General features: G+C 44.4%; 3 protein-coding genes across 3 annotated transcripts; 1 reads left to right on the top strand and 2 right to left on the bottom strand.

Annotated features, from left to right (window-relative positions):
- Window positions 1-22658: 22658 nt before the first annotated feature.
- On the top strand, window positions 22659-24226 carry LOC307247101 (uncharacterized protein; the record flags this gene model as incomplete). The annotated part of the gene is made up of 2 exons (XM_080023166.1): window positions 22659-22887; window positions 23625-24226. The coding sequence occupies exons 1-2, from the start codon at window positions 22722-22724 to the stop codon at window positions 24224-24226; spliced, it is 768 nt and encodes a 255-aa protein (XP_079879292.1). The 5' UTR covers window positions 22659-22721.
- Window positions 24227-50996: 26770 nt separating this feature from the next.
- Window positions 50997-63032, bottom strand: LOC307247490 (carboxypeptidase Z-like). The gene is made up of 11 exons (XM_080023643.1): window positions 62893-63032; window positions 62443-62472; window positions 61404-61778; window positions 59694-59918; window positions 59376-59602; window positions 58003-58164; window positions 55432-55590; window positions 55125-55257; window positions 51956-52095; window positions 51683-51782; window positions 50997-51503 (listed from the first exon to the last, which is right to left on the bottom strand). The coding sequence occupies exons 1-11, from the start codon at window positions 62996-62998 to the stop codon at window positions 51145-51147; spliced, it is 2016 nt and encodes a 671-aa protein (XP_079879769.1). The 5' UTR covers window positions 62999-63032; the 3' UTR covers window positions 50997-51144.
- Window positions 63033-65242: 2210 nt separating this feature from the next.
- Window positions 65243-66925, bottom strand: gpr78b (G protein-coupled receptor 78b; the record flags this gene model as incomplete). Its single annotated transcript, XM_080023502.1, has 3 exons — window positions 65243-65480; window positions 65885-65998; window positions 66258-66925. 3 exons carry the CDS (start codon window positions 66923-66925, stop codon window positions 65243-65245), a joined length of 1020 nt encoding a protein of 339 aa, XP_079879628.1.
- Between the last annotated feature and the right edge of the window lie 5164 nt (window positions 66926-72089).

The following is a 72089-nucleotide window of genomic DNA, read 5'->3' as shown; positions in this document are numbered from 1 at the left end:
AAAAATACACAGAATATACAAATGTGATTCTATGCAAAGGATAGGTTATTGGGTACAAATTACATTTGTACTATATTACTTATATCAAATATAACTATTAATTACTGACGTTGTTGCAGCTCTTTAGATCTGAAGATCTTGATTCAGGCTTTTAATTCCATTGACATCTGTATTAAGTTTGAAGGTGGTCATGCCAACAAACAAACAAATAAAATGAAAATAGGCCTTTACAATGGATCAAGAGATAAAAATAAATTACAGATGTCTGATAATAAATGTAAACCATAGAGGTAATTTGAATTATGTCATTATCAGAAAGTACAAAACAAAGGGAAAAAGAAGGATGAAACACAGATGTTTCTAAAAAGCACTTGGGCTTAGCCCATGGGCACTATGACCTCAATTTGAATGGCTTTTTAACATAAATAACAAGAATTATCAATTCATGATGAAAAAATATTTAACTAAAATCAACAATGAAACTTGAAAAAAGTTATAAAAGTTTAATTTCAAATTTCCCAGACGCCTACATCACCTCTGTAGGTTTGCTGGGGGGCCGGGTCGCGGACCTCCGGTTGAAGACCCCCCCCCCCCGAGGGACTACCTCAACAAATGATACAGTATGCATTCCAAAAAAACGCCCGGGGCTTTCAATGTCTTATTTCTAAGCGGGAAAAAATAAGTTAAATCGCTTCTCCTGCCGAGCGATTTGAAGAGCGCATGAGCGTCTCCTCCTAATTACACAGCGTGGTGGAGGTATTAGAATGCATGTCAGCTCGAGAGTGGTACCTGGATATTCCCACCCAGTTATCAAGTGTCATTTCATTGCTCTACTATTTACTCACGCGGAAAGAAAAATCTTCCAAAAAGGTCTTATAATTAACCTGTAAAGAGTAATCATTCAAAATATAACATAGCTGATAGTAGGTTTAACGTGAAGTTTGCGATAGCACATCAAGTTAACAGACTTGTTTCCGTGACACCCACCTCCGTCTCCCAAAAAGACAGCATTTTCCGCGGATGTGGGGAGCAAAAATCGGTTTCCTCCAAAGTGTAAATTTGAGCGTTTCATTCCGACGGAAAGATGGGAGCAAGGTTTTGTGGGCATGTGGCTAATAGACCTCGCTCGCTCGTGGCGGGGATCATCTGTCACGGTGACGGACAGTTATTATCCGCGCAGCTCGCGGTATGGTCCATTAAAGTCAAGGGCCACGCTTCTCACACGTGGACCCGTCTCTCAAGGACGCTGGGGCACCGAACCTCATCTCAAACTGCGACTGCTCCGGGGAGAAATGGGCGCCGTCGCTTGCAGGTCGAGGACAAAGTGAGCCATTCGTGAGGCGTTCAGCACCAATACAGCTTTTATGGTTTGACATAAGGATTGGTGAATCGTAGATTTTGTGTTAGTGCAATGGCTTAGTGGAAATTGTCATTCTTTATCGGTGACCCCCTGTCTTGGAAGGTCAGTGCACAGCGGCATCCGGCGGAGCCTCTGAAAAGTGGCACCAAGGAGCTACTTTTGACAGACATTAAAGTGGTAATCCATGAGATTATCTGTGACGGTTGGCTGCAAGTCTGAGAATTCATTCCAAAAATGCAAGGCCATTTTTTTTCTCCTCTTTCATCCAAGATACTCACTTCCTGCAAGAGCCCTGTGGAAATATGTTCGGCAGTAGCGGTGTAGTTCCTATGGCTTCCATTAGGGGGAAACAATCGTCCAATCTTACCAATTGCACCTTTACGCAAATTTACAGCCCCGTTGCAAAAACACGAGTGTTTTCTTCTTTCATTTTCTTTTATGAAAAATATGCTTTTAGTGTTTGTCCTTTTATCAGTCCGTTCCTTTTCAAATTTCCTTTTTGCAAAATTGCTCGGCTCAGAAAATGGTTTTGAAGAAAAGTGAAAAGTTTATTGGCTTAATTTTCTCGCGATATGATTGAAAAGGGCAAGCACACGCCGACCAGGTCAAAATTCTTCTGGGACCTCGGAGGAATTATTGATCTGGCTGTTTTTGCCAATTGGCGGCTCTCCGTCTTAATGGGAGCTCATGTCTGAGGTAACGCAGCGCATCGGTGTCCGCCCGCCATCGACGGTTTTTGCTGCTGAAAGAAATGCTTCACCCCAAATTGAATATCATCTTGTCCTATTACAGACCCAGCCACGAGGGAAATCAGTGGTGTCCGGTCCATCGGTGGCGCGACGTTATCGGATTGATTGAAAGAGCTGTGACAAAAACTGAAAAAGTTTTTTTTATTAACACGTGACTCAGGTCTATTTTGGGGGTTTCCCGCTTTCACTTCATTGTCTATGATTATTTGCGTAACACGGAGAACTAAATGTATTTCATTTCAAGCAGGCATACAGAGTTCGGTAGCCCGGGTTCCCACCCTGGGGAGCCAGACCCCCAAAGGGGATTGCTAGAGATCACAGGGGGGTCGATTTGAGGCATATGTCTCCTAATAGTCAAATATTGGTTCAAAAATCCATGACTATACAGTATGTTCTAATCAAATGCAGTGTGCACCCTACAAACATTGCACTCTCTACCATGAAAAGAGAACCAATTCAGACAGACGTGATCACAAACAAATATATGAGGTCTCAGATTGGAGATTCATCACTAAATGGAGAATGATTGGACACAAAGCAATGCGTTGGTCTCATGGCATCACGGTAATATCGACAGGATCGGTGTAACGACTGGTGGAAAGACAGGCAAGAGGACTCAATAGCGGGACTCAGAGACAGGAACTTTGGTTCAAAGAAAACAGTCTTTACTTGAACAGGTTCGGTACACAGGCAGACGGTCAGTGGAGCAAACAATCCGACAGGGAGGGGACAAGGCGGGGCGCTTGGGTACACAGGCGGTCAGTGGATCGGACAAACATTCCGGCGGGGAGAAGGCAAAGGGCGAGGTCCAGAAAGCGGAGCCGGGAATCAAAAACACCAGGAGACGGAGAAACTAGGGAATAACGCTGGAACGCTTGACACATGGTGCAAAGACCAAGTGGCGCAGAGAGAGAGGGGAACACACACACTAAATACAATAGGGAGGGAGGGTCGACGGGGACAGCCCATTGTCACAACGCCCCGTTATTCCGAAACACCAATAGTCTGAAAAATCTGGTTGGAGATTGTTAAGTTTAGGTATAAGGTTAGAGATGGTGAGGGCGTCATCTCTAGCATCACCAGCCGATTGCACCGGCGACGGCAGACCAGTGTGGAATTCAATATTAATGGATCGGTACTGTCGATTTGGTTGGCTGCTCAGTGACGTATTCCTTGAAAACCCGATGATCAAAGCAAATAACAAATATATCAACGACAAAAAAAAAATCATTGGCCCCGAAGTAACTTTCTGGGGAAAAAAAATGAGTCACATCCACAGAACTTTCAAATCTGGAATCCTGTTGATTTTCCCAGATGGTCGACCATTTGTCCTCTACTTCTCTCTCTCTCTCTCTCCAAAACGTAAATCACCGACAACTACTGTTCCGCTCTCACGACAAACTCTGAACTCTGCTGAACTGGAAAATATCTCATTGATTGAAGTACAGTTTATTTTTTTAATTCTTCGGTTAAAAAACCTTCGCACATTATAAACAGTTTTGCCGATTAAATCGCAGATGTGTTAAATACATTCAATGTCGACGGAGTTTGTCAACAAAATGACAGCGATCCAAAACAAAACGGGCTCTTTAATCATGAAAAGAATAATATAACTTAATTTAACAAAGTTTTAAAAAGGACAAGATGATCGCCGTATTAGCTCGGATTCGCCTGTGGAACCCCCCCCCGACGTGTCATCGTAAAATCTGAATTTAGGTTGTGTTTTTATTTATGTTTTGAAAAAAAAAATCTTTTTCTTTATGTCAAGCATGGCTACAGTATCAAACTAAACTTTGGAAAAGTGATGGAAAAAAAGTGATCATTTTCAATATTTCGACTTTGGATTAAAAAGTGTGGCTTATTTACCACCATTAAAGGTCAAAGTTCAAAGTGTTTTAATTGTCAGGTGTACATTACAACACAAGGTCATTCGGTACAATGAAATTTCTTGGGGCATGACAGGCAACAACTACGTAGTGTGCATGAAAAGATAAACTAACAAGACATACATTTTTTTAAATAAAATAAGAGTCGAATATAAAAAAAGTAAGAGTCGAGTTACAAATACGGGCAAGAGGTCGCAGTGTATGTACATAAAATTTAAATAAGAAAATAATAATTGGACATTGGATCATTCGGGCCCTGGATGGAAAGTCATTGAAAATGCCGGCGTGCAGCGCCGACAAAAAATCGGGGAACTGTTCTCGTTCGGAAATAGTTTCTTCATCAGACGCAGACTTTTCACGTCATTTTAGGTCAGAAATTTTGAATCAGCTTCGAATGGAAGGAAGTCGGAACAAACGCGGCCCTTTGAGTGATGAATAAATAGAGACGCGGGGGCCGTCGTCGATGACGTGGGTTTCTTTTCGCCCTCCTCCTCGGGGCCGGCCCTGCGGCGTAAACAACACTCTGCGCCGTGATGAGTGTGACGTCCCCGTCTCCGCTCCTCTCTACCAAGCTGCTGCAACCTCTCCAACAGACCCCCCTCCCCCTCCCCCTCCTCCCGGTTCTCAAAAACAAAATAATAATAATAATAATGATTGCACCTCCTCCCCGCTGCTTAGGGCAACATAAAAGCATGGGGCGGCCGTGCTCCTGCTCTTACATAAAACAGAGGAAAACGAGTCAAATCCATCACAATTTCTATGAGAGCGCCCATGTCCACCGCTGCTACAGCCTCGCATATGGAAAGCATCTGTGTGAGGGGGGGGGGGGGGGTCACCGTCCGGATGAAAGTCTTCAGTCAACCCCACCCCCACCACTCGGGAAGGTTGAGGCTGAGCAGAGACAGACGAGTCCCTTAATCACGACCTGCAAAAGCAAAGTTTATCAGCCCCGGAGAGCCCCCCGCAGGCACGTCACGCAGTATCGCAGGCAGAGATCGCTCAAACGCTCAATTAAGGTTCCGGGGGAAGAAAAAGCTTGTGTTTGCTCTCTGGGAGCATCTCCAGTAATACAGAAACCATTAGAAGCGTGTAATCCACCTGGAAATGGCCCTGCAGCCATGCAGGGAGCGAGAGAGAGGGAGAGGGAGAGAGAGAGAGAGAGAGAGACAAAGAGAGAGAGCGACAAAGAGAGATAGGACATACCAAATATTGCATTACACGCTGAGTGCACAGTGATGTAATGATGGGGATAATAATACCGGAAAAGTGCTAGTTGAAATGTTGGGAATGTAGGTGGGAATCGCAAATCAAACAAAGCCCCTTCACGGCACTTTGGGTCACGCAGGTATTTTTTGCTTCATATTGTATAATAACGACACATTCGACACAACGTAAACGCTATGGGGACCTGCATTTTTTATTTATTTTTTTACACAAAACAGTTTTGGGCCTTGAAGTTGCTTAAGGCAAAGGCAAACTATTTGAACTAGCACCTCATCCCTTCGGGATAAAACGTGAAAGACAGCGTTCCTACTCTTCGGCAGCAGCGTGTTTCAGGGCCGTGCGCTCAGATTTGTCCAGTCAATGAAATGAAAGTCATTGGGTTTTGGGTCAACAGGCCGAACGCCGCGGAGCAGGTGACACACGGACCCATTATCTGCCAATTCTCATCCCGATGAGAACAAAATGAAAGTTGGCCTTTGGTCATCGATTGGATAATCGCGGAGGAGTCGTAGACAACGCCACCGTTTGTCTTTTTTTTAAGCCATTGACTTGCTGGAGTGGCTTACACGGCTCTGTGGAACACTCAATTCTGATTGGTCAATGGCGGCAATCGCCCATCGGTTATTTCCGAATAAGGGCCGATGTGTGTTCTTAATAACCGCTGTCACAGGCGACAACTCCACTCCGCCTACGAGCGGAAGCTCTCAAACTTGCCATACTAATCATAAAATAATTTCAAAACAATATCCCACCCCTATGTATTATTATATTTGGTAAGTAGATGTGTAATAAGTGGAATGTTATGTAATCCTATGATTAGATAAGGCACAGCCAGCCGGTCATTATCGCTAAATCAGAGAGATACAAGACCGGATCACGCTGTTGGGGTTAGTTTTCGATAATGACCGGCTCGCTGTGCATTATGAAATTATAGGATATTGTATAGGAAAGTACAATATCCTATAATTTATTCATATTGCATTATTATTGTTGTTGCCCGCTCGGCCTCCATTGCAGGCCGGTCACCCTGGAAGGGGGATTCCTCCTTCTGTGGCCCCTTCTCAAGGTTTCTTCCTTTTTCCCAAAACGGTTTTCTGGGAGTTTTTCCTCGCCTGGATGAGGGTTCCGACTCGGAGGATGCCGTTGATTTCTATGGGAAATTAATTAAACAACCAATTACTACATTAAGTAGATTAATTTGTTAATTGCATTCATTTCTTATTAATCTTTACGCTAAATGTAATTACAAATGAGTTAGTGGGATAGTATTTTTATATTGCTTATAAACTAGGAATAGGAAATAGGAATTAGGAAAGCACTATTAGTTCAGTAGGGAAGAGGCTATGTAAAAAAAAAATGTTTCGAGAATGAACTCGGAATTCCGAGTTTAAAATCGTTATTTCGGGAATAAAGTCGGAATTCTGACTTACATTGTGACGCTCCCTCTCTCCCTCACCCTGTCTCTCTCTCTCTCTCTCTCCCCTTATTCCCTCTCTGCCATGTCTCTCTCACCCTCTGTCTGTCTCTCTCTCCCCCTCTCTCTCTGTTTCCTCCCCCTCTCTCCCTCTCTCTCTCTCTCACCCCTCTCTGATATGGGATGTGGTGTGTTCCCGCTGTATTCTCTCAATGTATTTTGTCTTTAATCTCGGAATTCCGACGTTATTCTCGAAACTTTGACTTTAAACTGGGAATTCCAAGTTTAATCTCGAAACACAGGGGTATTAATATCGATTTATTTTTTATTTTTTGCTATGGCCCTATAGTCATAGGGCCGTAGTTCAGCACCTGTTTCAGCTTTGGTGTTTTCCTTTTCCCACAAATCACTTTCCTGTAAATCGACAGTTTGGATTTAACTAATGGAACAACCCCAGCGGGATGAAAACTGGGTGTTCACTTGATAATGAAATGATGGAAGGCAGGATGGCAATCTGCCTTTTGGAGTGTTTACTGTACACCCATAATGCCATCCTTTGAACCTGTCATGCATAACATAACGTTTGCTTCCACAAAAAGAATTGGTTAATAATTGAGTAGCCACTTCACTTCAAGGTGCAGGTTTGGTCAAATGGAGTGAGCCAGGAAAAGGAAATCAATATTGAAGAGCTATTGAACCTACAGTGAATGAAAACAATTTATCACAGTGAAACAGCTGCAGATGTGCATGTCACGCATTTCCCAGCGAACGTGTAAAGACGCGATTGAAGCGGTTTTATCATCATCAAGGGATTAAACTGCGATAAAACCAGCCGTCACTACTTCGAAACAGGCAGTTTCGATGAAGCTCCTTTAATTGACCTCTGTGTAATTGAGTTCAAGCTGAATGTAAAGTCATTTGCATTTTCCTTTGTGATATTTGTGTTGGGACTTCATTGGTAATCTGGGTCATTTTACATGCGACATGAATGAGATTAAGCAAATATTACAATTCCACAATCCCTCCTTGACATGAGATAAGATAAGATAAGACAAGATAAGAGAGGATAAGACAAGATAAGATAAGACAAGACAATATGGGATCAGACAAGATCAGACAGGATACGATAAGACAAGACAAGACAAGATAGGATAAGATAAGACAAGATAAGATGAGATAAGATTATATCAGACAAGATAAGACAAGAAAGACAGGATAAGACAAGACAGGATAAGACAAGACAAGACAAGATAAGATGAGACAAGATTATATCAGACAGGATAAGACAAGACAAGACAAGACAGGATAAGAAAAGATAAGACAAGACTAGACAAGACAAGATAAGATGATATAAGATTATATCAGACAAGATAAGACAAGATAAGACAAGATAAGACAGGATAAGACAAGACAAGACAAGACAGCATAAGAAAAGATAAGACAGGATAAGACAAGACAAGACAAGACAAGACAGGACAAGACAAGACAAGACCAGATAAGATGAGATAAGATTATATCAGACAAGATAAGACAAGATAAGACAAGACAAGACAAGACAAGACAAGACAAAACAAGACGAGACAAGATTATATCAGACAAGATAAGACAAGATAAGACAAGATAAGACAGGATAAGACAGGATAAGACAAGACAAGACAAGACAGCATAAGAAAAGATAAGACAGGATAAGATAAGACAATACAAGACAAGACAGGACAAGACAAGACCAGATAAGATGAGATAAGATTATATCAGACAAGATAAGACAAGATAAGACAAGATAAGACAGGATAAGACAAGACAAGACAAGACAGCATAAGAAAAGATAAGACAGGATAAGACAAGACAAGACAAGACAAGACAGGACAAGACAAGACCAGATAAGATGAGATAAGATTATATCAGACAAGATAAGACAAGATAAGACAAGACAAGACAAGACAAGACAAGACAAAACAAGACGAGACAAGATTATATCAGACAAGATAAGACAAGATAAGACAAGATAAGACAGGATAAGACAGGATAAGACAAGACAAGACAAGACAGCATAAGAAAAGATAAGACAGGATAAGATAAGACAATACAAGACAAGACAGGACAAGACAAGACCAGATAAGATGAGATAAGATTATATCAGACAAGATAAGACAAGATAAGACAAGACAAGACAAAACAAGACGAGACAAGATTATATCAGACAAGATAAGACAAGATAAGACAAGAAAAGATAAGACAAGACAAGACAAGACAAGACAAGACAAGACAAGACAAGATAAGATAAGATAAGATAAGATGAGATTCGATTATATCAGACAAGATAAGACAAGACAAGACAATACAGGATAAGAAAAGAAAAGACAGGATAAGATAAGACAAGACTAGACAAGACAAGAAAAGACAAGACAAGATAAGATGAGATAAGATTATATCAGACAGGATAAGACAAGACAAGACAGGATAAGAAAAGATAAGACAAGACTAGACAAGACAAGATAAGATGATATAAGATTATATCAGACAAGATAAGACAGGATAAGACAAGACAAGACAAGACAGCATAAGAAAAGATAAGACAGGATACGATAAGACAAGACAAGACTAGACAAGACAGGACAAGACAAGACCAGATAAGATGAGATAAGATTATATCAGACAGGATAAGACAAGATAAGACAAGACAAGACAAAACAAGACGAGACAAGATTATATCAGACAAGATAAGACAAGATAAGACAAGACAAGACAAGACAAGAGAAGACAAGACAAGACAAGATAAGATAAGACAAGACAATAGCGCAACGTGTGAGTGTTCCGTGGCAGATGGCGCAGCGCCGAGGAGGTTAGGGCCCCTGGTGCACGGCCGCACCCAAATATCTCACCGAGAAGAAGGCTTGTGATGTATATATTCTAATAACTACTCCTGAAATTAAAAACAAAAAAAATGAGTATAATTATGAAGCAAACTACATCATTAATAGCTGCCATGTCTAACGCTTCAAGAAAAACCCTGAATAACGTTTGATATACGATAAATATTTAGCATCCCCAAATTACTGTTATGTTTTGTGATTAAATTCCTGAGCCCTGATCACGTATCCCACGGAGATGTGAATTAATTCCAAGATGGGGGGGGGGGCAAAGCGGGGGACAGAAAACCGGAACAAAAACATCAACAAACACCTCATTTAAATTCAACGTCGGGGACGGAAACTTAATCACACGGAGCGCATCGGGGTTGTAATTCGGAAAAACACGACACACACACACACACCCTTAACAAGATACTTAATTATGCTGAGGGTTTACGCTCCCGCTGTGTGTGTGTGTGTGCGTGCGTGCGTGCGTGCGTGCGTGCGTGCGTGGATGCGTGCGTGTCGAAGTTGCTTCTTAACTGGCCACAGCATGCTGTCGCATGTTAACGCGGATGTTCTCAAAAGAGCCGGTTTGCAAGAGTCAACAAAACCCTTAAAAAAATCAAGATCATTAATTATGCTTGAGGGTTTACGCTCTTACTCTGCGTGCGTGCTTGCGTGGGTGCGTGCGTGTGTTTTCTTTCCAGAAGAAAGAAGCACTCTCACTCACACTCTTTTTAACTATGAAATGACTTCAGGCTTCTTCCTGATACATAATGTTGGTTTGGGTTTATGGAGGGCGTCTGCTGCAAATAACTCTGCGCTCTAACTAGCCTCGTAGGAACCGGCTGCCAGCGCGACTCACCCACACGTCGACGTGAAACCCGATTGATGTGAAAGCCGATTTGCATGATGCCGCCGATGTTGTTCTCTCGGCCTAACTAGAGGTACAGTATGTATATGAGTACGTATGCGACTACTTCCGTAGAAAGGCACTCGGGGTCGACGACACCAAAGCTCTAATGTGATCCAACAGCGCGGGGGATTTGGGGCAGCCCCTCTGTCCCTGAATGATGTTAGTTCAAGATTCAATTATTTTGTCACATACATATACATACGTTCATACACATATGCAGTGGAATGTCCCGGAGATTATAGAATTTTCCTCGAGTTTGTTGCCGGAGCATTTGGCCCGGACTCGTGCGGTGTGAATAGCAACCAGGGCACCTCGGCCGTAGAAACTCTATCCAAATTGGGATTTCTCCGTTTCTCCATGCACCCGGCCAACACAGACTGACCACCCCTGACCTAAGTCAGGTTTGAAACCCCTACCTGGAAGAAATTGAATACAAAACTTTGTGAAATGAATATGCTTCCTCTGTCTATCTATCTATCTATGTATGTATGTATGTATGTATCCATCAATCTATCTATGTATCCATCAATCCATCTATGTATCTATGTATCTATCTATGTATCCATCAATCCATCTATGTATCTATGTATCTATCTATGTATCTATCTATGTATCTATCTATCTATCTATCTATCCATCTACAGGTACGTATCTATCTATGGCTCTCTATTATTGATGCATTGGGGAGAACTGGCTTTGTTTGTTTGCAATATGGCGACAAAATCTATATTATTCAACTCGTAACTACTCCCTAACTTTTCCTTTTGGCAAAATATTGAGGGCAAAACAATATTTTAAATGGCTGGATGTGGTATTTAGCTGTATTCAAACAGTTTACAGTCCTGAACTTCCCGTATCTTATCTTGAAAAAAAAAATGTTATGGTAAGAGTACTGACTCCATTGATTTATAGACGATGGTTGACAGACAGGAAAACAAATTGAAGTTGTATGGATGTTGCCTATTTCACCGCTTCGTGGTTTCTGGTCTCTTATGTTAGCGCGGACGTTCTCAAAAGAGCTGGAAAGTAGGAGTCTCTATAACCCTAAAAAACCTGACCAAATGCACAGTTTCCAAATATTTCACCAGTGTCACATACTGTATCAAGACTGTCTGACTATATTGTTGAGCTTCCTGTTTCACAAAGGGTGAAGGTAACGTTTTTTTAAACGTTTGCCCCATTGGACTGCATTGAAGCGCAGTGACAGGCTGCAGCCGAGTGGTACATTTCTCCATAGTAAACAGTAACGGTTATTAATGATGGGAACCAACATTTTAATGAGGTCTGGGTTGATAAAGTGAATGCATCGTTTTAGGACAAAATAACGACACGGATGAAATATACTGAACTGTCCCTTTGAGCTCCATTTATAAAGTCAAACTCGTTAACAAGGCGAAAATTAGCATAGCCTAGTGTGAGATCCTCTTGGATGGCGCGATGTAATGATGTGACTTTCAGGGGAAAAGGCGTAACGTAATCCTGATTTCCTTGAGTGAATTCTCTAGTCGGCCTAATGAGGGCTTATCGATTTGCTTTGGGGGTTCCACTGGAGCTTTATGGCTCTCCAGCAGAGAGAGGAAAGCATTACTCTGCCTCTGAAATGGAAAGTAAACTCAGCAATCCAAATAGTTGTTCGGAAGTCGTGCGGTGTCCATAAGAACGGCATCGCATCGTGCCGTAGCAGGGATATGGCAAACACACGATCCAGGTAGAACTTGAAAATTAGATCCTAGTTGGGGTATTTCCCTCGTTTCACAGGTTGCTAGACTCGTTGATCCCAGTGCGCATGCAGCCCCATCGCTGTCTCAGTACCGGACGCGCAGGGACCGAAATCGGTGTTCACCTCCTCTCTGGATCTGGGCAAGAAAGACGAAACACCTCCTTTAAACACCTGACGCCCAAGATAAACGTTTGACGATCGTACGGAATTCGTGAATCAGAACTGCCGCACGTGGCCACAAATCAAAAACATGCAATGGATATGGTAAGGTTGAGCACAGAGGGTTATACAGAGCATCTGATTTGCATCTGGTTCCCTGCATTGGATCAAGCTGATAGGCCACATGATTGGGGGGTGTTTAATGCACCGCAATGCAACACTACCATCTAGAGGTTGCATCTAGATATTACAGTCTGCAAAAAAAAGCTGCGCCACAAGGGGGGGGGAAGTGATCAGTACCCATGACCGAGAGCAGGGGGTTCCCAAACTAGGGTTCGCGACCCCCGAAGGATCCCAGAAGGATTTTAGGAGGACATATATCTATTGTATACACTCAATAATTGGGTAAGTATACATTTGAGCATAAATATTTTGCCCTCCATGCAAAACAACAGTTTATCATTGGCATATATCATAGTTTATCATATAAATATTTTCTAAATTGAAGTATTTATCAATCTATCTACCCATCTATCTATCTATCTACCAATCTATCTATCTATCTATCTATCTATCTATCTATCTAGCTCTGATGTTGAAGCAGCATCAAATGTATTAGAATTTAGAAAATGTATTGTATATTGTATACATTGACATTTAATGTATAAAGTATTTTCTACACAAACCATTTTAACAGACGTTAAGTGAAAATAAAAATGGTGATACTGAACTCTGAGACTTATATGGGGGGTTTACTCTGCTGCCCTCAACAGACTGATTGGATGCAAAGTTACTTCTCTGCATTTTCTAGGAAGTACCGGTGTGTGCATTGATGGATTGTGGATGGATTGTATTACAACAGGGTTTCGTGAAGCATATTTATGGAGCCCCTTTCAGATGTTTTGATACAGTTTTGGGTATTGTTGTTTCTTCAACTCATTCATTACAATTGCTAAATAAATAAATAAATGATTCATTATAGTGTTGGCCCAAATCTACTTCATTGCCAGTTTTGGCCTTAGCCATATCTGTATTCACATTTTATTCATTTCTTATCATGACAACATCAGTCAAGAATTGTAATTGCAATTTTTCTATAATTCTTCAATAAGAATTGAAGGAAAAACGTAATGGATCAATCGGCATTGAGTCGCCTTTAGATAATTCTGCAATTTAATGTTATTTTTTTCTGTATTTATTGTTTATCTTTTTTTTAAATCTATTTATGTATTTATTAACTTACCAGTCTGAATGGACCAGGATACTCCCATGCATTATAGTTTTGCAGACATACATAAATACACTTGTGGATGAAAAATGTTTGGAAATTTCGATGTTATCTTTATTACAAAATCCGTTTATGCGTTCACATGATTACACATATAGTGATAATTAAAGCTCATTTTGAGATGCACCGAACCGAAGAGAAGTTTGTTTCAGAACTTTCCCGAATTTAATTAACAATGCACTTTGACACTCTATATATTTGCCCATTAAACTATAGATTTGAGTGTACAAACTCTCAAACCGATACCTACGAAGATAAAAATAAAAACACGAACAACTATTTCTATCAAATATCAAACAAAACAACTATCAAATAGAACGTTATTTTATTGATTTTCACTCAGGGAAATCATAAAAAAACAACTTGCTCAAAACTCCTCCCTATCCTAAAGTTATGCTCAGAGTCTTAAAGTTCAAGTGCGGTTTAAAGTTCTGAAAAGGCTTTTGCTCCAAGCGAAAAAAATAAAATAAACAAACTTAACATTCTATATAAATGACCAACAAGAAGTTTCTAACAACTTCTTCAGAATCGATTTGCTCAATAATCATTAAATCCCTATGTATTAAGTTACATATAATAATGCATCGTTTATATAATTTCAACACGTCAGTGACAATACGTTTTTTAAACTTAATTTGCTTGTAGCTATAATTGATTATAAATCAAAATAACTCGTAAATATCATTCATGGCAACTTAATATTTAGTCAATATTATTTATTATTTATTGTTTATTTAAGAAAATAAAGCCATTTATTTTTGTTTGTTAAAATGTGTTTGTCTGCTTTTGTTTCTATAATTATAAACGAAATTACCATCTTGACCATTATAGAAGCATACGACGATTTAACGCGTTCTACAATATTAATTATAATTAATTATAATTATAATACAAAACAATTAAATAATTATAATTTATTGCGCATATATATTCTAGTCTACATAGTCTAAAAGCATGGTAAGATGATTAGATTATTAAATAACAAATAAATATACAAAAATATTACATATTAAAAATGCATATCATATATATATGTAAACTTGCGTGACAAGTGGAGAGAAAAGGCTTCTTTCCTGCAGGTCGACATTAAATACATTAAAATAAAAGTGTAGCTTCTCCTCCATCTTTCACGCTGCTCCACTAGCATGCATGTTTCATCAGCTGCTGATTGGAAGGAAGGATCCTCCTCTGCATCGCCGCCTTCCAGTTATTGGGAAAATGCATTTTATCTTCACATTATTTTTTACAAGGCGACAATCAAATTCAATAAAACATATCAAGGATAGGAAGGAAGGAGGAAAATTCGGAAACTTATAATCACACCAAACACCCAACTAGGTACAAGGATTTCAAATAACTTGATAGTGCAGGCTCCACAAATATCAGATTTTACAGATATTTTGGATTTTCTTTTTCTTTTCTGTTCTTTTACTTTGATCCGAAAGTCCATTCTCATCAACACTCTTAACACTCTTATTGAAAAAAAAAAAAAAAAAAAAAAAAAAAGATAGAATGTGTTTGTGAAAACACATTATGAACACAAATGTGCCTGATCTATTTTAAATAAGCAAGCAAAATATCAAAATAACTCAATTAAATAAACAATTAAGTGAAGCAAAACTTTTCTCCACTAGTATTTTATAAAGTAAAAATATTTTTTGTTTTAAACTTTGCTAATTATTTTACTTAGGATACAAGAAGAGGGGATACCTTTGTTGTTGTTGTTGTTGTTGTTGTTGTTGTTGTTGTTGTTTTATCTCATACTAAACACAAGGTTGATGCATTGTTTTCCATCAGATTGTGATGTTGCAGGAGGGAGACGAGTCAAGCTCACGGGCCTGCACCGAGCGGTAATGGCTCCCACACGGCCCTCCTCCAGGGCCATGATTTATTGAAAAATATGGGCCCCGTGTATAAGCTAATATGACAGAAGTGCTTTGACCTTGGGGGGCAGTGCACTCTGAAGTGCACCTTGAGTGTACTCTGCCTCTTTCTCACGCGATTTCTGATTCCTGTGTGTGTGTGTGTGTGTGAGAGAGAGTGAGAAAGAGAGTGTGTGTGTGTGTGTGTGTGTGTGAGAGAGAGAGAGTGAGAACGAGAATGTGTGTGTGAGAGAGAGTCAGAATGAGAGTGTGTGTGTGTGTGTGAGAGAGAGAGTGAGAAAGAGAACGTGTGTGTGTGAGAGAGAAAAAGAGAATGTTTGTGAGAGAGAGATAGTGTGTGTGGGGGCGGGTTTCTTCATTCACCCATTGCTCAACGCAGAACACTGCAACTGTAAATTCATTTTTTCCACACAAACACCACAGCGCCGGGGCGTGGGACCGCGTTCCCCTCCCTCCACGGACGGAGAAGAAACATGGAAGCGGTTGACCCGGGTTCCCGGTACAGGCTCCAGCCAAAGGCATTAGTGAAATTATGGAGTGCGAGTCTGGCCGGGGGAACTAATGCTGATGTTGGCTCATTGATCTGATGCCCCATAAGCTGAGGTATTTCGCGGCGGACCTGTAATCCATCAGAAGTGCTCCTTTGTTCCAGCCCTGGAGGGATAATACAGCTTCCTGTGTATATTGTACCTGCTGGCGGCTGCACTTATCTCATGTGATTAACCTTTCTCGCTTTGGCTCGCACACATGGAAAGAGCTAATGATTGCTAAAGCCATAGCTTCAAAGGTGGAGGCACGCAGACCCAAAGCCTCCACGCCGATTCACTGTGCGGGGGAAAGCAAACACGCAAAAAAAAAAAAAAGAGTCCCCGCGCACGTTACAAGAGCAGATATGTGCGTCGGCGGAGCAGTGGGGTTGGTTTGTTTTTCAAAGTCTTGCGCCCGTGTTCTCCTGCTTGGAAAGCGGCTGATCTGGTATTGTGGTGAGACAAGTGGGGGGACACGGCGGTTGTAGGCGGGTGGGGGCTCCCCCCGGGGGGCGGGGGCGGTGGCATTAAGCTGTGACATGCTTAAAATATCAAGCCTTTCCTCTTTGTGCTGAACTGATGAGCTGGCTGTGACTGGGGTTAATTTGCTGTTAAAGGGTTAAACAAACTGGCATTAATAGATCATGCCACAGAGCGCCACCCCCTCCCCTCCGCGCGCCACCTTTCCAGGCCCTTCTGCTTAAAGTTCAGACTTAAACGTCACAAAAAAAAAAAAAAAGGTGGGGGCGTGGGGGGGTGGGGGTGGGCGAGGTCTCTCCTTCGAGCCGGTCGGCGGGCCGCGGTTTCCACCGCAAGATTTCGAGCGATATGCAGGATCGGGAGGCCAACGCAAAGAGCGCCTCTCTGGCCTGTCCGGATGAATCGGGCCGGCCGTGCGTGCACCGGGGTGAGAGGTAATGGGGGGATTAAGCGGGAGAGGTATGTGTCACCCTGAACGGTTGTGATCTGGAGGGTTTGTTTTTTTCTTTCGAGAGAGAGCACCGCGAGGCAGATTAAAGAGGGCTCTCCAGGGAAAATACATCTTAAAGTTTGAACAAAAACGGCCTAAATTGGTGTGAGCTGACAAAAAAAAAAAAAGAGGGGTGGGGGGTGGTTGGGGGGGGGGGTGGGGTGGGGGTTGAAAGCACTCGACGTGAGACGCGGGGCCACGGCCCCGCGAAATCAGTCAGCGTCGTCAATGGCCCCACGCTCGGAGGCAGCATTAGGGGCCTTCTGGTTGACCGCTCCCGCTAAAGGCCGATCCAAGATGTCTGGCCCTCGTCGACCCCGCATCCACTATTGCATTGTGGGTTGCGGCCTTGACCCCAGCCGCCCGTACCGCCGCGGTGACCTATTACTGCCGCTCGTCTTCGAGGGGTTCCCCGGGAGGACTGTGAATGCGCTTCCCTGGATGCTCATCAGCGACGAGGACGGGGGGGGGGGGGACAAGCGTGCGCGGAACTAATGACACGGGGACGGAACAACATCTGGATGAGACCAGGGAGGGATCCATGATGGACGAGCTGCCCAAATGAAAATAACAATGCACAAGAGATGCTACCCGTGCGTTTTATGTCCACCGTGAACGATGAAGGGGATTATTCGATTTGATAATTATCTTGTTCTCCGACCTGGGCTCCACCGATCATCGCAGTCAGACGCCTGGATTTTTTCCCTGCGGGGATTAATAAAGTGATTATCTTATCTTATCCCATCTTAGAACCTAGATCATTTCTCCGACCAACATATTTTAGAACTCCATCGTTATTTTTGTCCTTTATTTATACAGGTAAAGCCCCATTGAGATCGGGATCTTCTTTTTTTTTTTTTTTTTTTCGAATTAGTTCCCGAAGGAAAGATAACGTTTCCAGAAAAAAAAAAAAGCAGGGTTTGCATCGTACAATGTGAGACAATAAAGGACATAAAGAGTTGTTCTTTTGGTGATGGGGGCAGAAATGGAATGAGATCACTTCTAGGTTGCCTCCAGTTCACACGAAAACATGTCTGTGTGAATTATTGTTTGGATGGAGTCCATGAGATAAACACAGGGCGGGGTCTGGGACCTTTTTTCTCCGGGAACTCAGGCCAAGCAAGGGTCTGAATTCTGAACCGCACGCTGAGTTTAAAGGCAACATTTCAGTTTTATTTTACTTTTCCTTTTTTTTCTTTTTTCTTCTTCCTATGCAAGTTTCTCAAGCATTGAGAAAAGAATTACAACTTTTTCTACCCCAACGTTGCTGTCAAATGTTCTGTCCAGTTATGGTGCAAAACTTTATTGTCCAAGGGGTCATATATTGCATTGTTAGGTTTATTGAAGTTTATTTATGTTATGTATATATATTATTTATTTTTATTTATTTATTTATTTTTTTCAAATTCTCTATTGAACAGCAAATTAACCCAACCAAAAGCTCTGAAGCAGAAGAAAAATAAACCAAACATTGAAAAAGTCAAACAGAAATAAACAGAAATAAAGTGTAAATAAACAAATCATACTGACGCTTGATAGGCATGGTATTCTATGTATCCAAAATAAACATACGCGTGTTCAACTGCCTCCCTGTGAGCTATTAAAATATAGTAATATACTATTTGGGTGCACTTTGAGGGACTGGTGCTCGAAACAAAAAGAAAAAAAAAGAAAAACACCCTTTAAACAATAAAACAGAAACAGAAAAGTTCATATAAACTGTGTTATGAGAGAGGATTCTTTTGGGCGACACCTCTGATCCAGTAAAACCTTCCTTGAAGAGCCACGGAGAGTTGTTGAGCGTCCACTTTTCTCAAAATAGAATCAATAAATATTATATTCATTGAAATAGATATAGAAATAAAATCTCCAACATGAGAGCATACAAACTCTTTGAGGAGGTTTTTCCCTAACTTCCATTTTCGCGACGGCAACAGTTGACAATGAGTGAAGATTTAAAACTTCAATCTCCAGTGTCAGCTGTTGCCGCCGGACGATGGTTCAATTAGTGTAAAGAAAACACTAAAAATACGCATAAATTATATTTCATGGAGAATTTGGTGCTTGCAAACGAACGGAAATAAGTGAAAACCAGGAGTAATAACGTCTGAGAATAGGTGATAAAATAATAACCATGAACAGTGTCCAAATAATGATCACATTAAATGACAGGGCGACAAACTTGAGTAATAATAATAATTATTATTATTATAAGAATACTACTACTACTACTACTAATAATAATAATTATTATTATTATTATTACTATTATTATTATTATTATTATTATTATTATTGTTGTTGTTGTTGTTGTTGTTGTTGTTGTTATTATTATTATTATTATTATTATTATTTCTCTGCATTACTAAACTGCATGCATGGTTATATTCATACACACCCACATAAAAAAAGTTATTTGGGATAAGATAAATGTAGTGGTTGCCCTAAAGCCATGTGAAAAAAACATTATCATTATTATTATTGTCATTGTCATTATATTATTATTATTGTTATTGTTATTATACACCAGGGGGAAGTATTTATGAGATTTTACAATAAAATCTCATATATACTTTCCAAAAGGCATACTAAATTTAAAAATAATAATAATAATACAACTAAATAAAGTTATTGTCTTAGATCTGAGAATTGCCTATATACTCTACCGTTGGAGATCGAGCCAACACCCCTATCTGGTCAGAGGAATTGATGGAAGAAATTCAATTCCATTCCATTCGACTTAATTCGATGCTACGGAGTTCAATCCCCGAATCGAACGCGCTGTCATTCTCGCACATTGCCGGGGTGCGTGGACAGATATAACCAACAGGCGGTACTGTGCCATTCTACAGCGCGCACGGAGCTGCTCTGGCTCCTCCGTGCCCGGGGACATGGCTGCGTCTCCGGCTTGCGCTGCTCCCTAATTGACCTAAATAAAGCATCAGACAGAGAGAGAGCGAGGGGAGGGGGGAGGGGGGGGGGTAGAGAAAGAGGGCGAGAGGGAGAGAGGAAGGGAGAGAAGGAGGGAGAGAGGGAGAGAGAGAGAAGGAGGGAGAGAGGGAGAGAGAGAGAAGGAGGGAGAGAAGGAGGGAGGGGGTCTCACCGATGATCCCACAGTGGAGGAGTAGGATCTCCGCGGGTTCGGTGCTTTTTTTCTGCCGTCATTTCCCCTCGTTTTCTGGCCGTGGATCACACACAAACACACACACACACACACACACACACACACACGCACTGTATATTCCCACACACGGCTGAAGAAGACCTTGCACGGCCGGGAAGGGGTGTATTCTCAGAAATGTCTCTCTAACTCAGATTCTCACCGAGAGGCAGGAGGGAAGGAGCCCGAGATGCTCGAAGATAAAGCGCCGACGTCTCCGTACCCACGGTCCCCCGCGAGGGGCTCGTCGTTTTTCATTGAGAATCTACTTCGCTCCACACGGACCAGCGCGAGGGGCTCCGTGGAGGAGCCCCAGCTCTCTGTGGGACCGGAGACCAGACCGGTAAACCACACCGAGACACTGGGATGGTCCGGGACGTCCCCCAACACCGCCTATGGTCTGATAAGTGAGTCATGTCATGTGTGTGCTCCTTATTCCATCCACACCGTAAGGTGCAAACGGTCTTGGATGGGGACGGATGGGTGGGAGGTGCAAAGGATTCCTGGCAACATGGGGATAAAACTACACCCTGGAGTCGCCTGTCCAGATGCATGCAATAACTTTTGTAATAGTTCACAAAAAAATAAAAAATAAAGAATAATTATAATAATATATATATATACACTACCTTTTGGGCTCCAGGGACTTCTGTGGCGTGCGTAAAAGGCGCAGTTATGATAAGGATGTAAGGGCTTTCTAAGACAGGCAGTGCACCGTGACAATGGGTTTCTTGAAATTAAAATTGTTGTTGTTATTATTATTATTAAATATATATTTTTATTTTAATTACTACTACTACTACTACAATGACTTCCTCGTGGGTTACCCTGCACCAGGCCTACAGCAACATCCCAGGAACCCAACGGAGTCACACCGGTGTCCCCTGTCCGCCAGTCCCCACCGGGACTCCCCGACTTTACCGAGACCTGCGGACGACACCGACGAGCCGGACGACGGCGAAGGAGGCGGAGGCTGCTGCTCGACGGATGGCAGGGACGAAGACAGCCGGGACAGCCGCTCCTTCTGCCTGGGTCGGGACGACGGCTGCGCCGACGCGAGGGCGTCACGCAAGAAGAAGACACGCACGGTGTTCAGCCGCAGCCAGGTGTTCCGGCTGGAGTCCACCTTCGACGTGAAGCGCTACCTGGGCAGCTCGGAGCGGGCCGGCCTGGCCGCCTCCCTGCAGCTCACCGAGACCCAGGTCAAGATCTGGTTCCAGAACCGCAGGAACAAGTGGAAGAGGCAGATCGCCGCGGAGCTGGAGGCCGGCGCTGCCGCGGCCGCCGCTGCCGGGGTCACGCCCTTCTCCTCCGGCCAGAGGATAGTCCGGGTGCCCATCTTGTACCATGAGAACTCCGCACTGACCAACCTGCCTCCCGTGTCTCCGACCGTGCTCGGATTCCCTGGTGCTCTCAACTACCCACTGAGCAACCTCACGCACTTGTCTTTCCTGACATCACAAATGACTGGTTTGGTGTGAAGAAGTGTAAATAAAAGTCGAGGTTGAATTGACACGTTGGACACTGGATGAACAATTAAAAAATAAGTCGAACCTTAGGCCTGACCCTGGAGATACTGCAGGCCACTTGACACCATTTTAAATTTGTATGATTTTTCTATTAAAAAAATTACAAGATGAAAATATGTATAATAATATATAATGATAATATTTTTGAATTTGTATGATTATTTTATTATTATTATTATTATTATTATTATTATTATTATTATTATTATTATTATTATTATTATTATATAAATAAAACATGTGCAAACGAGTCACGCGATGAATTATGGTTTGCCTGTCACATTTTTTTTAAGGTTTCATACAAACTTTTGTACACTCTAATATCCACTTGTGAATAAAATATTTCGTCACACATCACCCCATGTCTTCCATTTTCGTTCTTAAATAGAGGCTGTAGCTGATGCAGCCGCCATTTGGCCCTCTGGGAACACAAACACTGCCTTTGTTTATATTTGATCAGACGTTCACGCAATTGGCCTAGGATGCGTTTTTCCATTATAAAACCCATTTATTTGCAGAACGACATTGTTCTTCATTTACTGTGCAAAGCAGAGTAGTAGGGAGATATTACATGAATGGATCTCAAGGATGAGCCCAGGAGGCCGCTGCATGACAAACAAATCCAAAAAGAAAAAACATAAAACAAAAGGTTGATCTTGCTTACCATGTGGAACCAATGCCGATGAATAATAGATGGGCCTATCTATTTGTGTGCATTACGCAAATAGGGGATCACCTCTGCGCTCAGACCGAAAAGCGTTAACTGCAAAAAAAAAAAAGTGGTAACTTTTCAACGTAGTGCGCTTCCCGCCCTCATCCGAGGAGCGTCTGGCGTCACTCTGCAAAGCGACCTCACCAATCACAGGCTGCTGAACCTCAGTCTTCCTTCCGGGTGATTGGACCAGGGCGCAGCAGCTACGGAGCTCCAGTCCCCATCCTGGAGCAATGGTGCTTGGAGCGCCACACCAGGACGGACCTGCTCTGGGATTTAGGATCCCCCCTCATCACCATCGCCATAAACATCACCATCGTCGTCGTCGTCGTCATCATCACCAACCGATCTCGCGGAATTACAGAGACGATGAACAAAGAGGACATCCCGTGTCGGACTCACGCCTCATCTGCCTTCACCATCGACAACATCCTGAACCTGAAGCAGAGCGGTGCCGGTAGGAACCCCTTCCAACCCCGGGAGGAGCACGGCGCCAGGAGGCGACACGGCTCCGACAGCGCGCGCCGCGATCAAGGTGAGTCCGTCTGCAGCGGTCGGTGTCACGTCGACGTCGCGGTATGAGACTCGTCGTCGATAATCGCCTGCGATTTCAATTTAATTTTTTAAATGTATCTTTGTTCTTGCGGTATCGCGATGAGGCGACGAGCTCACAGCCATGCAACTGTTTTGAACGAGCTGTTCCGATCAGCGCCTCTACCATGTCGGTCACAGCGTCCACATGACATTATTATATAATCTGCGGACCGACTGTACATAGTATTGCCCGTTGCACTACTGTACGCACGCACGCACGCACGCACACACGAATCATTTTTGTGTGCTCACGTTCTTGCTTCTTGGTGCATATATTTTTTTTCCGATTTATTATTACTTTTTTAGTTTTTTTTATTCTCTTTTAGACTTTGTTTTTGCACAGCCCTCATCCTTCACTGCACCGTACTCGTGTGATTGCACGTGACGTCTAATGATAGTCACCCCCCCCCCCAAAATATCGTCAAATTGTCGATATCGAGGTATTAGTCCAAAAAGTGATATTTGATATTATTCCTCATAGTCACGGGATTTAATTCGCCCGATGGCTATAAATCGGTCTCCCTCCTCTAAACTAACTTTCGTGTAATCTATCACAATCAATTTTTTTTTTTTCCCCTGCTTCCGAACTCGACGCAAACCTCTTTTTAAGACTTGTAATCAGCTCAGAAACACTTCACAACCGGTCTTCTCGTTTGTCGCCACCGCTTCATTCCGCAGTGCGCTCGGACGGCTCCCACCGCGGTGCGCCCGCCGCGCGCGGCGACGGCGCGGCGCTGCTGCTGCAGACGGACTCGCCGCTGCCGCGGTCCGAGAGCGCGCACAGCTCCGACGACGCGTCCGAGCTTCACGCCCACGCGGGCCCCCAAACAGACGCGGACGCCAAGGCGGCGGCGGCGGCGGTGAAAAAGAAGACGCGCACCATCTTCTCCAAGCGCCAGATCTTCCAGCTGGAGGCCACGTTCGACGTGAAGCGCTACCTGAGCAGCGGCGAGCGCGCGTGCCTGGCGCGCGCCCTGCAGCTCACCGAGACGCAGGTGAAGATCTGGTTCCAGAACCGGCGCAACAAGCTGAAGCGGCAGCTCACCGTGGAGCTGGAGGGGCCCGGGGCCGCGGACCACTATGCCCTGGACGCCGGGAAAAACGTGCAATTGCAGACTTTCTACAAGGATGGTACCGGTGGAGGCGGCGGAGGTCTACTGGGCGGATGCTTACTACCAGTGCACTTCCCCGTCATGTACCCCACCGCGAACACCGCGCCTTACATCTACTTCTCCAACGCCGGTAAGTATTTCAGCCTGTTGGACTCGGACGGATCATGACTCCAAAAGGAGGCTCTGACTGGCTGGGATGTCAACACCCACTGACTTGGTGACAATACAGTCATCTTTTTTCTGGGGGGGTTGGGGGGGGGGGGGGGACTTGCTTCTCATAAGAGGGTCACACATCTTTTTTTAAATTTTATTTTATTTTTAAATCACATATAGGCTATTTCAAGATACGCATGTGCCACTTTCCCCACCGAAATATTATTATTATTATTATTATTATTATTATTATTATTATTATTATTATTATTATTATACTGTTACCCTGATTAGGATATATTAAATAGTATATACACCATCGCATATATGCATGCATTAAAGTAGGCCTGTTGGATTACTTTATTTTTTACTTTGTTTTACTTTGTGCAGTAATGTCATTTGAAAGAATGTACCTTAATTATGGCAATGGAAAAATACATTTTATCATTTCACTGTATCAACGCCATTGCTCCCTTAAGTTGATCATTTCCAGGCTAATTTGTAGTATTACACTTCTCTCTCTCTCTATACCATTCATATACAGTATGGCCTTACTCATTCCCAATGAAATACTTGTTTATTTTTCACTTGACATTTCATATGACCGATTGTAAAAGTCATGACAACGACGAACAAATGCAATAAACTATATGTCATGTTTGCAATAGCTTCAAAGTGGTTGGGTTTATGTCGAAGCAAACTTTCTAAACGGAGGAGTTTTCGCTGTAGAATATGCATTTAATGATCAAATGTTTTACTAGGAAACTGTCAAAATATTTTACGAAAGTCACTCTGAATAAAATGCTCTCAAATTGTCATACTTTATTTTGTCTTAGTGCATATTACCCCAGGTGAAAGTTTTTAATTATTGAAGCTTCGGCATTTATATATCCTATAAGCAGTTCATGCATTAAAAAAAACAACTTGTTAAACTTTATTCATTTTATTGTACACGAAAACATCACGCATATATTTACTATTATTCACCGTCTTAACATGATATTATCCTCTAAAGTTATCATCTGTGTGCCACCAAAAGTACCTTCTAAGTGGGGTTCCTTGAAAAATGAATGAAGGCAATTTCATTTTGGATCCAAACTTTTTATGGAAAAAAACACTGAGGTTTGAAAGCATAAAAACAGCGTCAGTTATTAGGTTGCATTGTTTTTATTGTCAAAGTCTGATTATCTCTCACAGCGATATGCATTGTGACAGCAATGCTTAGGATTGCAATGTGCTTAAGTGCAAACTAAAAATTCTTCTATTCCTATTTTGTTTTTTTGGGAGTCATCCTGTGGTTTTAAGCTCAGAAGAAAAAGTTTAGAGAAGCATGATCTGGTAAAAAAAAAAAACAACAACAACAACTGCTTTAATATTTTAGTACTGCTATAATGACGTCACCCAAAGAGAAAATGTTTTTTTTTTTTTTTTGTTTTTTTGTGGTATGACTTGAATGCTTGAGTTTGGCAAATTATCATTGTTTTCTTCATTTGTCTTTGATGGTTTAAAAAAAACCACACGATGGTCTGCTGGGAGTCCTGAAAGGTTTGGCAACCTATGCAAAAAAACAATAATAATAATAACTTGATATCTGAAAATATCATCAAAAAATGCATGTGTTTGTTTTTGTGTGTGTGTGTGTGTGTGTGTGTGTGTGTTTTCCCCCACCAATGAGACTTAACTGACATACTGAAATCTGTTAAAAAAAATATATTTTTTTTTCTGTGAAAGTTTTTCTGTATATGTATTGTATATATTTTTTATTTTAAAAGGTTTCCCTCCGTCCCTCGCCATGTGGAAACATTTGTTTCAATTAAGGACATGAGATCCCCACTCCCAACATCGACATTTGTTTACAATTTAATTTCTGAATCGATACCAGAAGCATGCTGTGTCACCGCGGTAACAGAGACAGGGAATTAAAACAGGGATTGTACTTGTTAATGCTTTAAACATCCCAGTAAAACACCTCTGAGCTTCCCAGTTTTCACAACCTTTTTCCAATCACAGACCTTTGGTTTCGACACTAAAAAACCCTTTAAAAACACAAAAATTTGCCCAAAAGACAAATACGTTCTGAGTTCCTTTTCCAGCCTGTGTTAGTCTGTATTTGGTTTGTGGACAGTAGCAAGGGAACCTGGAAGGGTTTTTTCGGTTCCCTTTTCCTTGGGAGGTGGAAGGTCTCTAGTGTGTGTGTGTGTGTGTGTGTGTGTGTGTGTGTGTGTGTGTGTGTGTGTGTGTGTGTGTGTGTGTGTGTGTGTGTGTGTGTGTGTGTGTGTGTGTGTGTGTGTGTGTTTGTCTAAATTCAGATACGTGCATGTTGTTATGTCTAATTAATAAAGCCAACCCCCCCCCCCCTCCGCCAGTTTGGTTGCTATGGACTCATCATGGATCCCGTTCAATAGGCTCTCGTACCTCTTTCCAAATGAGGGTGAATCTCGAACGGCCACATCAAAGCTGGGAAACTGTGTGTGGCTGCGCCCGGTGTTGGGAAAGTGGATTATACCCAAACTGCTCAGCTTGGATTACGATCAGGTTGCCTTTTCTTTCCCTCAAGGTAAGCCTTTGTCAAGAAATATTAGTCCGCCGGAGTCGTGAGCCCTCGGCGTTTTGTTATGTGTGCGGCGGCGGCGGCAGAGCGATGGGGACGAAGACGAATAGGAAAAAGGAAAGATAAGTGATAAAACAATGAGGAAACGAGAGGGGAAGTATGAGAATACACCGAGCGTCCAAACAGACAATAGACAATACACCAGCACTGAGCAGCGAGGGGGAACGTGTTAATACTGGATCTAGACCACACAGGCAACGCAGAGACAGTGGAGTTCATATAAACACAGTGAACTGTGGAGAATACCACGCATCATTATTGTGTTTTTGTTGTTCATTTTATTTTTTATTATAAACCAGTTTACAGTACCCGCTGAATTTCCCTGGGGATTTATAAAGGATTTTCCTACATTCTCATCCTGCCTCGTGTTTTGTTATGTTATGTTGTGTTATCTCATGTTAAATATGTTATTTCATATTATTTGCACTTATCTTACTTTATCTCATCTTACCTCATGTCACGTTCGCCTTTTTGATGTGATGCTATATTACGTTTTTTTAACTGATATTATCTTATCTTATCTTATCTCATGTTGTGTTATTTATCTTATCTGACATTATGTGCTATTATCTGATCCCATGTTGTGTTATTTTATCTAATCTTGGTTTATCTTGTCTTGTGTTATGCTATTTTGTTATTTTTTCTCATCTTGTGTCATTTGTGATGTTGTCTCATCTTTGTACTTTTCTTTATTTGAACTGGCATCCGGAGCATCTTTTTAAATATGAAGTATAATGGTTTTTTCACATGGCTTTAGGGAAACCACTACATTTAGCTTATCCCAAATAACTTTTTTTATGTGGCTGTGTATGAATATAACCATGCATGCAGTTTAGTAATGCAGATAAATAATAATAATAATAATAATAATAATAATAATAATAATAATAATAATAAAAAGAAACCCCAGCAGTGTGTTTAGCCTGACTTGCCTCATTGCTTCTGGGGGATTTCTCAGTGTTTCCGGGTCACTTCCCCCTTCAGCGCCGGAGCCTCTCGCTGCTTTCTCTCTGTCACAGCAGCTCAGGGCCCGGCCTCTGTTAACCTGTTCACTCAACCCCTCCGTCTGCCCGCAAACCCACTTGTTTTCTCTGCTTAAATTCCTGTCCACTCCCTCGTCTCAAAACACCGCGCAGGCCTACGCGCCGTCCTATGTCACCGCCCAAAGGAACCACCAGGGAAGGGAAAGTGTTCAGTGGAGTTGTTGTTGTTGTTGTTGTTGTTGTTGTTGTTTTTTTTGCTCTCTGAGGGGTAATGGGAGCCTTCTCGGGTAATGGTTGGAGGTTGGCTTTGTTTTGTTTTCATTTTAAATAAACAACAAAAATCGGCCACAACATTAAAACCACTGACAGGTGAAGTGAATAACATTGATCATCTCGTCCCAATGGCACCTGTCAAGGGGTGGGATGTATGAGGCAGCAAGAGAACAGTCACTTCTTGAAGTTGATGTGTTGGGAGCAGGAAAAATGGTCAAGCATAAGGATCTGAGCCACTTTGAGAAGGACCAAATTGTGATGGCTAGACGACTGGATCAGAGCATCTCCAAAACGACAGGTCTTGTGGGGTGTTCCTGGTATGCAGTGGTTAGTACCTACCAAGAGTGGTCCAAGGAAGGACAGAGTCATGGACGCCCATGGGCTCATTGATGCACGTGGGGAGTGATGTCTAGGTCCCATCCCAAAGAAGATCTACTTTAGCACTAATTGGTGAAAACATAAAAGCTGCTATGATAGAAAGGTGTCAGAACACACAGTGCATCACAGCTTGCTGCGTATGGGGCTGTGTGGCTTCATAAGCACTAGTAAAAAATATGTATAAATACTGTATTTGTTGGTTAATTTTGTTTAATGGGTTCTTTCGGGGCAAATAATAAATTCACTATTTACTACTAAGCACACTCATAGAACTTCAGGACTATAAGCGCATAACCAGGAAAGTAACTCGTTACAAATGCTGTCAACAATACAATCACCTGTAATCGTATTTTACTGAGTATAACTGAAAGTTTTACTCGAGCTTCTTTTCTAAAGTATTGCACTTTGCTATTTTCAGTTTTTCAGGTACAAATTAAATATTCTAACTTGAATCCATTCAAGATTTCAAAGGCATTAGCATTTCAGAAACAATGAATGGACAGCATTTCAATATATGCTGTAACGGTACAATCGGCATGCACTACTGTGTGTATAAAATAAAACATGAGTTATTAATTCACTGTGTTTGTCCATGTTGTTTACAAAAGGGTTGGGAATAAGTAATTACTTATTAAGTATTTTTTTAAACAAGTAAATTCTATACCATATATATATAATATAGAATATTCTATGTATACTGTATGTGTGTGTGTGTGTGTGTGTGTGTGTGTGTGTGTGTACTAAAGTCATTTATAGAATATCATTTACTTTATATGTCAATTATATTCATCTCTGTAATGACAGCAGTTTTACTAAAGTCGGGATTTCCACTTCTGATGATAAAAACACAGACTTATGACTTATGATGACTACTTAGAAAGAGTTATCACACGTATTACACACCGTGTGTATGTGTGTGTGTGTGTTTCAGTAAGTGAGTGTGTGCGGTACGTTGTGCGCATACGTGCGCGAGTGTCAAGCTCGATCCGTCCTCATTCAATGTGTGTGTGTGTGTGTGTGTGTGTGTGTGTGTGTGTCGGGTGGGAGCGTCCGGGTGGGGTTTACAGTCGCCAGACTTCCTGACTCTGCCAGCGTCGGACAGTTGTGAACGCGGCGTTGGAGCACTCTGCTCCTCCAACCGCAGGGTTCAAATGTCCCCGCCGGCCGCCCAAAGTCTGCCCCCCTCCGCCCCACCATCCCACCCACCATCCCGGCCCCCTTCCACCCCCCCTCCCCAAAGCGTGTCCATCAGAGGCCTTGAAAAACCCATTAAAACCTCAACCTGATCAGAAAAAAAAGAAGATCCACAGAACGAGACTCCCACGCCGACTGGTGTTTCGGGGGCTATCGATGACCGCCGAGCACCGTGGGTTCTTTGATACACGCCATTGATTCGGCTTTTAAACGTCGTATTGTTTTGCGATCGCCGAGGCGTGAGCTGTGGAAAAACTCTCCTGGTGGAAGCCGCCAGAGTTTGAATTTCGTCCAAATCATTGGAGAGGAAGAATGCGCCGGGAATTTAGCGCTCACATCACGGAGAGTACAACGTGCTGGGTCCGAGTGGGTTCCGCTCGCGTGTGTATGTGTGTATGTGTGTGTGTGTATCCGTCCTTCAGCCTCAGAGAGTATGACATGTTGATTTGTCAGAGCCGTCACCCTTTCAAGTGAAAACGACAGCTCCCGCCGTCATTTCAATACAAGTGGTTTATCAATGGCCTGCTGCGTAACGGGATCTGAGCGTTTGAATGGATGTTTAATAGCCCTGATAATGAGCAATCAATCTATGTGCGCCGCTAAACGCTGAAGAGCAGAAAATCCTTTTTGCCAGTTTTGCCACGAGCCCTCGCTGTGCATTCTAGTGTTAGATTCGTAATCACGAGCAATTACTCTGTGGAATGCCTCGGGACGCGCTGGAGCCACCGCCGCCACCGCTCACTGTGCCGACTATGTTTTTATCGCTGTGATCATTTATGATTGACTTGACTCCTGATGGTTGTCCCTACACACGATCCGGTAATGGACACGGAGCGCAGGGTGGCATTACAAAAGGCGGGAGGAGGGATTTCTTTGGTTATGTCTGTTGGTGGGGGAGTCACGCTCGACTTATATAAAGACATAAACTCGATGAGCGCGCACAACCGCAACTTTGTTGACCTGTTTGGCCGGCCGGTGCAACGCCACTGGTACAAGTCGGGGGTCAAGTTACTCGCTCGAGGGCTCAATCCGTTTCCAAACACAGGCATCTACTGTTTGTCACCAGCGCTCCCCTAACTCCCAGGTCAATAGGTTCCTAAGAGACAGCATAAGGGTCCTCAAATTGCGAAAGAACTGACATTTTTCCAGACTGAAAAACCCCAGACTTTTTCTCAGCCCGCAGTGAGTGACGTCCCATAACCAGAGAGCGACTCAAAGTCCACTTGCTTCTTTCTTCGCCGATTTCGCTTGTTCTCCGAACCCAAGTCTCAGAACCATCTCCGCCAGTGCGCTGACTTCAGGCGGAGGAGGCGTCTTGTTCAAAGGACTCAATGACACAGCACTTTACAACATAAACAACACCCCATTCATTATGGCCCGGTAATCTGATCGCCACCGCGGGGACCGCCGAGCCCCATGGCCAGGCTTTCAGAGCGCCTTATTGATCCAATAATTTAGTCGACTTTAGCGGTCTGGAGTGACAGAGTGCCTCTGCAAACTGAATAGGGGCTAAGGGATTACAATGACCGTATCTGATGAAAAGGTCCTGCATGAGTGGCGACGACACAAATAAAGCCAAAGGTCGGCCATCGCGCTCCCTCGGGGACCGGACCTCGGTGCCAAAGGGGGTTTTCCGCTCACGCCCTGCCGGAGCCCCCTAGTGGCCGATATCTCACGAATGCACGGTGAGGAGCACAGAAATGTCTCCGTGTAAGAATCCTCTCAGATGACACAACGGGATTCCCACTCAAGAAATCACATTTTTCATGACCCCAAGACTTAGTTTTCCTATGTAAAATTTGGTACTACCCACTAGGACTGGACAACAACTGACTTCAAAATTCCGGACCTCAGAGAGTCTAACTTCACTGTGAAACGTTTAGAAGTTAAACATTTTGGAACATTGATTCATATTGATTCTAAAATGAATATTGTTGCACAAGCTCAGTTTTTTTTATACATCGAATCCCCTTTTCCTTCGCGACATTCTTTGGCCACGCAGACTTACACAGTTATTAGAAAATGAATTCATGCAAAAGAACGACACATGTTGGACCGGGGAACCTCTCCATAGGGAACCATATCGCGTGCCATATTTGCAGGGACAACATGTCACCTCATTATGCCCTCGCAGATGAAATGGCACTCACTTCAAAGCGTAGCATCGGACAGCTGTTCAGCGCAGCTACACGACTGCAGGGCAATCGTGAGCCGTGATGGGAGGGGCGGAGGTATGAAAATCATTTAATAAGTAGGATCTGCAGGAAACTTCAATACGTCCTCAGTGACAGAAATCCATCCCCCCTGTTTCCAAGATCATTGTACATACTTTGTACAAAAGACACAAAGCAATCAATACTACAAGTTGAGGGAAACAGATATTTGAGACTAATGGACATCGGGAATTGCAGCTGACGGGTGGTGGTGGGGGGCGGCTGAAATTCTTATTGATAAGGACATCACAGGCCGGCAGGCTCCGTGGGGGCGAGAGGAGGTCACGGCTTGCTTTGACAGCCAACCCCGTCTTAATGGACGCCTATTGACTGGATTGCAACTAACATGTCGCGAGGAGGCACCGAGTCTGGTGTGAGTGGCCTCAAAACCTGTCTTTGTGTGTGCGTGTGTGTGTGTGTGTGTGTGTGTGTGTGTGTGTGTGTGTGTGTGTGTGTGTGTGTGTGTGTGTGTGTCTTTGTGTGTATGCGCACTCAAATGCACGTGGATGAATGTAGACATATCAAGTTCTTAGCGGACTAAGGGTCTTTGTATCGAATCGATGGTGGAATATAAGTTGCTCATTAATGCTATGTAATGTCAAATCACATGTTTTGCTTGGTCATTGGGGTATTTTGGGAAGTCGGAAAATGTCTATTGAAGGTTCCATTTCTAGTCATTCCAAAAAGCGACTAGAGAGCATTAAGCATCATTTTACTATGAATATTGTCCTTCATCTTACACTGTTGATTACACCAATCAGCCACAACATTAAAACAACTCATAGGTGAAGTGAATAACATTGATCATCTTGTCAACAATGGCACCTGTCAAGGGGTGGGATATTTGAGGCAGCAAGTGACCAGTCAGTTCTTAAAGTTGATGTGATGGAAGCAGGAAAAATGGGCAAGCTTAAGGATCTGAGCCACTTTGACAAGGACCAAGTTGTGGTGGCTAGACGACTGGGTCAGAGCATCTCCAAAACGACAGGTCTTGTGGGGTGTTCCCGGTATGCAATGGTTAGTACCTACCAAATGTGGTCCAAGGAAGGACAACCGGAGAACTGCCGTCAGGGTCATGGGCACCCATGGGTCATTAATGCACAAGGGGGGTGAAGTCAAGCCCGTCTGGTCCCATCCCACAGAAGAGCTACTGTAGCACTAATTGGTGAAAAAGTTAATGCTGCTATGATAGAAAGGTGTCAGAACACACAGTGCATCACAGCTTGCTGCGTATGGGGCTGCGTAGCCACAGACCGGTCAGAGTGTCCATGCTGACCCCTGTCCACCAGCGAAAGCAGCTACAATGAACACGTGAGCGTCAGAACTGGACCATGGAGCAAAGGAAGAAGGTGGCCTGGTCTGATGAATCACGTTTTCTTCTACATCATGTGGATGGTCGGGGTTAGGGTCCGATGGAGCATCTGTAAGATGTGCTGGAAAAGCAAGCCTGATCCATGGGGGCCCCACCTCATAACTTCCAGGAATTAAAGGATCTGCTGCTAACGTCTTGGTGCCAGATACCACAGGACACCTTCAGAGGTCTTGTGGAGTCCATGCCTCAATGGCTCAGAGCTGTTTTGGCAGTATGAGGGGGAACGACACAATATTAGTGGATTTTAGTGGTGGTTCTAATGTTTTGGCAGATCTGTGTAATTCTGTGTGGAGATATTGCTTCTTACACCTGTTTAAAATGTTTCTGCTTAAATGTTCCTCATCCACAAGCTCCATGTCATTCATGTGTTCCACACTTCACACCTGTATTCGTCTGCAACAACACCAACACTGACCGTCAATGCTAAAATGAGACGTTTTCGTGCCAAATGAGACTTTCTGAGGTGGAAGCAAATTTGCTGCCTCAGCAAGGATCTGCATGAGTGTGAACATGACAGATAATTGACAGCTGGTACATTTCTTTGTTGATTTGCCCTCGTCTTCCAGACAATTGGCGACAGGACAGTGACCTGACCCACATCACTTACTAAAAAATTGCAGTCATCTATCCCTAAACGTCCTGCTTCCCACTGTGCTCCCAGCCGTTTCTCCCATAGGGCTCGGCGAATGCGCATCCCTCCACTCACCCTGTGTGACAGCTCCAAGTCACAAGCGCAAAGGCCCAGTCATGGAGATACATCGTCACATCTCCAGCGCATTTCACTGAACATTCAGCGAAACGAAGTGAAACACAAATAGAGCCACGGCTGATGCACAGTGAAAAAGGCGACTCCCGCCCGAGTACGGATCACTGGATTTGGGGCTGATATCACGGACGGCAGCCCGCGAGGTACACAAACCTATGGCTCTTAAACTGGCTCTGTCTGTGTGTGTGCGTGTGTGCGTGTGTGCGTGTGGGGGAGGTTGAATCACTGCTTGGAGTCCTGCAGCAGCCAATGTGTTTGTGGACTCATTGCAGGTCGCTAGCAAGACTTACAGCAGGTTTGGTGAGATATGACGTGTATTTAAAAGACCAGCATTGGAGTCTAAGTGTAACGAGGTGTAATGGGAACGACCCGATTACCCTCAGATTGATTTTGTAGCCGCTCCACTCGCCCTCTGGCATGCTGATCTGAAGCAGCGCTGGTCGCAGTATTGCCATGCAGTGAAGTTGCCTCTGTGACAGGTCTCTGACCCGTTTACCAGCTCTTTAGTCCTCGCTGGAATCCCCAATTTGTGACACTCCAGCTACTTTCAGTTTGAGCCGCTCGGCTGTCACAAATCCAGTGGCTCCCAACGATGGGCGGATACAGATGGCTCAACCCAACTGAGCTCACATTTGCCTCCCGATGGACACTCACAATGGAACAGCAAACAGTGATTAAATGAATTAAAAGCATCAAGGTTCCAGAGTCAGTCATGTAGTACTGCGCTCCTGGAGAAGTAATTAAAAGGCCCCCTTCCACCATGACCTGCACTGGTTGAACCGACTTGTGAAACAGTGTTTTCCATGGCCACCAGTACAATTCTGCAGAAGTCGTGTTGTTTTAGTTTTTTAGTATATGATAGAGATGTAGCCAGGACAAAAAGTACTGTTCTTTGGCCACACACTAAGAAGATCTCAGAAGAGAAATTGTGGCTTGAACAGTATTGATGATAAAGGAAGCTGTGCGCCAACTCAACGGTACTGTAAGGGTTGCCAGTTCAGTCAGCGGAACCCTTTAATCTTTTGTCGAAGTTGAACTTCTGGCAGTCCTACCTGGCAACCCCTCAACTCACTTGAAAGCAGTGCCTCACACAGCTGATCACCACCGACGGATAAATGCACCAGAAAATAAAAGACCTCATTTTCACTTAAAGGTGCGGTGTTTGAATTTACCGAATGGAGCTGGCAGAAATGGAATTCAATATTCACAAGTATGTTTTTTTTATTTTGTATACCCCATCAGTCCCACAATGGGGAATTTTGCAATTTCTCTGCTTTTACCCATCCTAGTAGCTGACATATCTAGGAGCAGTGGGCTGCCATATGGAAGCAGCCCGGGGGGTAAGTGTCTTGCTTAAGGACACATCAGCACGCTACCAGGAGGAACGAGGGATTGAACTGGCAACTTTGTGCTTAGGAGATTATGCGCTCTACCTCCTGAGCTACTGCCCGCAATTAGCACATGGTGGGGGTGTTTTCTCTTTGTATAGATTATTATTTATTTTAAAATGTATAAAGTTGCTTTGCACTACTAGATTTGCTGTTATGTTAACATGGGGACTACCGACACAAATTACAGTTTTTCTGAGTTCCCATGGAACGCAGCATCACTTCCTGCCGTCTCTCGACCCGATACAAACTTGGAGCGCTTTCTATTCCCTCTGGCACTGGCACTGGTACCAACTGGAGTGGGTACGCTTCACGGAGGCCGCCACGTTGCACCACCACGTTCCTTTTGCAGTAGCCCAAAACGGACAAACCAAACACTGGCTCTAGAGAGGGCCTTTTGCGTTTTTCACGAGCCACTGTCTCCTCCCGCGGAGGCGCCATGTTTGCACCGCCGTGGGGAGGGGTGTTGGGTTGGTTTGCGATCTGCGTGTCTGAAAATGTCAATATAGGAAAAGTAAACTTCCCCAAAAAACCTGGGGAATCTCTAAAAGTATCTTACTTGGACAGAGGACCGATAAGAGAGATGTGGCCCCGACAGAACGGAACCTTGGACGCCTATTTGAGGGCCACCTCCACAATAACCACGAACCCCTATCCTGAAGCAATCCGCGTGAGTCGCGGCTTGTGAACGCTCCTCCGTCCAGTCTGTGTTTAGACGCCCCTCGCGATGGATCCTATCTCACGGCGAATCTTTCCCCGAGACGCCGAAAGGACAACCGACTCACACGTGTGCACTTGACGGTGACAAAAGGAAGCGCACAGGATCTCCCCACAGCACATTTCTCCTGACAAGCGGAGCCTGCGTGACAGGCGCCCGGGGTCGGACTCTCATCGACGCGGGAATCGGCAGCAGGCGGAGATGCTCAGTCAGGAGATACTCATGCAATCTGTCATCAAGCCATTCAAGCCGCTATTAACCGGCCTGTCAGCGTGAATCAGCGGCTGGGATGAACGAAGCCCACAAAAGAGAGTCCAAGTTCCCATCACCCGGGACATATCTCAAAATATCTCGGTTCTGTGCAGAGAATTGCCCTTCTTTACACCCTGTTAATAACAACCGAGGTGGTAGATAGGTTCCGCGCTCGTATTTGTTTTTCGCTATGGTTTGTTTACGGAGAAATCGGGGCCCAACTAGAAAGACGAGATTCACCGTCTTGGAGCGGCGAGGTGTTTTGGAAATGCAAAACAAGGTCCTGGCTTTTAAAAGAAGGCATAAATGGGCCAGAAAGTAAAATTGCATTAAAAAAAATTGCTGAGAAATTGCATGCACGGTTTCAGAATAAGAAACCCTCACAGAGCTTTCATGGAAACTATATCGTTTTCACACGCTTTCTCCAAGAAAATATTTGGATCAATTATGGTAGGTATGGTCTGAATGTACCGTATATCCATTGGATAGTGGGCAAAAACTCTGTAATGTAAAACTGACACTTTCCATATTGCCATATATTGACATACTGTCATAGAATACATTTATTTTAAGTGTACCAGTCGCCAGTTTACCAGTGTATGTTCTCAGCTCTTTGCTGTGACTTGTTGGTTTTAAATGGACTGCATTTGAAATAGCATTATTTCTCCTCCAGGGTAAACAAGGCTGCTTCACAGGAGGGGTTTTGGGTTCAGTGCCTGGTTCAATAAAACTTTGACATGCTACCAAGAGGAGCCAGGGATCATACCGCCAATCGCCGGATTACCAGACGACCCACTCTGACTTCCCGAGACTCCCCCCCCCAAAAAAAGGATAAAGGCCTCGACCTTCAAGTTGATGGGAGAGTCTGTTAAACCACCATGTTTTCATCCCTGGAACACTTAGGATTCCTTCCCTTTTATAAGACGGACCGTCGGCTTCAGCATCACTCGGTGCTATTTCCTATTCTGGACCCGCCGGAGATGGAGGGCAAAAGGAAGCCACGCTTACTTTTGCCATGTTCGTTTAGAGGTTAGATCGCAGCGCATCGCTTTGTTCCGAAACCAAACAACTTTGAAGAAATATCAGCGCTGACTGGCCTTCCAGTCCCCTGGTGCCTGGGAGCGAATGCAGCTGAAAGACAGCGATGCTTTTAGCCATGTATTATTGAGACCTAAACTCCAGGACACTTAAAAGCGGAACATAGTTTGTGTTTAGTTGATATGTTTCCAAAATCCATAAATGGATAGACTGTAAAAAACTCTTTATTAAAGATTAATTTTGACATTAATGGGAACTCTTCGTACAGTCTCTGTGAGGATATAATGAAGAGAATTTATTTTTTTTGTTAATCCTGCGGCACAGAATTGGTTCTAATTCACAGCTACTGGTGATTTGAGTCGATAACTATTTTGTTCAAATAGCTGGAGTTGGATAAAATAAACAAAATATATATATGAGGAATGAAATCCACTCCAATCCGCAAAGTTGAGCGACTAGCTATGATATGGTTTCATCCAATTCAGTCATATTTCTGGACATATCTATGATTAAAAGTTAGCTTTTTCGGTAAAAAAATATTATATTTCCATATTGTCATTAACAATATCAATTAAAAGTGAACGCTCAAAAAAAAAAAGTGTGCATCATCATATTACACAATTTAGATCAAGATCCAAGGAATAAAAAGTTACCTCAAAAGAGACCGTGTTCAATAAAATTCCTTTGTCGCTTAAATTCACGGCACACAAATCCTCGCCTTCCTTCCTTCCTTTCTTTCTTTCTTTCTTTCTTGGCCAAAACCCTCATGCGCCAAAGAAAAAGGAGGAAAAAAAAAAAAAAAGGCTTTTGAGATCTGGGGTGAAAGTGGCTGAACAGATTGTTATGTCACCATCGGGGAGCTGTAATAAAGTCATATTTCCTTTGCATTTTGCATGACCGCAGGGCCCTACACTCTCGCCTGTCCACTTCGCTCTCGTCACGCCGCCCTAAGTGGAGCAGTTCTGAGCTGCAGGTTCTGCTCAGAACTGCTCCACGATTGTGCACGCGGCGTCGAGCACTGAGCAGGGGTGGGGTGGGGGACGCAACTCAGGCCTCATTAAACACCCCGCCCCTGATCACGAAAATTAGGAAGCGGTTACTCCTCTTTTCAGTACACGAAACGCAATGCCACGCCACGCCACGCCACGCCACGGGAGCAAATCAACTCATTTCGGATTCGATTTGCTTGACTGTGATCTTCATTTTGCGTCGTTTGAGTTTGGTGTCTGGGCTCCCGTCTGCCCGTCACTCCCGGCGAAGAGAGGCAAACCTATAGCGAGCTAGAGATATAGGAGCGAGCCAAGCCGACGCGGAACAACGGGGGAGGCGGAGGGAGCGCGGCGACGCAGGCAGGGCGGGTGGGGCCGGCTGCTGAAAAAGGCCAGGCCCATAAGGGGCGTGGGAACATGTGGCGCCGTCAAGTTGTCTGAGGGAAGTACGCATCATTTACCATTGTGAATAATTTAATATTGGGTTTATTTTCTTTTGAGGGCACCGTCCAGTATCTGTACCAGTGAAATCAAAGCAGCTGGCTCTCGATGTTTCGGCAGCACTGAGCCAGGAGGAGGAAACACAGCTCAGGCCGCATTAAACGCCCCCGACGGGAAATTAGGAACCGCTGCAAAATACAATGCAAATTAATGCCATATTAACTCATTTAGCAGTTTCAGGTTTACTTGTGAAGAAAGAGAGTGTTATAACGTATGTTATTTCTTATTTCATTTTAACTTGCATCTTTCTTTCTCGACTGCACCGCTCTAACGTTGACAATCATATCAGCTGAATATTAACGCATGCTTATACTCCAGCTTTTTAAATACGCTGTTCATTTCGAAATCCGTTGGTCCAGACCGATGGAGAAGGGATAATTCCCCAACCCAGGAAATAAAAAGGTTGCACTCTGTCATCGCTTTGTGTTTTTTTTCGGGGACATGCAACTAGCTACTACAAACCTTTGCAGTTAGTGTGTGTGTACTTGTAAACCGCCACCAATGAGTTAAGGGACTGTGCATGTTTCCCAAATCACATGTTGGCTTCTTGATCGGCGCTTTCCTCAAGAACAAAAGTAAGACAAATTTTAAGAAAAAAGTTTGATGAATGAGGCCCATTGTAGGAAGATTTACTTTGAAATGGCCGCTATTGGATTTCTTCCCATTTGGCCTAAATGGGTAAAGTCCAGCACTGGAGTCCACTAATGCCCGGGGTGGTGGAGTGACTGAAGTGCATATGTGTCATCGGGTGCAAACTGAGGAAACACATGACACAATAACTCTGATCCTTTATTTTAGGTTTTTGCTCGCTATGGTGCAGTGACGGATTGGGCATCTGGTAATTGGGCAAATGCCAGAAGAGTCGCGCTACTATTACAGGCCTCCCAATCCCCGGCACGATTCAATTGTTGGTGGCGGGGTCCGCCGTTCCCAGCAAGAACGAACCGATCGGGCACTTGCAAGGAGTCAACGTCCCAAAATATCCTCCACCACGCCAAGTGAGCGAGAGAAAACAAACACATCGAGGGTAAGCCTGGAAAAAGCTGCGGCTGAAAATGGAACTCTGGGAATTGCGGTGAAATCAACCCAACGCGGACGATCTTACAGATTACCACTTGAAGGACCAAACAAGTGTAGATGATTGAACTGACAAATATTCACTGTCGTCATGTCATTATAATCTCCGAATCTCTATTCTCAAATCGGCGCTAACGCAACTCTGACAGGAACCCGGAAGCATTTGCTTATTCATAAAAAAATATTTATATATGAAAATACAGTATCCCTTACGGCATTATTTGATGATTTGCATTACATCCCATTGTTGACTACGTTCACTTTTTGCTTTGATTCCGGGTGTCTACCTCACGGCAGTTCTCGGTCGACAATAATCTTAACGAATATGTGCCGATCAAAGCCCACGCAAAAAAAACATTTCCATATTCTCAACTCGAGGTCCTTCCTGCAGCCGATCTGGGTTTCATTGTGGGCTATAAGTTGCACGAGCGTTCCCAGCAGTCGGCCGGCACCAGCTCGGATCACGCTGCTTTAAAGTGACAGGGCTGCTTAATACGCAGGGTGTGAAATGAGCACCGCTCACTAACTGCAAACATATTATGTAAGAGACATCGCTTTTGATCCTCCCGTTTTATTCCATATTTCTCAACATTATAGTGTTACTGCCCCGCAGGGCCAGCGTACTAATGCCGCTCAAGTGCTTGACACGACCCAGTTCAATTGGGATAATCTGGTGAAATATTTAGAGGGTGGATGCTCAAACCAGCGCTTTAGGGCGGTCACTGTCTGAACTCCGTCCCACGGTCGACGTGCTCTGCCACGAAAGCGTTTCGGAGTCGTCTCGATGTTTATCGGGTAAATGTTATCTTTACCCTTGCCCGTTGCTCAAAAAAAAACAAAAAAAAAAACCCTTGGAATCACTTTGAGTCAGCTATTGAATTTTCCAAAAACTGGGTGCAATTATTGTCATTTCCACGCTCTCTAATAGGGAAGGTGCAGCGCTCTCTCTCTCTTTCTCTCTCTCTCTCTCTCTCTCTCTCTCTCTCTCTCTCTCTCTCTCTCTCTCTCGCCTAAAAAACATCCCGCGGTGACAATTAATCATAATTGCACTCGGGGGCGAAAAGCTTCCAGGGCCCCGGGGTTTTTTTTTTTTTTTTTTTTTTTTTTCTCGTCAGAACGCGACGAGGGCGACTGGACCCCGTTCACTTGTCACGAGCAATAAAGTGAGAAATCCCATTTGCCAAATAGATCTCCCCCACCCCGCGACGCACACAAGCTCATATACGACGCTGGTTATTCCAAAAGCCACCGTCGATTATTTACGACGGCCAGATGTCCCGAAATCGCGGATAACACGGTGACGGATGAAAGATCTGTTTGAGCGGCTACGGCTAAAAGGACCAAACAGTATTTTTGGATACCGTTTGGACGCAGGATCCCAAAAAGACGGTTGCATTTTGGCGCCGAGATTTGGCCGATACTGGTTAAAGCACATGATATACATTACCCCGAGAGCAACCTGGGCTCCCATTAGCACTACTGTTTGATCTCAGTGGCACAAATTGATGCAAGGTGAAGAAATTGTTCCATAATTATGATTGATGATGACGGGAAGGGGAAAGGAGTTGTGCCTTTACTTTCTCACCGAGAAAAGTGCTCGCGCAACATGAGCCTTTTTTGGGGGGCGGCTTTTGCCCCCGGCGGGGGAAGTGGACGCTCAAATCAATATACTATCTCCATATTACATAATACAATGACTTGTTGTTGTTGTTGTGCATCTTAGTGTAAATGATAAAAAGACTGACTACACTCTACTGGTACAACACCACAGAACATAGTAGAAAATTCGTCACTAAGCGCTTTACCATTGAGACACTTTGCCCACTCTGCTGCATTTTCTCGCCGTGCGTGAAATGTCCAATGGGGCAAACGTTGACGAATATTAATAAAATTAAAAAACGTGTTGGTCTCCTTTTCGAAAAACGGCAATCTCACAATTTTGTCAGTCAGTCTTTGCATGTTATACCAAGACAATGAAATGGTGGAAAACCGTGCTTTCGTCAGCTTTTTTGCACTTCTGCAAAAAATCTGCTCTTTTGGCCACATCAGCGTCAGAGGCTATAAACAGGAAGTGGCATTGCTTACTATTGACAAACTGCTGTAGTCGACATTAAGCTCTTTTTGGTATCGTAAAAACATGTTCAGATGATCACTGAGAGAGCTTTCCCTTTTTGAAAGTGAGATTTAGTGGGCTTTTTTTTTACAGTAAACGTTTGCCCCATTGGCCTGCACTGAAGCACAGTGGGAACCTGCTGCACAGTGGTTAGTTTCTCTATACTGTAATCAAGTAGTTGTAGTGACAGTTATGAAATGAAACCCTTGTCCGAAATGCATGGCATGATATCCCATAATGGGTTTTTTTCGTGTCAGTAGAATGCTCACCATATATAGATAAGTTAAAATGTTGACGCCACCCTCGCGCGCACACACACACACACACACACACACACACACACTAAACTTCCCTATAGAGACGTATGCTGTACGTCAATTGAGCAGAAAACACCTGACCGGGAATCGCTGTCTGGAATAACTCTCTAAATAAGGAATAGAACCAATCTGCTCCCATTTCACTCGCTACACCTTTCCCTTCCCCGCCTGTTGCCAGGGTGATGACCGAATGCATTTCATATGCAAGCGTGCGCTCCATTGCCCTTGAGCGGAGAACAGAATCATGTTCCACTTAAAAAAAAAAAAAAAAAAAAAAAGAAGCAGTTAATTTTACATTTTTAATGGCTTGCTGATGGCTTTAGTAAGTGAGGAGCACTTACAGTACAGGGGTGGATGTAATGTTCCTGGAGCCCCTTCCCCCATCCCTCTAATTCCTCATCTTTGATTATGGGTTTTGGGTTTTTTGGGTTGCTTTGTGGTCTTTGATGCCCGGTCCAAACAAAATTCAATCCAAGCCATTTCCAGTGCATTCCAATGAAAGAATTGACTCATACCACGCATATCGGTGTTTGTTCTTGTTTTGCTGTTTCACCCGATATAAGATCACATGGGTTGACTTACACTTGAGCCATTTTTTTCTCCAGTTGCTCCCAATTTCACGGCTGATTAGCCAGACAGGATTATCTCTTGTTATTTTAAGGTAGAAAATAAAAGATTATGACTTAATGAGACGTGTGAAATCAGATGGAAAACGTGGAGAGAAATGGCAAGCTTTGGCTGGATGGTAAAGCACCATGTAAAGAAAGGCTCAGTTCATATGCAAAATACAGCACTATATCCCATGACCTCTTACATCTAAAAATTAAAGGATCTTCATATTAGTATTTCGGACAAGCCCTACTGTATTCCCATTTCCAATTTTGTGTTTTGTTCCTGGAAGTTCCCCACAAAATTCAGCGTCTTCCCATTCAAACACTTGCACGGTTGACCAGTGATCACAACAACAGTTTCAACACCTCCCACATCAGACCGAGGCGGTTTACGCCACAAAATATGCTCTTTCCTTTTCTCGCTTTTTATTTTTTTTAGGTAATTAGCTTCTGCTCATTGCTGTCATGTCCATAAGTGCGGCTGCGTTTGAAAAAAACGGGGCAAGAAAACAACAGGCCTGGGCCTCCCCGGGGTCAGTGCCCACCAAGGCCCCGGATTACGGCACCAAAGGAAGCCTGGGAAGCGTGTATTGATTTGGCCTGACACTCGCTGCCACATTTAGCCCCGCCGCCGCTGACTCGCCGGGGCTCCGAGCAGTTCCGCGCCATATTCTCTACTATCTCTAAAGAGCAAGAGAAATTACCTCACGCCATACAAGATTTATCATCACGTAATTAGCCCGGCGCGCCCGACGGCAGATCTCTTTTGACTACGAGTACGAGCTTAAAGTTCATGTGCACAGGATTACGCTTAATTAACTTGTTAGCTCCAGCACGCCGTGCCGAGCGCACTGGCCTTTTAAGAGCACTTTTTTTTTCCCCTAACTGTGACGCGCTTGTCGGAGGTACGCGGCTCCGCCCGCCTGCTCGATCAAGCGGGGCGGCGGTGGCGGCGTGCCACGGCGCTCACGCCGGACGTGACGCTTTGCGTTCTGGGAGACGGAGATGTTACGATGCGAGACACACTGGGAGGATTATTATTCCATTATTCCTTATCCCATCCTTAGAGCCTTTTTGTGTTTTGTGAAATCCACTTTTTTCAGGATTTTTCACTTTGTGTCGAGGCTTTCCAAAAAACCAAATGCTTTCATTGCTAAAAAGAAATAGTATTTACAAAGGGAACGTTCACTCGTTTCCCCGCGGGGAAAAAGCAATTTCGTTGGATTTCGTTTGCCGTGAACTGCGTTCAATTGTGTGCAAGCACGAATAAAACTCACCGTGACAATGTGATTTACTGTTTTCGATTCACATATGATATCGTGCATTTGGAGCCTCAGTGCAATTGCCCCCTTCCAACGCTGAAAATGAGGAATTGGTGAAAATTTGGCCACTCTTCAACTGTAATTTGTGCAAGACGATGTAATTTGGTGAGAACAGCTACTTCGGTTTATCGTCTTCTACGCTCCTAACACCGGCTGCGACTCTTATTTTATTCGCCGTGTAATTTTCAGTGAAATTTCTAGCGTCGGGGTCAAATTTGTGAGCACGTTTCGCACTTCTCCACAACCTCTGGTCGCACGTTACGGCGGCTCTGGTGATTCCAGATCGATCTACTGCGGGCAAAGAGCTAATCTGCGGCTCGTTGGAATCCTCCAATGCTTCCCCCTCTGGCGCGCCCGTTAACCCGAGATGACCAAGTGCCATCTTATTTTATCCATGTTGCGGGAGCATCCGGGTCTCGCTCTGGCATGTTCCCCGGGTCTCACCCAAGTCTTTTCACAACTGTCAGCCAGATATTATATCCTTGTGTTTGTTTTTATTTTATTTTCCGTTTGGTTTCTTCTTTCACAAGGCGTCTTGCCCCCCCGCCCCCCGTCGGCCACGGACGCCGTGATGGAACCGTGCTCGACCGAACGTGCTCAGGCGGTCTCGCCATGGCCGGGGGTGTTGTTCCGAGATGAGGCTGGAATCAGAGGTTTTGTCGGTTTCGGTTATCCAGAGCACTGCTAAATGGCTTAAGCCAAGCATCAGTGCACCCCGCGCCGGCTCTGAGATTCCGCTGCATGACATCTAATGTAGCCGGGTGCATCATAGCCCGTGTAGCCGCCCTCGCCGCCCCTCGGGCTCCCTCTTCCCCCTCGCTGACTTCAAAGTGTCTTCTCCCCGGGACACGGCGATAATGTGCATTAAGATCAAGAGCACTTATTTAAATTGCGCTCTATGTTTTTGTTCTGGATTTAAATTTAGCCGCTGTCTAGACCGCGGTGAGGGGAGGCGGCCGGCAAGGAGCCTCCGCCGCCAAGGAGGAGGACGTGGGGCGTTCGGCGTTCGTCGTCCCCACCCGTTTAGTCGCGCGCCGAGAGATCTGTGAACCGCTCCCGTCAAGGCGGAAGCAATCGTCACCCGTGAAAAAAAAAAAAAAGTCGTTAATTGGGTTAAACACAGGATTAACCGCGGCATATGATTCAGGGTGTAGCGCCGGGGACGGTGGGCAAGTGCATTAGGCGTGAAAGCGGAGGAACAGCCAAGCTTCTTATTGGCCGAACCTCCGTCTATTTATGAACGCGTTTTTTTTTCCCGCTTGACCATTTGGGGGGCGGCGGTTTGCTGCCGAACTTTGAGATCGGCGATGTCGGTGTTGAGCGGCGCTTCGTAATTCATCCTGCTGTTCGAGGAAAACTCGGGTGTTTTTTAGAAGAACCCTTTTTGGCGACCGGGAGTCAACCTGAGTGATCAGCATCAGAATCTTCTGAATTGATCCGGTTATTGAGAGAGACGGCCGCAACACGCAGGTTGATGGGGCAGGGCCTGCCGAACAATATGGCCGCCATTTGCCCCGTTGCACTCGGTATCTCAGCTCTGTCTCTCTCTCTCTCTCTCTCTCTCTCTCAATTGTCTTAATACTGGATCAGCTGAGAAGATTCTGATGTGGGAAAATAACGTTTGGGTCAAAAAAATTGTAACTGAAAGTTGTCCTTTCAAACACGGGTGACTTGAGCTTCGTGGTTAAAGGGCTGTTGCGCATCACGAGGAGGGAACGCAGCCTCTCACGACTTAAGTTCCTCTTCGTTTTTTTAATTATTACCAAAGGTTAAACCAAACACCCCAAATCGTAAGCTATCATCGGTCACTGAACAACACGGGGCGAGTGGGCGGTCCACTCCCTCTCCGTGTTCTTCTACTTGACTACTTTGATCTGGGAGACCCGGCGTATCACAGTTACACATTATGGAGATTAAGGAAATACACGTCGAAAGCAAATCCCCATTGTTGCCCGCGGTGCCGGTTTGGTCTCGCGGCCCAAAACCGGGCGACGCGAGCCTCGGCGGAACCTTCCCTCAGCGTCTAATCATTGGAGTCGCAGGCCCCCCGGGGGTCAGAGGGGAAACCGAATATGAACGGGGACGTAACGGAATACGGTTGTTGAAGTGCCAAAATATTCCCCCCCTCTGCCCTCCCATGCACGGAGGCCCGCAAGTATTCCCGATTCCACGCCGGGGCTGGATGAGCTCCAGGCTCCGGGGGGTTCCGCGGGAGGGGGGAGCGGGGGGATCGTGTTGTAGGAGAAATTCCAGCCGCAGTCAGCGCGAATCAATCAGTGCCGGCGGAGTCGCGCTCCGGGAGAACGGCTGCGTTTCTCGGGCCCCCGGCGCTCGGAGGCCGTGATAAAAGCGCAGGGAGAACTTTTAAGGTGGATCTCAATCGGAATATATATATATTTTTACAAGCCTCAAAATCGATTCAAGGTGGACAACAGTGAATAAAGTGCCGCAATTAGAACGTTGCGATTTGAAGTGGTGGCGGCGGCTACCGTACGCAGGGACGTACGATGGAAAAAAAGTTGAGGTCCAAATTCCAGATCTCACGTTCAACCTCGACTGTACCTGCAAAAACCACAGACAGGAGCGTATGCATCGTCCTCATTCCGCCCTGCGGTTTTTCCTTCAACTCAACCATGTGATCGAGCAACTAGCCGAATAGTCGAATAGATAGAATAAATACTGTTATTCATTCATCTGCTTTTACAGCCGAGTGAAATGATATATATATATATATATATATTATATATAATATATATATATATATATCTACTCTCTATGACTCAGAGTGCTGTCTCAGGAAGCCAGAGCCCACAGGTACTATATATGGCAGGGGGAGACGTCCGGTATTATGGGATGTCGGTGCATGGCAGGGTCACAACGGAAACATCTCGCGTGCACACACACACACACACACACACACACACACACACACACACACACACACACACACACACACACACACACACACACACACACACACACACACACACACACACACACACACACCGAGAGGCTCTTCAGGGTTTCCAATTAGCGTCGTTTGCATATCTCCCGGGGTGGGAAGAAACCCGGAGCACCCGGGTGAAACAGGTCCAAGCCACGGGATTTAAGCGCAGGACGGCAGCGCTGCGAGGCGACGGAGATTCTTGCAGCTGCCACCGGCATTGATCCGAAAGTCAAGCCGAGGGAACGAATCCCCGAGCAACATTCCAATGGACAGACCGAGATAGGCGTGTGGACACCTTGACGGCATTGCTCATGGCAAGTTAGTGCCATATTTACCAGGAAGAGGTCAAACTGGAAAGTCACATTTTTCGAGTGATCCGGCGAAAGGGTTGAATATTTGAAAGTTCTCGGACGGGCGAAATGGCTGGAAACGGTGGGATTCAAAATGATGTTCAAAATGCCGTCTTACTTTGGTTCTTCATCTTGTTTCTGGTCATGACTACAGGCTTGGATCTGGTCTTGGCCTTGGGGTTGGAGGGTCGGGAAGGAGGATATCAGCGGCACCAGGAAGTAGCAGAGCGTTTCAAACACCAACCCCAGCACGTGAAAACAAACACACTCGGAGGGCGGCGTGTCGACAAACATGGCGGCCTGATCTAACCGCTCGCTCGGAGAAGAATGTCCGCCGCTCGGATTAGTCCGCGTGGCCCTTTCAGTACAGTAACCCCTGACCGTCACGCTCATGGAGGAATACCAAATAAAGAGGTGGAAAAAAAAGCTCCCGAACAAAGAAAACCCGTCAAAGCCCCACAAGTTCACAAACCACGAACCGGTGACCGGTCAAGCCCGAAGGCACTTTCTTATTTTCACATGGAAGTGACTTTACCCCAAACGAGCAGCTGTATTTCCTCCCATTATTCTCAGTGTTGTGGTCCTGGGGGGTGGGGGGATCCCGGCGCTATTAAAGTGGAATCACCTTTACTCGGCCGGACCCGCGTTTGTCATAGTCGAGGGCTTTTCCACAAGGACGATCGGCGGGTTTCTGTGTACACTCACGCTCGACTTGCCGCATTATCCCTGCTTCACGTGCTCCGCTCCGAGTTTGTCCGAGGCCCGTAACAAAGAGAGTGGCTTATTATCGCCCGGCGGAGGAGTTGTCTGCACATGTACGATGCCGTAATTTCTGCCGCTGAACAAGCAGACTGAATTGGACCTGACACTGAGCCATTATTAGGAAATGAAATGCTGTTTTTGCAATTATGCGAGTTTGGCACGGCACAGTGAATTGGCCCTGTGAGGTTCCCAAAAACTTGGCCGCGTTCAAAGGGCCCCGGTGGCGCTGGGCCGCAGCGGAGGTGTCCAAAGTGTTTAAAAGACCCGCTATGCGACCAGGGGAACGGTATTTAAAAAGTGGCTTAAAGTCGTATTTTCTGTTGAACTGCCTGCTCTAGGGTAGGGTTAGGGGTTAGGGTTAGGGGTTAGGGGCAGGGGTTAGGGGCAGGGAAACCCTCTCTTCTTCCAGAGAGTACCTCAGTAGGTCACAATGTTGGTCTTTAAAGGAAGAAATACTGACTAAATCATTATGAAATTAGTTTTGTGGAATAAACTCAAAACTAAGAATGAAACTGTCACATTCAGACAACTAAATGTTGGGCCCTCTTCATCAGGATTTACCTTATAGGGGGCACAAAAAAACTAATCGATTAATCGATTAGTTTTTTTGAAATCATGAAGAGAAATGAGAAAGAGATAAGTGGAAAATTATACTATTATACTATACTACTAAATTATACTATACTTTTAATGACAGACAAGTTCAAGTAAACTGACTATTTTGGAATTTTCTCATTTATTTTGAATATATGAGTAGAGATTTTAGAGATTTTGCGGTTAGATAAGATTTAGTCCACACTTCCACACCTGTCTGTACTATAGTGAAGGAGGAAACAGCGAAACTAGGACCAAAACAGTCATTATTGTACATCCTCTGATGGTGAAGACCATTTTGCTGGCAGCCCCCTGGAACCCCTTGAAGGACCCCTGGAGGGTCCGCGGACCCCACGCTGAGAACCACTGTTCAAGGGCATAGTGTCCAGCTCAGAGGCAAAGTCAAAGATGGCTAGGTAGATAGATAGATAGATAGATAGATAGATAGATAGATAGATAGATAGATAGATAGATAGATAGATAGATAGATAGATAGATAGATAGATAGATAGATAGATAGATAGATAGATAGATAGATAGATAGATAGATAGATAGAGAGAGACAGATAGATAGATAGATAGATAGATAGATAGATAGATAGATAGATAGATAGATAGATAGATAGATAGATAGATAGATAGAGACAGATAGATAGATAGATAGATAGATAGATAGATAGATAGATAGATAGATAGATAGAGACAGATAGATAGATAGATAGATAGATAGATAGATAGATAGATAGATAGAGACAGATAGATAGATAGATAGATAGATAGATAGATAGATAGATAGATAGATAGATAGATAGATAGATAGATAGATAGATAGATAGATAGATAGATAGATAGATAGAGAGAGACAGATAGATAGATAGATAGATAGATAGATAGATAGATAGAGACAGATAGATAGATAGAGACAGATAGATAGAGACAGATAGATAGATAGATAGATAGATAGATAGGTAGATAGATAGATAGATAGATAGATAGATAGATAGATAGATAGATAGATAGATAGATAGATAGATAGATAGATAGATAGATAGATAGATAGATAGATAGAGATAGATAGATAGATAGATAGATAGATAGATAGATAGATAGATAGATAGATAGAGACAGATAGATAGATAGAGACAGACAGACAGACATAGATAGCTAGATAGAGCAATAGATAAATATACAGACAGACAGACAGACAGACAGACAGATAGATAGATAGATAGATAGATAGATAGATAGATAGATAGATAGATAGATAGATAGATAAATAGATGGATGGATAGATAAATAGATAGATGGATAGATAAATAGATAGATGGATAGATAAATAGATAGATGGATAGATAAATAGATAGATGGATAGTTGATAGATGGATAGCTAGACAAATAGATTGATAGACAGATGGATGGATAGACAGATAGATGGATAGACAGATAGGTGGATAGACAGATAGACAGATAATGTCTTGGCAAAGTTGGCAACACGTCGGGAGTCGCTCTCCAACTAATCGAGGATTCCCAAACAGATCCCAGAGACGTCAACACACATCACCGCCCCGGCATCAGCGCGTGTTGTCCTTTGACCTCGCCGTCTCAACACCGGCCGCCGGAGCGCGGGGGGGGGGGACTCACTGTGCCCGTTGCCGCGGCAACTCTCTTCCCGTGTGGTTAATGACATCACTTCCTGTTTGGAGCCCAGGTTTCCCGCCCATGTCCTATCCGGTACACGGGGGCCTATCCAGAGAACCCCCCAATCTTAAGCCCAATCACTTCAACCGTCCCACAGGGGAGCATTCGGCAGAGCAGACCACGTGGCTCACTGGAGTCCCTCACCACGGGCAGCGTGAGGCTGCCCCACAGTGGCCGCTTGGTGCCGTCATCTGCTTCCGGAGATACAAACAAGATGGAAAGTGGGTCATAATTATCCCAGAAATCCCCCCCAGAGGAACGGTTTGTTTTTTCGGGGGGGGGGGTTGGGGGGAATCAAACGGCAACTCGATCCAACGATGGAAAGATTCTTTATTTATGTTGAAATGTAAATATACAAATATACGTCTCGTGGTGATGCAGCTCCTCCGTCAGGTCCAATGTAAAAGCTTCCGCTGTGGCTTAACCTGCATATATGCGGAACCGTTTCAGTCCCGTCAACAAACCTCTAAAACCCTCTGAGCAGCCATGTCGGGGCGGCTCCTCCCGAGCTGGCGAAGTAGCTCCACCACCACGGCTTCTCCAAACGCTCCTCCCGGCCCTGGGCCAAACTGGCCGCCGAGAAGCGCTCGAATTGGTTGTAGGGGTCGAAGCGGTCGTGGCTGCCCGCGGCCTCCCGCTCCTCCTCCGCCGCCGCCAACGCGTCGGGCTCCGGCGCCGCCCTCTTCAACGTGAAGTCCACCCTGCCGGCGTGCTGCATGCGGGGCGGGAGATGGACCCTCTTCATGGCCAGGGCGAAGCCCGGGGCGGAGGCGATGACGGTACGGACGCCAGGGGTGAGGAGGCGCCAGTAGTCGCCGCCTTCAGCTGCGGGGGAGGACGGCAGATGTTTCCCTTTAACTCAGGTAACGGAACGCGGCAGACAAACTGGAAACCCCGACGCCGCAACAAAGCTCCGCTCGCCGCCGCCCGCCACCTCGGCGCCGAGGAGCAATGTTCGACGGGAAAGACGGCAAAACACATCAGAGGAGCCCGGTCGCTCTTACCCGTGGTGACGTCGTGTTTTATACCTCGGACCGAAATCCTGGCACCTCGGATTCCATTCCCCTCCTCGTCTGTCACCAGGCCTTTGATACCGCGGTGGGCCTGGGCAAACAACAGTAGACACGGTTAAACAAGTGCAAACCATAGGCAAACATACAGATTCAAATAAAACCGATACCCACCATGTGTGTTATGGACCCAAGGAGAGAAGTCCCTTCATTTAGTCACAGAATTTATATGCAGTGAAACGGCGTTTTTTTTTTTTCTTTCCTTACGGCCTCCATGAAGGTGATCATTGCCTCGCTGTTCTCCTGCCACCCCGTATACAAGTCCTCTTCCGCGGGGAATTTGTCACAGCCCAGCTCCACGGTGACCTCGAAACAGTTGGTGTGTAGGTAGTTGAAGTCTTGCATGCCTGGCAAATAAAAATTGGGGGAATAACATGCAGAGGCAGTGAGGTAAAAACCTCCACGTTGAACTGCAACAAGTAAGTGAGGTTACAAGAATGCCTCATCTATTTACTGTTGGTGATCCACCGATGGTGACAGTGATACAACACCGCCCTCTGGTGGCGAAGCGTGTCATTACAGCATGGTTCAAATGGATGGATGTACTTTTTAAGAACAATTATTAGGGAGTATTATTATTATTATTATTATTATTATTATGAACAATAATAATAATAAAAATTGTGAAAAGTGAGTGAGCCCCTGTGTGGCCGTTTGTGTATGTATTATGTATATGTGTATTCGTTTATTTCCATTTTTTGGCTTGTTTTCGTTGCAATTGCAGTTGCTGAAACTAACCTGGACACGTGCATTTCTGCTGCAGCTATATTTATTATTATTATTATTATTATTATTATTATTATTATTATTATTATTATTATTATTACTATTATTAGTAGTAGTAGTAGTAGTATGGGTCCAAGTCTGAGCCAGATCGGTCCATTATTGTGGAGTAATTAAGTAAAAATATATATTTTTCATCCTCATTGAATGGGCACGCATGCGCATATGACCGCTCGCACAGGTCACATGATGGCATTGCAGTCGAGAGATTGGTAAACAATGCGGACCTTCCAAAGACGGCACCACGTGCAGACGTAACTGATGTCAAACCATCATGGATGTCAGGGGTCCGACGAACCCACAGACAATCTGAGTAAGATGTTGTGGTGTGGGGATGGTGTGGTTTGAGCAGCCAAACCTGACCTGGGTCTAGGTAATTGGGGGACCCGGGATCAGAGTGGCTGCATACCTGTTGCTCGTTGGTTGGTCTAACGGGCAACAGGTAAAACCCCCATCCCCACACTCACTCAGGAGAGGAGCCCTTGTCATGACACATGTCCATCTGCTCCAGGGCTTGTTCCAACTAGCGCACTCACCACAATAAACTGGTGTGTCTACAACCCCCTTGTCTGTCTCTGTCACTTGGATGGTAGGTGGTAGGTGAGACTGCCACCGATGTGTATTCAGGGCAGTTGCAACATGGTGTTGTGCGAGTTTCATCCAGATCAGCGGTTCAGTATTGCGGATGGAGTTTGTGATCAACAATCGCAACCTCACCAGGATGGCGCCACGCACATCGCGCATGTGCAAGTTGACAGAGTACACAGATCACGTGACGGATATAGTTGCGATTGGACTTTAACTAAAGGAATATAAAGATACAAACTCTTAACCATACGAAGTTATAAAGTGACATGTATTATTTCATTACAATTAACCTTAATTATGTTTGAAAAAAATTAAGTTTAATCATACCAGAAGACAACTGAAATAAACAAAGTGCAGCGTATTAAACATCATAAATATATACGCTTTTGAGGACAACTGACAAACACCAGAGTACGTTCTACAAAACAAAAATCCAATAGCATAACTGTCAGAATTTATAGACATTCCAGATATGTATACAAACTTCCTGAATTATAATTACTGGCAACAATAACCATAAGCAATTCCATAATGCAAGGAACATGTATGTATTGTGTATGTGTTTTGAAATATTTTCATTGTTTTTGTGTTTGGTGTAGCCCACTACACACAATTCATTTAATTATATATCCTCTACAATTTAAGTCAGTTAAACCACTTACCTCAGTTTATTTATTCATTGTAGGCTTGGGCAGATTTACTATTTAATCGTCTATCGGCGATCGACTCCGTCGAACGGGATTGACATTGATGACAGACGTTTTGTTTTTTTTGTTTTTGTTTTTTTAATGCGTCAGGAAAAATCTGAGCAATGAATATAGCTTGAATATATCTTGCCCAGACAATCCGCTGCCTCAATACCACTCACGCTTAAAAAAAGATAAGAAGGGCACCGTGGGGTCCATGGGGCAGGTGCTCGGGCACCCTCCACCCCATACCTGCTGGTCAACATGCAAATATTGTGATTATATTATAGCAATGTATAATATAATCTCATCGAGAAAGATTTAGATTTATTTTGTTTCCTTAGTTTCTTACTTGTACGGAAGATGAAAAGCGGAAACCTAACTCTTTTTATTTTAGATCTATTTATTTTCCTTTGTTTCCGACATGTATGAAACAACATTATTAAACACAACTGAGTTAAGGGACTGTCCCGTTCCGTACTGTTCCAAAAAAACAACAACCTGTGTGTCCCCGTTGTTTTGGGACTTAATAGGGAAAAAAATTGGATGTTTTTGTGTAAATAATTTACTTGTAAATAATAAATCCTGCACTTCTGGAACGGGGAGACCGCATTTGCCACATTACATTACGTTCAATGAGCGAGTGAACCCTACCACGAACATGCATAAAATAATATATCGTCCCCAGCGATCAGAGACTGGAATTTTGCACTATTGCCCAAGCCAAATTTCTAGGTTTATAATATACGTTATTATTGCTGATTCACGAAGTGCCATAAAGTAATTCTGTTCCCCAAAATGAATAATCGTGATAAATAATCGTGATCACAATATTGACTAAAAATTATCGTGATTCTCATTTTCTTCAGAATTCAGAATAATAACCCTGCGTATTGCTGCCTGCAGCTATATTCATTTTTATCATTATCATTATATCACAAGTAAATTACTATCAGATTAAATTGTATTTATATAATTTTTTTGATTATATTATTATCAAATTATGTTCTAATCAATTGTATTGTATCATTATCCAATATGTTTATCAGACGGAAATTATTAGCAGGTTATATTATTATTATTATTATTATTATTATTATTATTATTATTATTATGGCCTTCTCTGTTGTAGGGGGTAGTGAGGGCTGGGGACAGATATAATGCCCACTATTTTATTATTATTATTATTATTATTATTATTATTATTATTATTATTATTTTATTTTAGTTATCATGTCATGCCTGAGCTGTTCTATTCTGTGTTATATATAAAAAAATTAATAAAAAATAAATAAATAATAATAATAATTTCTACTTACTTCCGGCAATGCTGGCCCACTCCGCTCCATTGATGATTCCCCCCTTGCCGCTGTGGGACGACCCGCACCACTCAGTCCCAGTGGCCATGTTGGGGTGTGCGTTGGCATACGTTCCGGCAAGAAGCTTGAACACCTAGGAGTTGGACTCTACGGGTCATCATGCTGACCATTTTAAAGGATATCGAAAACAAATGAGGAAATCTAGATATCTGACTGACATGCTGCCGGGTTAAAGCTCTGACAAGTTACCGATGGCCCTTCATCGAAATTATATCACGATGGAGTGTGAAGTAGTGATATAATTCACCTGCTCATCCGGGGTGGGCGAGTACAGCTTGTGCTCCAGAGGGTGTTTGGAGAGGTCGTAGGGCACTGACACCAGCAGGCTGCCGCCGTGGAAGTTAGCGGAGAGCACGAAGGGAATGGAGCGGACCCACTTCATGACGGCGTAGGTCTCTGGTGCCACCTGATTTACATACAGCATCAGTAGGCTTTTCACCGGGCGATTAAACGACATCGTCACGCGTAAAACTTTGATGGTCAGCCAGGGCAAGAAAAAAAAACGAACAAACATTTTTTTCCCCCGTGAATCCACAATGATCTGAACCTTTTCATACCCGACATACCCGGGCTGCCCCGTGTATGTCGACGAGCCGAATCATCGGTCGGTTCTTCATCAGAGATTCTTCAAGTCGAGCAGTCGTTATTTTTTGTTTTCTTTGTCAGTCAGTGTGCATTACAATAACAGCATAAAACAGATAAAAGCTTACATAATGCACAGGGGGAATCATAAATATTCACTATCATAATTATATTTTTACATGTGCGAACACGGCTCTCCGTGCGCCCACTTCAACGGTCCTCTTATCTGTTCCTTTTTTTAAAAATTTTTAAGGGTAAAACTGAAACAAATGAAGAGCAGAATTAACACTGTTTTATTTTCTGCGCGTTACACATGGAGAGGGGCGGGGAGCAATCGGGGAGCAATCGGGGCTCGCCGTGCGTCCCCTCCCCCCTCCGTTCCCACCGGCAGAAACATGTAACCGCGCCAGAAAACAAACAAAAGAAAAATCCCCAGGCGCAGTTTCTATTGAGTGTTTTCTGATTGGATTTGATGTTTCATTAAATAACTTTTCATGTGGTTTTATGATGGCAGTCAAACGGTGCCTTTCTCCATGTGTATGTGGTGCACTTTTGCGAAATGTTTGGACAAAATTGCTTGTGTTTCCTCCCTTACATGCCTTAAATGACTGGTTGAACTTGTGGCAACAAACATGGCCGGCATTGACTCTCGTGAAATTCTACTTTTGAGCGTTTAATTCCCTCCGCCGTAGAGTGCTGCAGGAATGACTCCTAAAGCCCGGAAATTAGTCATCATTTCTGCACCTCCGGTTCCCTCGTCTCGAAGTCAATGGGTTTTTTGATTGGGATTTTGGTTCGATGCCTGAAATAAAGTCTGTGGTTAACACAAGCCTAAGAGATTTTCACGTTTTGTTCTACGACATAAAACACGTCACTAAATACCCCAGTGGTGAATTTTGAAGCTTTTACATGACTTGAAAAAGGCTGTTACTAACAAGTGGCTAAATGAGACGACAGAGACTGTCGGGGACATTGAGCGTCAAACCCAGAAAGTCGTCTACTCACTAGGCAGCACCGTCAGGGATGCATTTCACCGTTTGCAGGTGCTTTGTGAGTTAAATGCTTACTGTTTCTGTTATCTGTTATTTATTTAGCGGCCGAAAAAGCCATTAAATGCCTTTGTGAATTTGCCCATGAGTCGGGTACAGCCCGAGTAACATACCCCGATCAGCCAAACCACGACTAATAACCACTAATACTGTGAAGCTCCCCCTCGTGCCGTGAAAACGGCTCTGACCGGTCGAGGCATGGACTCCACAAGACCTCTGAAGGTGTCCTGTGGTATCTGGCACCAAGACGTTGCAGATCCTTTAAGTCCTAGAAGTTGCGAGGTGGGACCCCCGTGGATCAGGCTTGCTGTTCCAGCACATCCCACAGATGCTCCATAGGTTCGGACCCTAACCCCGACCATCCACATGATGTAGAAGAAAACGTGATTCATCAGACCAAGTCACCTTCTTCCATTGCTCCATGGTCCAGTTCTCATGCTCACCTGCCCATTGTAAGTGCGTTCGGTGGTGGACAGGGGTCAGCATGGACACTCTGACCGGTCCGCGGCTACGCAGCCCCATACGCAGCAAGCTGTGATGCACTGTGTGTTCTAACACCTTTCTATCATAGCAGCTTTGACTTTTTCACCAATTTGTGCTACAGTAGATCTTCTGTGGGGTGGGACCAGACGGGCTAAGACTTTACTCCCCACCTGCATCAATGAGCCCATGGGCGTCCATGACCCTGACTGGTTGTCCTTCCTTGGACCACTCTTGGTAGGTACTAACCACTGCATACCGGGAACACCCCACAAGACCTGTCGTTTTGGAGATGCTCTGACCCAGTCGTCTAGCCATCACAATTTGGTCCTTGTCAAAGTGGCTCAGATCCTTACGCTTGTCCATTTTTCCTGCTTTCAACACATCAACTTCAAGAAGTGACTGTTCACTTGCTGCCTCATATATTCCACCCCTTGACAGGTGCCATTGGAACGAGATGAGCAATGTTATTCACTTCACCTGTCAGTGGTTTTAATGTGGATAATCGGTGTATCTACTTTTTATGTAACATATGTACTTCTTTATGTAATATATACTTACCACTTTTTTATCAATTATATCACTACGGCTTTTTTTATTTTGTTATTTCATCAATCATTCCCCATTTCCATTACTACTTTGTTCATGATATCATAACAACGTTAGAATTAACGGCCAGCATATATGGAGGAGGATTCATACTGTACCTTACCAAACCAGTAATAGTCTGGGATTGGAATGTGGTCGGTCTTGTAGGCCCTCTGCCTGCGTCGGAGGTACGCGGTGGACGTCAGGTCGGGGAAGTTTCTGTTCAGGTCGAGGCCCTGAGCGTTGGCCCTGCCGACATTCCAGCTGTCGTACCTGGGACCCTGTGAGGATCACACCAAACACACAGATAAACTGTAAGATCATGAAAATGAATGAGCTGGAATGGAAACGAATGAAGGAATGTTTCACAATAAAACATTTGCATAAAAAATCTTAATACTGCAATAACTAGTATAATCAACACTGTAATCATTTCAATTTTAATTTGAGCTGACAATTGTCACGCAAATATTGGTGAATATTTATATAATATTCACAAATATTCATATAATTCTTAATCCAGAAAATCAGTTAACCAATGTGATCGGGGTGTCATTATACATTCAAGTCATTTATTGACGGGGAAAAATGGAACATGAAATTTGGAAAGATAGATAGATAGATAGCGAGACGGACAGACAGACAGACAGACAGACAGACAGACAGACAGACAGACAGACAGACAGACAGATAGACAGATAGACAGATAGATAGATAGATAGATAGATAGATAGATAGATAGATAGATAGATAGATAGATAGATAGCGAGACGGACAGACGGACAGACGGACAGACGGACGGACAGACAGACAGACAGACAGACAGACAGACAGACAGACAGACAGACAGACAGACAGACAGACAGACAGACAGACAGACAGACAGACAGACAGACAGATAGATAGATAGATAGATAGATAGATAGATAGATAGATAGATAGATAGATAGATAGATAGATAGATAGATAGATAGATAGATAGATAGATAGATAGATTTGCGTTTTCAGTATCTTTATATTTACGAAAAAAAAAAAAATGTAAAAAGTTAAAAGGTGTAAAAAATGTTTTGATAGTAGTCTGTAACTAGTAACTAGTGTAACGCTCTGTGTGTATGACTTTGGGGGGAGGGGGGAGACGGGGGTTCTAGTTCATTGGTGGGTTGTTATTATTTGCATAAGTTCATCTGATTGGAGGGGAGGTGTCCAGGATAGTGGGTAATTCGAATATGAATTTCCGTTCATATTTATTTATTTTTATACAGTATATAATATTTTAAAAATACCATAAAACCAGCACTACAGTTTGTTACTTTTGCGTAGAACAGGAATAAACAGTATCTTTCACACATGAATAATAATATTAAGATAAAACCTTAGTCCAACCAGTTAGCTGCGCCAACGTACGTGCAGTGTGCAGTGGACCTACCGTGATACCGTAGGGGGCGTGGGGAACGTACCGTTGCATCCCTATCAGATACTGGTATTCACCCACCTCCTCGTCACCGTAGCTGTTGTCCTGGCCTCCGGCGACGGCCGCCTCGTAGCCGTCGGGGTTCATAGAGGGCAGGATGTGGATGCGGGTGGAGTTGACGAGGGTCTGGACGCGTTCGTCCCCGCGCAGGTACTCGGAGCACAGGTGCTGCGCCAGGTAGATGAGAAGCTGGCGACCCAGCACCTCGTTCCCGTGCATGTTGCCAACGTACTTCACCTCCGGCTCCACTGGAAAAAAGACGGTGGGGGAGGGGGTCTGTCAGCATCAACAGATTTTCGGCGGACGTCGGGAAGCTCCGAGGTCCTAATCCGTACTCACGCAGTTCATGCACCCCGGGGTTGTTTGAGAACTCGATCACCAGCAGCTCCCTGCCCTCCACGCTGTGGCCGATGGTGTAGGTCCTGGTGATGTTCGGGCAGCGGTCGGCCGTCTTCTTCAGGACGCTGTTCATCTGGCTATTGGAGTGGTAGGTGAAGGTCATCTTAGCAGAGGAGGGCTCCTCCTCCAGGGGAACGCTCTCCACGGCGTCCGGGTCTTCTTCCACTGCGACGGGAAAAGAACTGGTTCGGAGTCAGGGATTTACAGAGAACGTCCAGCGGAAAGTACGGAGGAAATGTGTTGGAAAGAATGTGCGACCCCCAAAATCCAAGCAAGAGCCAATAGAAATAATAATATCCAAAAGCACTGTGCTCCTCAACTTACTGCTCACCGCACATCCATTTTCACGGCAGCGGTCGTACTTGTTTTGGAACCAAAGGAACCGCATATCATATACCATAGGCACGACTGGGTCCAAAACACGCAAAAAAAAAAAAAAAAAAAAAAAGATAGATTTTTTTTTTAAGCCCAGCTGTGGCCAGGAGCGCCAACATTCCTCTCTGACCATATGTGATGTGGCATCTAATCTGGAAAAAAACCCGGAAAAAAAAACGCTCGCACCTAAATCTGTAAATCATCCATTCCCCTTCAAAGGCCTTCTCAGTGTTGAAGTTGGCATTTTATAATCATAGATTGTCTTTGCTTGCAATAAATGCCTATGGGGATAATAAATGCGTAGTAAATAATACTCTAATACGATTCCCATGATGAGACACCGCCATATCAATCCTGTTATAGTAGAGCAACATAGGAGGATGTTTGTTCTGCAATGGAGAACAAGTTTAAAAAATAATCAATAAATATAGTTTTCCCCTCTCTATTTTTTGTCCCTACTTTTTCCCTACTTTTGTCCCTACTGGACGGCTCGTACTCGGTGATCCCGAGCCTGTGTTTACGCTGGATATTAACCTTTTTTTTCGTGAATTCCAGAAGGGCTTTTCAGAGACGTGTGTGAGCCAGATGTACGCGGACAGAGATTGCGTGATTGTTATAACTTCCTCTCCAAGTCCGCAATCAGAATCAGAACCAGAGTGACTTTATTCCGCCACGTGCATTTGCACGTACGAGGATTTCGCCATGTTGGTTACCTACAGACCATCACCATTACAATACGCTTGAAGCTTGCTTTACACCTTAGACGGCAAACGACAAGTTTCGGTGCGACGGTACAACCGGAAGTGACAATGGTTGTGTTTTGTTACTGGAACTGGGCTTATAACGGAGTAAATAAGTCACGTACTTCAAAATAATTATGTTACTAATGTTAACGTTGGATATCACCATGTTCACTATGATTGAGTCTCTTTTTTACATCAGTGAATTGTGTGTATTTTTTTATTTTTGTTCGCACTTTGCAAACACGATATAAAGAGAGTTTTAAAGTCTCTGTGGAAGCACAAAAAACAGCTCTCCCATTTCCCCCCATTTTGCGAAACTCAGACGCAGGTCATCTGATCGCCACTAGGGGGAGGAGCCAACTGTCGGATACCATTACCGACCAGGTGGGAAGCGCGCTTGATAGTCAGAGACAAATAAGCTTGTGTATCTTGGGGATCGACACTGTCCTTGGGCACCCAAGTTCAGTCCGAGCCAATCCCAGTGTCAAAAGTACAGTCCTGTGCCCTGGGTGACACCCGTGTTGGCCCTTACCTCGGAGGCCCTCCAGGGGGTCGTAGCAGCCGTCCTCGTCGCCGGCGAAGTAGCGCTCGCAGTCCAGGAAGTAGGGCCACGCCATGTCTATGCCTTCGAAGGCGTGCGCGCACTTCTTCCTGGCCGCCAGGCAGACGCTGCGGCAGGGCTTCAGCACGCGGCCCCCCTCGCAGCGCGGGGCGAGCACCGAGCAGCCCAGCATGCGGACGTCCGGGCTGCACTCCCCATTCAGCAGCGACTCGGCCACGCTCATCAGGAGGTACTCGGCGCCTAGCTCGGCCTCCTCCCGCGTCCTGTGGCCCAGGAGGTTGGGGAACATCGTCTGGCCGTAGGACATGTCATCGCAGTAGGACAGCAACATGTCCGTGCATTTGGCTGGGGGTGGTGGTGGTTAAATAGAACAAGCAGTAGTGAGAGAATCATGATAATAATGATAATAACAATCCCAATAATATAGAGGCACTGCGAAGAATAACAGCGTGCGGGTCTCACTCCGTAAACCAGAGCCATCTGCTGCATGCTTTGAATTGAAAACACAAGTTGCTCAGAGAGAGAGAAGGCCGAGAATGTCCAGAGGCCGTTAAATATTCATTTGTTATTTATCAAATCCCTGTAGGTCGAGCATTGCATTAGATCCAGTGCCATCTTGTACCATCTTCAATCAAATGCAAAATGCTTCTATTACCTCTGGAAATTAGATTTTGAATATTTTATAACGATCATCCAAAAATATACCTGATGGTTTTATGGCTTTTGGGGCCGAATCCCATTAGGGACTGGGCCTTATGATGACTTATGATCTCAGCACAGATTAATTCATTACTTCCATGTGGAGGAAATGTGATTCCAGATTCTAGTGTTCTGGCAGCAGGTCTCCGGGCTCTGCCTCCATGGATTTGTTCTTGTAAACTCAAATTCCACAAGAAAATAAACATGCAGCGCTTAGTGCTAGCAGTTAGTGCTAATGCTCACATAAATAAAGAAATGTTTTATATACTTTCTGAACATTTATTTCCATGCATGCTGTGGGTTTACTCACGTTTTGCAGCAACTGAAGGCTTGCATTTCCCTGCAGGGATGATCAGCATGTTAGTGGAGAACATGGGCCACTAGATGGCAGAGTGATATCTAGAAATGATTAAATAGAGGCCTGCAAAAAAAAATAAAAGTTCCTAATATGACCCTCTGATGTTGCTTCAACATCACCACCAAATTCCTGCATGTCCAAAAAAAAAAAAAAAAAAAAAGCCTCATTATTAACCCCAAAACGTTTGGAAATCATCAGTGGATTCAAAGTCAAAATGAAGATTTAAAGTTTTAAAGTTAGACAAAGTTTAAAAAAAAAAAAAAAAAAAAGTTATGTCGAACTTACTTGTTAGACAACACTGTAAGTTTGGAACACCGCAGTGACGTCAAAGTTTGAACACACACATAACGCGACAGGTCACTTCACGCAGACGTGACACGCCGAAATGACGCACAACTTTACCGAGAAAGAAGTCTCCTGGGTAGCATCGCGGCGGCGAACACGAGACGACACCCAACAGTTCTAGGAGCAGTATGAGTTTGTATGTTTTCCACGGGCTGGGCTCCATTCTGATGTGGCACCTCACGCACTCTCACAACTGCACTGACTTATTTTACCGCCTGCAGAAAAACCCCAAAGGACTTTCCCAATGGTCACTCTATTAGAGGCATTACGGTCAAATATCAAATTGCACAGAGCAAAGAGCGAAGCAGATGACTCGAGTGTCTGAAAATTTTATTATTATTATTATTATTATTATTATTATACATATAATTATTATTGTTATTATTGTTGGTTCTGTTATTATTTTTATTATTTTTTTTATTTGTAATAATAATAATAATAATAATGATGATACAATAATAATAATACAATCAATTAATATTATTTCATGAAATTAATAAGATGATAAATTATTATTATTATCATTATCATTATTGTTTATTAATATCATTACTATATTACTTAATCTTATCTTAAATTGGATGGAGCGTGAAGAATTTTGGGCATGAACTGACCGATGGACGAATGTTTCGTTTTATTTGATGAATGTTAAGAGATTTGTTTTCCCCTTAAACCTCCGGAAAAGGCAATTCTATTCGAATCATCTTCTCGGCACACATCCCCAAGTCTCCAGTCACGTTGCGAGAGTGAGAAGGAAGTTCTTCCACTCACACTCGTCTTGAAAGAATCCAGTCAGGCCTATCTGCTCGTTTATCGTAGGTAGTGATAAACGGAACCTAGACAGCAAGTGAGTGAACATTCTGCAGAAATGGAGATCGTCATCACGTGACCTTCCCCCGGGCGTCGACATGGGTCATATTATTTGCAGTGTAATGAGGCACGCGGGTGGATGAAAAGAAAACAAAGCAGGCCTAAGGCACGAAGAGGTGCATTACACATCTACTGCCGGTGAAAAATAAGGAAATCTGGAGGCATTCACATTTCTACCGAATTTGTGAGAGGTCTTTTATTGCACATATTCCACTAACAGCTTATCACACTGCCAACGATTTGCAAGTGGCTCACAGGATGAAAAAAACACATGTGCCAAAGGTACGTGGCAAGAAAGGAGCTATCTCGCTTACAGTGTCGTAACGCCAAAAATGTCACATATTTATATCTGGCACAAACACAAAACTGTATTTAAAGCACTTGGAAAACATTCTTATGCTACATTACATTGCTTCCATTCGAAGATCGTCGTCTTAACAAATTGTTCCTGTACAGTGCAAAATATTAGAACAAAAATATCCATCATACAAACATACTCTTCGGTCCGCTCAACTGGCAAAATACAGTCGTACAAATGCATGTAATCCAAAGTAGGTTACCTATTGTACAGTACATTAACATACAAGTTAACGCTCCAACGACAGGATAAAAACGATATTTGCCTTTGGCTCTCGCAACTAGTCGCTCTGAGAGGATTTTACAAAGTGCATCAAAAAGTCAGTGATTGACATGACGTGGTGATCGACTCCAAAGCAGAAGTCTGACGGGGTGGTCGGGGGGCGTCGAAATCCCACGCCTCGCTCGCAGGATCGCCCCCTGCAGGACGCTGTGCTCTGCGGATGGGGAAAGGTCACCGTGTGTGTGCGTGTGTGTGTGTGTGTGTGTGTGTGTGTGTGTGTGTGTGTGTGTGTGTGTGTACATCCTTGAAAGTGTTGGGTACGAGACAAACGTTCACTTTGTACAAGTCAAGTTATTTCCACGTGGAGGCGGAGAGAGTCTCCGGGTGACGCCACACGCTTCAGCCGGAAACCGACCCAAGAACATCTATTATCCAAGAAGTCTGTTTGCATGTGTGTGTGTGTGTGTGTGTGTGTGTGTGTGTGTGTGTGTGTGTGTGTGTGTGTGTGTGTGTGTGTGTGTGTGTGTGTGCGAGCGTATGGCATCACTGATGAATCACGATTCCGGCTTCCCTGTTTACCAATACCATCTGTACCCAAACCAGCAAACAAGCCAATGTCGCCAACTTGTCCTTAACTACTTGGCTTTGTCCATCCCTTCTCCTCCTCATCCATCCATCCATCCATCCATCCAGCCATCCATCCTCCTCCTCCTCCTCATTAATGCCATTGAATACCCTCCTCAACCACATACACACACACCACTGAACATCCATCTTCCTATCTGCTCTACTTTACCATCTAACTATACTCCGTCTCTTTCATCCCTAATTCATTTTCATCTGTGTCCACTCCTCCCTCCTTCCTCCCTTCCTCCCACCGTCCTCAAAGTTAGAGTGGAGCCCCAGTTTTTTTTTTCGGCTGACGGGTATCTCAAGACACGTCCGTCGCGGGCGCCATTAGCTGATCCTCTGTAGGCAGTAGTCGTTCTCCGTGTCCAGGGAGCTGTTGTGGCCGGACGAGGGGTACAGGTCGCGGCGGAGCAGCCGGTTGACCACGCCGACCAGGACGTTCCTGTACTGCTGCCGCAGGAGGGAGTAGGCGAAGGGGTCGGACGCCGCCTTGCTGTACGTAAGGCACTTACTGAAGATCCCCCAGCGGCGGTTGATGCCGACAAAGGGAAGCAGCTCGGCCAACCTGGGGAAGCAGCAGCAGCGGCAAAACGAAACAAAACAAAACAACAGAACTGTTAAAAAAATAAAAAATAAAAATAAAAGCCTGGGAGATTGGCGGAACATTCATCAAGCACTCAATGATATGTTGAATAACAAGTAGCTAACACAGCAAAGTGCACACGACATTGCAGGAGGAATAAAGAGGCTATCACACTTTAAACATTGATAAATGATATGCGTAGGTGTGTAGAAAAACAAAAACAATTATGTCCAAATCGCCTCGATTAAAAAAATACCATCACAAAACATGACCCTTTCTGTAATAACACAGTTCTGGAGTCTACTTTTGATTTTTTGTTTCATTACTTTTCACGCCTCATGGCAGTGTGCTGTGTTTTCCGCAGCAGGGCACCGGGTTGCACTTACCTCGTAATGACATAAGGAGCGAAACAGACGATGAATGAACCGATGAAGACGCTTATCTTCTTCGTGGCTCTCTGCTTTCTCCTCTTCTGCTCAGCCAAACATCTTTGTTTGACGCTGAAACGAGCAAATGACTTTAAGCCTTTGGCACTCTCATAAGTTAACACAATTATCAGAGAAAACACAAGCTCATAGCAAATTATGGTCTTTGGCATAAACTCCCTGGGACTCCCAGCCAAGACCATAAAAAAAGCCTTTTCCTGAAAGGGAAAAACTAGATATTACAACACGGGGGACAGAGGCTGAACACAGGGTGGAGTAGCCTACACATGTGGTCTGATAATAAACTCCAGAGCGTTTCATTAAAGTGTGCTACCTTGGGTGAATATCCACCAGGAGGAAAAGAGTCTGCATGGTGATTATGTCAATCCTCTTGCAGTGGAACCTGGCCACTTTTAACACCTTCAAATACGTGAAGCACAGGATCAGCAGGGACAGCATGAAGCTGGTGGCGTGGAACACCACGGTGAACACGGTGAACTTCACCCTGTCGTCCTCCCCGCTGAGCTTCAGGGTGCAGGAGGCATAGACGTGGCTGTAGTCCACCCAGGAGAAGAGCAGCGCCGTGAGGGAGAAGGTGAGCGAGTGGAGCCAGGAGTAGCACACCATGATCACCGCGTCCTTGTAGCGCATCTTGGTGGAGTAGCTGAGGGGGAACACCACCGCGATCCAGCGGTCGATGCTCAGGGCGGCCATGCTGAGCATGGTGTTGGCGGTGAGGAAGGTCTCCAGGAAGCTCACCGCGCGGCACAGGCAGTCCCCGAGGGGCTGCCGGTCTCGGACGACGCCCGCCAGCGTGGTGGGCATGTTCAGCACGGTGATGAGGATGTTGCACAGGGACAAGTTCATGGTGAAGACGCCGGGGACCTGGCGGCGGATCTCGGCGCTGTGCACGAAGCATAGCAGCACCAGCAAGTTCGACAGCAGCGACACCACCGCGACCGCGACGATGAGCAGGGCGAAGAGGACCTCGGCAAAGTCCATGTCTCACTTGGAGAAGAGGCGCGCTGCCGGGTGAGCTGCGCCTGCGGGGGTGGTGGCGGCGGCGGCGGCGCTCATCTTCTTCCTCGTCATCCTCGGGAACTTAAAATCCCGCACGGTGACCCGGCTGTCGGCGGGTCGGTGCGCGCGTATCCCCCCCGGCACCGATCCGCGGGGAAAGAGGAAGGGAGCTCCGGGTCTCTGCGGCGCTGTCCGGGGTTCTGAAGGCGGAGGGACGCTCCGCGCGCGCGCGCTGCGCAGAGAGGGGGAGGCCAGCCCCCCACATCTGATCCCCCCCAAAAACTTAGCAGCCGCTGTTGGGGTCCACGTCTTGCAAGGGACGCCCGGTCCTGAGTGGGTGTCCTTCCACACCAGCGACCGGGTTCGTTGAAACACTCCTGGTGATCCCCGACGATCGTGGTGACATGTCGTCACAACCAACAACAAATCAAACAATTCCAGCTGCTTTTCTCAAAATTAACTTATATTATTATTATTATTATTATTAGTAGTAGTAGTAGTAGTAGTATTTTATTATTCTTTTATTATTATTATTTACACTTTCCACATCCGAGTTTGAATTTGACCTTTCCTACTCAAAGTTTTCAACGGCTTTTGTGTGGAAGGAAAAAAAGGAAATAAAACACACACACACACACGCGCGCGCGCGCACATACACGCACGCACACACGCACGCACACACACACACACGAGAAAAAAAAAAAAAAAAAAAAAAAGAAACACACACACAGATCCTACATCGAGTTATTCACGCGCGCAAGTTCCGTTCGTCGTCGCCTCTCATCGACCGTGCGCACGTGGCTGGACCGGGGGGACGGACGCGCACGAGCCGTGACCGAGGGGCGGCAGGTGCGCGCACCGGAGACAGTCACGTGGCCAAACGGATCACCCCCCCCCCCACCCCACCCCCACCACCACCACCACCACCACCACCAACCAACCCCGGAATTTAATTATTCATGTCACTATGGCGACGGTTGATACTCGCCACTGATCATTTATGTGCTGCGTGTAAAAGTGTATCGTCCTGCCGCATCTGATTGAGGTGTCGCTATTCCTGCTGGTTTGGTTTAAAGAGAGCTGCAATGTATGTATTTTGTTTATACATTTTACATGTATTTTTTATATTTATTTACTTCTATGATTTTATATATTTGAATATATATATAACATATTAATATTTGTAGATTTGTTACATTTATTTTGTATATATATATATATATATATATATTAAATTTATTCATTTATGTTTCTCATTCATAATACATTAATTTTATTTTCATGTCTTTCTTTTGACTTGCACTTTCAACCTACACTGTTGTAACAGCTGAACCCCTGAGCCCCCTGGGATTAATAAAGTGTTCTCTTCTCTTCTCTTCCCTTCTCTTCTCTTCTCTTCTCTTCTCCTCTCCTCTCCTCTCCTCTCCTCCCCTCTCCTCTCTCCTCTTCTCTTCTCCTCCCTCGTCTTATATTACATGGACTGTCGAAAACACAATGCCTTTGAGGCCCTCCATGGGTTCGTCCTGAAAAAAAAAAAAAATGAAAAGGAGAAATAAAATGAAAAAGATCATCAAGGCATTCATTCATATTAATTGACACAACAAGGCCGAACACAGAAAACAAATTCAAAATGTGTGGGAAGTAGCCTTCAAAAACAAAGGAGACAAGCAATAGATTTTATCAGCCTCCGTATTAGTCACCACTTCAGCAAATATTTGCCTCAGAACCTATACAATTAAGCTGCGTTATTTGTTACATGCCATATCTTAGAGTTGCAGTGCAGGTTTATATCCTAAGCGGGTGAATATTGAGTCATAGCCAGATATGGATAAGAGTGTAGACAGTGACTCACTGGGGTCAGACACCGCCTGCAGTATTTAGTATAAAGAAATGCCTCTCCTCTCCTACCGCCACCATTTTATTACACACTGTTCTTGCCTATCACCAATTAATTATATACATTATATACATTAAAATGGAAGTCCCTTCATTTCTGATCTAGTATTATTGAGTCTGGACCAGGGTTAGTCGACTCTTCTGTTAGGGGCCATATCAAGCAGTTACCATGCTAGGGGCCTGACAAATTCAACAAGTTTAAACAGAGAAAAATAAAATGCAAAGCCACTATCATATCCTCCAAATTGTCTTTAATTCTTCCATCAATTGACAAAAAAAAAAGCTAAAAATAAACAAATACATTTCTCGATAATATCCTCCCAGGTTTGCAGAGTCTGGAGAGTCATATACTTGTTAGAACTTTAATCCCTACAATTATTTCCGAAATTAACACAGCTATAGTTCATTGCTAACCTGGGGCCAGTCTGCATGAATAAGTGGGCCACATTATGCACGGGGGCCGCCTGTTGAGTAGCCCTGGTCTAGAGGACACAAAACAACTGGTTGTTCGATTTTATATTCTATATACTTTGTCTAATGATATGATCACCATTTCATCAAATCATGAAAATCATTTAAGGAAATGAAGAAAATCCTGAACCTGGGATAAATTCAAACCAGTAAAAAAATGTTGTCATCCACTACACCTGTGGCTGACAGTGTGTGTGTGTGTGTGTGTGTGTGTGTGTGTGTGTGTGTGTGTGTGTGTGTGTGTGTGTGTGTGTGTGTGTGTGTGTGTGTGTGTGTGTGTGTGTGTGTGTGTGCGCGCGCATGAGTCAGAAAGTGGAGTCCAGACAAAGCAGCGCTGTCTGGCAGCGAGCTACAGCTGGGCTGTAGTGCAGCGCTATTTATAGGCCTGATGGGGTGTCACCTCCAATGTTACTCTGGGTACCGCTGAATGAGACAGATCCGATTTACAAGTGGGGGATTGAATTACCTGCAATTTATCCTTTCAAATGCCCCAAAATGACAGATATCATATTTGCTAACTTCCTAGATTGATAGATAGATAGATAGATAGATAGATAGATAGATAGATAGATAGATAGATAGATAGATAGATAGATAGATAGATAGATAGATAGATAGATAGATAGTTTCCTTCCGCTGTATTGAACATTGCTTTGCAGGGGAATTCCCCTTTAAACACGGATCTTTAAAAGATAAGACAGTCCCACAGGGCGGCGAAGAAACAGGCGGAGTACCGATCTTTCCTGCCCCCTGTTTGTAGGTGAATTCTTTCCAGCAAAGTAGAATTGATTATGAGTCACTCTGAGAAGGCCGTGGAAGAAGCAGAAAGCGGAAGGCGGAGGGGACAAGATGTGCCGGACAGGGGGGAACGGATATAGATAGATGGATAGAAAGCCGACGTGCCTTTCCAAGACGCTTCCAGGGCCCCCCGGGGGGACGCCTTCCATTCACACCCCGGACAGAAGCTGTCACTCCGTGAGTCCGCCTCAAGGAAGAGGTGGCAGGATAATGGAAACGCGGACGCGGCAAAGCCGCATTATTGCCCCGTGTCGACCGTGCTTTTTTTAGTCGATTAATCGAGAGGACCATCCCTTGGTCATTCGTATCCGGGTGACGAAGAAACGCTTGAGGCGTCTTCGGAGAAGCCGGCACCTTTACACGTGACCAGCCGGGGGGGGGGATACACCAAATCGGCCTTCACCAGCGCCAGCGCATCTCCTCCGGCACGGAGCTGAAGAGCTCTGAACCGGATGGGGGATCCCACCACGGTTCCCCTCTTGGGCTCCGAGGGGGCCGGCCCTGAAGGCGCGTCCGTGCACTCTCTTCCACGGAGCGGCGGCGAGAAAGGCACGGTGCGGGCGGAGGTCACCGCAGGGCCGAAGGCGTGGTGAGGACGGTCGCCTCCGAGCCTTTTCACGGAGGAACTGCGTCAGAAATGTCGGGGAGCGGCCGTACGTCCGGGACGAGGTCGAGCGGCTGAGAGTTTCCGGGTGTGTCTGAGCTGTGTCTGTCTTATTGCACTTTATCACAGTTTTCCATGTTTTGATCCCCGCCGGGGATATGACCGCGAGAAGGGAAACGGAATTCTGTTGCAGAGGCAGATCGGTCGTCGCCAGGGCTCGTTTTAAAGCGTGGCTTATGCCGACCGGGTGGGGGTGAAGGGTCGTCGCTGGGTCGCGGGGTGATACAGTGATGGTTGGGGGCGGGATCGAAGGTCGGCGACCTTTAAGAGCCGGCGTCCGCGTTGAATCCCGTCCTCAGACAATTCATCACGTAAAAAAAAAAAAATTAAATTAAAAAAAAATCGATATTTGATCCCGAGGGTCAGGACGCTTTGGAAATCAGTCTCCGCCGTTGACCTTTGCGTCTCACCTTCTGCCCAAACTGTCGTGTCGAATGGCAGCATCGGGACCCCCGCCCTAATTCCCAACTCATTCATATGATGTTTAAAGGGGATCTGTTATGCTCCTTTTTTACAAAAGCTAATATAGGTCTCTGAGGTCCCCGATTTTTTTTTTTTTTTCTGAAAGTACCACTCAGATTATGCATTCAAACATGCCTCTTAATCCATTGTGATTCTGACGCTCCGCTTAAATGGGAGGTGCCAAACTGCGAGAGCCAAAGCAATAGCAGTCTTACTCCGTTGTATCACAGACCAACGGGATCGTTAACGTTAGACATTACATTACTGAAAGCACATTAATATTAATAAATATCATTATATTTATTTCATGGCAGCTACCACCGCCAATCAGTAATGGGAGCTTGAGGAATTAAATACTCCTCTCCACATTGTCTGGAGATCCGACAATGTGCTAGGAGCTAGAGACAGATAACATGTCTGGTTGGCCATTGGCCAAAACGACTCATCTTCTTCTCTGCGGAGGAGTCTCCCTGCAGCAACACCTGCAGATATAGAGTCCCTCTTAAGTATATTGCACAAGGGAGATATTACATTAATTAGGATGAAAATACAAATCACAAAATACAATTATAATTCACAGAATGCACATAAATTTGTTGAGAAAGGTATAAATAATTGGATTTAGAACACTGGAACCCACTGTTACACAATAATAACACTGTATTAAACACTGTAATAAAACTTGTTAACAATGTGACAACACTGATATAGAGTTTTATCTTTGTGTTGTGTGTTTTTATTTTATTCCTATTTTTATGACTTTATTTTTCAAAAATGTTACCCTCTACCCAGCACGAGTTTGCCTAAAAATCATTTCACTGTATCTGTATCTGTATCTGTATTTTAATAGGTTTT

Source organism: Zeus faber (genome assembly GCF_960531495.2).
Source record: "Zeus faber genome assembly, chromosome: 22".
Classification (NCBI taxonomy): domain Eukaryota; kingdom Metazoa; phylum Chordata; class Actinopteri; order Zeiformes; family Zeidae; genus Zeus; species Zeus faber.
Note: the sequence above shows the minus strand (reverse complement) of the source record. Positions and strands in the feature narration are given on the sequence as shown.

Bases quoted from the DNA above. Each gene is read 5' to 3' on its own strand.
- LOC307247490 (XM_080023643.1), bottom strand. From the start codon at position 62,998: ATGGAGCCCAGCCCGTGGAAAACATACAAACTCATACTGCTCCTAGAA. The intron at 61,779-62,442 runs GTGAGTAAACCC...CACCACCCCCAG, and splicing joins GCCTTCAGTTGCTGCAAAAC to CCAAATGCACGGACATGTTG. The intron at 51,504-51,682 runs GTAAGAGCGACC...CCTCCCCCGCAG, and splicing joins AAAACACGACGTCACCACGG to CTGAAGGCGGCGACTACTGG.